The sequence below is a fragment of the Ctenocephalides felis genome, unplaced genomic scaffold, assembly GCF_003426905.1.
Source record: "Ctenocephalides felis isolate EL2017-DRISC unplaced genomic scaffold, ASM342690v1 CF-g0.4_SCAFFOLD_00845, whole genome shotgun sequence".
Lineage (NCBI taxonomy): Eukaryota > Metazoa > Arthropoda > Insecta > Siphonaptera > Pulicidae > Ctenocephalides > Ctenocephalides felis.
The window spans coordinates 30231748-30303450 of record NW_020536999.1 but is presented as its reverse complement, the minus strand read 5'-3'; the positions used below and the strand labels follow the sequence as shown (position 1 = coordinate 30303450).

General features: G+C 27.7%; 10 protein-coding genes across 11 annotated transcripts in view; 3 read left to right on the top strand and 7 right to left on the bottom strand.

Annotated features, from left to right (window-relative positions):
• LOC113381949 (protein abrupt-like) overlaps positions 1-505 on the top strand; it is a 2754-nt gene extending 2249 nt beyond the window's left edge. Inside the window, exon 6 of the mRNA XM_026620579.1 lies at positions 340-505. Coding sequence (XP_026476364.1) covers positions 340-505 — 166 coding nt within the window. The remainder of the gene's footprint in view (positions 1-339) is intronic.
• Positions 506-2051: 1546 nt separating this feature from the next.
• On the bottom strand, positions 2052-9634 carry LOC113381937 (uridine phosphorylase 2-like). Its single transcript, XM_026620578.1, has 7 exons — positions 9513-9634; positions 9307-9436; positions 8158-8319; positions 7111-7296; positions 6885-7023; positions 3497-3690; positions 2052-2144 (listed from the first exon to the last, which is right to left on the bottom strand). The coding sequence occupies exons 1-7, from the start codon at positions 9542-9544 to the stop codon at positions 2052-2054; spliced, it is 936 nt and encodes a 311-aa protein (XP_026476363.1). The 5' UTR covers positions 9545-9634.
• Positions 9635-11358: 1724 nt separating this feature from the next.
• Positions 11359-12520, bottom strand: LOC113363581 (SUZ domain-containing protein 1-like). Its single transcript, XM_026606074.1, has 3 exons — positions 12328-12520; positions 11879-12171; positions 11359-11717 (listed from the first exon to the last, which is right to left on the bottom strand). The coding sequence occupies exons 1-3, from the start codon at positions 12385-12387 to the stop codon at positions 11543-11545; spliced, it is 528 nt and encodes a 175-aa protein (XP_026461859.1). The 5' UTR covers positions 12388-12520; the 3' UTR covers positions 11359-11542.
• A 476-nt stretch (positions 12521-12996) lies between these two features.
• Positions 12997-13685, top strand: LOC113381926. The gene is made up of 2 exons (XM_026620575.1): positions 12997-13422; positions 13592-13685. The coding sequence occupies exons 1-2, from the start codon at positions 13208-13210 to the stop codon at positions 13683-13685; spliced, it is 309 nt and encodes a 102-aa protein (XP_026476360.1). The 5' UTR covers positions 12997-13207.
• Positions 13686-14024: 339 nt separating this feature from the next.
• Positions 14025-20055, bottom strand: LOC113377438 (structural maintenance of chromosomes protein 1A-like). Its single transcript, XM_026617760.1, is given in 24 exon segments — positions 14025-14237; positions 14302-14479; positions 14560-14738; positions 14885-15064; positions 15141-15285; positions 15350-15477; positions 15539-15661; positions 15727-15908; positions 16035-16290; positions 16359-16424; positions 16489-16620; positions 16855-16977; positions 17045-17213; positions 17336-17547; positions 17610-17823; positions 17943-18157; positions 18234-18424; positions 18427-18484; positions 18555-18767; positions 18856-19024; positions 19111-19259; positions 19455-19554; positions 19635-19755; positions 19824-20055. Coding segments are annotated over 24 exon segments (3708 nt in total). The 5' UTR covers positions 19969-20055; the 3' UTR covers positions 14025-14177.
• Positions 20056-29088: 9033 nt separating this feature from the next.
• LOC113363496 (zinc finger protein 93-like) lies at positions 29089-32046 on the bottom strand. The gene is made up of 8 exons (XM_026605991.1): positions 30845-32046; positions 30563-30781; positions 30222-30394; positions 29918-30071; positions 29550-29743; positions 29376-29476; positions 29245-29300; positions 29089-29174 (listed from the first exon to the last, which is right to left on the bottom strand). Exons 1-8 carry the CDS (start codon positions 32030-32032, stop codon positions 29091-29093), a joined length of 2169 nt encoding a protein of 722 aa, XP_026461776.1. The 5' UTR covers positions 32033-32046; the 3' UTR covers positions 29089-29090.
• Positions 32047-36361: 4315 nt separating this feature from the next.
• LOC113377367 (CCR4-NOT transcription complex subunit 9) lies at positions 36362-38158 on the top strand. Its single transcript, XM_026617666.1, has 7 exons — positions 36362-36692; positions 36774-36886; positions 37009-37098; positions 37173-37350; positions 37414-37608; positions 37678-37769; positions 37839-38158. Exons 1-7 carry the CDS (start codon positions 36639-36641, stop codon positions 38014-38016), a joined length of 900 nt encoding a protein of 299 aa, XP_026473451.1. The 5' UTR covers positions 36362-36638; the 3' UTR covers positions 38017-38158.
• A 976-nt stretch (positions 38159-39134) lies between these two features.
• Positions 39135-51247, bottom strand: LOC113364020 (dopamine D2-like receptor). Its single transcript, XM_026606479.1, has 9 exons — positions 50337-51247; positions 41098-41285; positions 40918-41027; positions 40542-40794; positions 40265-40464; positions 40112-40204; positions 39888-40047; positions 39463-39688; positions 39135-39349 (listed from the first exon to the last, which is right to left on the bottom strand). The coding sequence occupies exons 1-9, from the start codon at positions 51130-51132 to the stop codon at positions 39135-39137; spliced, it is 2241 nt and encodes a 746-aa protein (XP_026462264.1). The 5' UTR covers positions 51133-51247.
• LOC113364021 lies at positions 43823-47434 on the bottom strand. 2 transcript variants are annotated; one of them, XM_026606481.1, is made up of 7 exons: positions 47413-47434; positions 46947-47054; positions 46677-46862; positions 46294-46510; positions 46059-46202; positions 45685-45968; positions 43823-43846 (listed from the first exon to the last, which is right to left on the bottom strand). In XM_026606481.1, the coding sequence occupies exons 2-7, from the start codon at positions 47014-47016 to the stop codon at positions 43839-43841; spliced, it is 909 nt and encodes a 302-aa protein (XP_026462266.1). In that variant the 5' UTR covers positions 47017-47054; positions 47413-47434; the 3' UTR covers positions 43823-43838. The 2 variants fall into 2 exon arrangements, with proteins under 2 accessions (XP_026462266.1, XP_026462265.1); XM_026606480.1 differs by lacking the exon at positions 43823-43846 and adding an exon at positions 45247-45526.
• LOC113364022 (putative OPA3-like protein CG13603) lies at positions 48198-49620 on the bottom strand. The gene is made up of 4 exons (XM_026606482.1): positions 49424-49620; positions 48792-48960; positions 48578-48720; positions 48198-48490 (listed from the first exon to the last, which is right to left on the bottom strand). Exons 1-4 carry the CDS (start codon positions 49563-49565, stop codon positions 48213-48215), a joined length of 732 nt encoding a protein of 243 aa, XP_026462267.1. The 5' UTR covers positions 49566-49620; the 3' UTR covers positions 48198-48212.
• Positions 51248-71703: the final 20456 nt, after the last annotated feature.

Below are 71703 nucleotides of genomic sequence, written 5' to 3'. Positions count from 1 at the left end.
GAACAAACATTCCCCTTTCTTTAATTTTTTTCATATAAATTTTTGTTTATAATTATTTCGAACTTTCAGTTGAATGGGATAAGCATTCTCCAAGAACTGTTAAAACAAACATCTTTCTACATTTCTATACTTCTAATTAATTAAAAATTAAAAGAATTCAGTTTTTCCTTTAAATAATAAAATCAATAAAGTTCAGAAAATTAAAATCATAAAATTCATTCATCCATCATTCATTCATCATTTAAAAAAATGAATTAATAATTAATTTTTACCATTAAATTCTATATAAATTTATTTACTTATTCATTTATTTGTTTGTTTGCTTTTTTATTATTCAAGACATCCGGGAGGTGGAACAAGAAATCCAGAATCGAATCAGAGCAGAAAGAGAAATATTATCAAAGGATCTTCAGGAATTTTGCAACAACAACCGTCCATTACCGAAAATTCAGGAGGTGTTTTTCATCCTAGTGGAGTGTTGGTTTTAATTAAAGATAGTTTATAGAGCAAATTAACTGAAAGATTTTGAAGTGAAAAAAGTTTGGAATAGTGAGATAATTTCATTAAATTTTTAAATAGTTCTTCTTATTTATTCAAATTTTATAGTTTATAAATTATTTATAAACTAGGCAATAGCCCAGTTTTATCAAGATAAATTTTAAACAAATTGGTCAAGTGGAAAACATTATTCTCAAAATTCAATTTGATCAGATATATCATGAAAATATAGCGCAAATCTTAGAGAAATTTAATGAAATATGATAATATTCATATTATATACACATTGAAGACATATTCTTAAATAATTTTAAGCACTCTTGTAAAAAATATTTTTACATGAGCAGATACGCTTTAATACAATTCTAGTCGTCATAATAATAATGTAGAAATAATATTTGTTTGAACACAAAAGACTAATAAGTGTTATAGAAAATGTTCTTAGTACAATATATTTGTTGATTAGTGTAAACAGATAAACCAGAATTAGTAACAGTAATAACCTTTGCGATTTTCAGAAATTGACGGAAATGGTTATTGTTAAAGATTAAATATAAATCAGTTAGTGTTCTTCCAATCAATGAATAGAGTCTGATCAACAATTTTCAGAGTAATAATCCATTTACAAACTTTACATTTAATTATCAAAAAGTGAAATAAGACAAAATTAGAAAAAATCCGTTGTACCTTATTACGCTAATTATTTGATGTAAATTTAAGTTAAAATTGTTAGTAATGTTAGAAATTAATAAATTATCAATAAAATTCAGAATTTATTATATATATATATATATATATATATATACCCTGACATAAAGGTAACATAATACGTCGTTGTGAGAGAACTTAGAAAAGCAATACTCAATTAGTACTATGTACAAAAATTGTGTTGAAATACCTGACACTCTGTGATATTGTTATTCATTAGTTATTGTTAAATAAAATTGTTATCAGCTATACTATTGTTTATCATTTAAGCAAAGATATTCGGTTCAGGAATTTTATTACTCAAATTACATTCGCTTTTGATATGCAGACATATTGTATAAATTATAAACAATATCATTATTCTAAATATAAAATATCATATAAAATTTCAAACTTTCTTATCTATGTTTCTTATAAATTATGCTTTATAGTCATAATAATTTTCCTTGGGGTAAAAATAATATTATCATATAACAGTAAACATATAATTTAAATGCACTTTTAATAAGCTTTAAGTATACATTACGATGAAATGTTATCAAACATTTTAAAAACCTAAAAATGCGTAATATTTCTTTCACAAATGTATTTAATTTTTAGATTTAATCAAATAAATATTTTTATCTGTATATCAGGAACTAAAATGTAGATATGACGAATTACTTCATTAATCACTTAAATAAATAATAAAATTACACAAGCTTTGATAAAAAGTACTATAGATAAATTGGAATATGGTCATAATATAGGATATGTAATATAGTAATATAATAAACTTATAATAATTAAGTAGGAATGATAAACAATTAAGCTATTTCATCTGCAGCCTTATTACAATATGAAACTTATTGCGACTGCAAGCACTTTTTTATGTATCTTCCGACTATAATCTGTGGGCGGTCTTGATATTCCAATAATTGTTGCTTTGAATTTCTTATCTGAAATTAATTACCACAGAAAATATTAAAATAATGTTGTTTTGATGCGAATTAAATTATATTACTGGTAATGAATGGACCTAATTAGGAATTTGATCACAATTAAAAATCAATGCGCAAAATAGATACATATCAATAAGTAAACATATAAATGTATATGGGTGGTCCTTAGTATGAATGTTTTCGAATTTTCTTGCTCCCAGGGGCTCAAATGCTTCAGAATTGATAAAAAAAATTCTCTGAAAGGTTTAGCTCTTAATATTAACTTTAGGATAGTCCGCATTTTAACCAAAGTTTCTTAGTTCTTTTTCCTAATTAAATACTTATTTTTAAAAATTTTATTGTAATTTTTTAAACTTATGATATAATAAGCAAATACAATGTTATTCTCTCGAATTTTGATTCACTGTTGGTAAGTTATAATAAAAATTGAATTTTACCCATTTTGTAGAAACTTTGGGTGAGTGCGGACTGTCTTAAGTTAATATTAAGATGTAAAACATTCAGAGAATTTTTTTTATCAATTTGGAAGCATTTGAGCCCCTGAGAACAAGAAAATTCGAAAACTCCATATTAAGGGCCATCCTATATAGATATATATATATATATATATATATATATATATATAATATATTAAATATCAATATATATATATATATATAAAAATAATATATATATATATTATGAACAAAAAAATTAAATGATCCACTCATTCATAAACCAAAATATACTTTAAAAAAATAATGTTTCTCCCAACTCAACTCATTTTAGTGAAATAGTATGAAAATATTATAAAATTTAATTCTAGATAAATAAATTAGGATAATTATATCAATTAAACACATAGATTTAAAATTCATCACAGCAAATTAAACATTTGTCCAGACATTAATGTGTTTGTTCTAAACATAAATAGACATCAGTATTTGTAGAGTGCAGTAAATATTTAAAATTGAAATATTCAATATTCAAATATCATTTGTAATATGCAATATTATATTATTGCATCTTCTAATAAATAAGTTATTTTGCATTGTTTCTGAATACAAAAATCAAAAAATGAACAAATCTTCAAAACCAAATTTGAAAAATCCATTTATTTTCAACTGGCTTGTTCGACACTCCACCCACTGGTGGGTAACCACAACCAATCGTTTCAGTAGTGAAAATTTAAATCTTTGATATAATTTTAAGTGAAAATAGCCCAAAGAATGTCTCATAATAATCATATTACAAAAGAAATGGACAACCAATGGATTGTCTTCTAATAATTTAAGATTAGGTAAATCATAAAAGAAGGATTCTGCTTGTTACACAGGCACAAAATGAGAAAAGAAATGTTTCCAACTAACCTGATCTCCTTCCAATCTATTGACTATTGTTACATTAACAATAGCGGCTCTGATGTTAGCATGATGAGTAAATGCCGAAAATACAGTGCTTTCCATTTCGATGTTCCGTACGCCTTTGGCGAATAACTGCTCCAAAAAATTCGTCTTCTCCGACTCTGTATAACTGCAGAAGGCACCATCCAAGCGGCCTTGACCTTTTCGTGGACAGATGAGATATTTTATTGATACATCAAGATTCGATAACGTAAATCAGTTATTAACCTATTGAAAGTATAAAATTTATATTTATTTACAGATCAGAAATCCAGTACAAGAAGATAACAAATCCAGTACAAATTATAATCGAATTGCTGAATGAATTAATTAATTTCAATGTTCAACTTACTGTTAGAGAATTCCTTTATTTATGCATTTTAAATGTAAAGATAAAATAAGTAATTATTATGAAAAAATCTTCATTAATTTTATCATATGTAAATATATACTAGATTCAAATATAATTTTCGATAATTTCAAAGAATAATATATATATATATATATATATATATATATATCATGTGTGTGTGTTATATTTTTGATAATGCAATTGATCAGTTGTGCAAATAATAGAGTCAGGTCGTACTCTCTATATTAATTCGGAAAAATTATATTTTAAATAATATTTGTTTCATATAATAAATTAAATTAATAAATCAGTAAAAAAATATAATTATAATGAATTAATTATCGAACTAATAATATTTTTAGCTCTATACATTCATAATACAATGTAAAATAAGAGTTGTAAAAATAACAGGCTGACCGCAGATAAAATTTTAATTCAAAATAATTATTAAATTATATATTGCCAAAACCACTACAGTTTGGTACTAGTTACATACAAATGTAACTAAAATATCAAAAAGCATATTTGAATACGCATTATAATATTGCTTAAAAGGTACGATATTATTAGATATATTAGAAATTTCTTAAGTAACATTTTTTATTACTAAAACGAACAAAATATTATATTGTTTCTGCAGGATGAATTGTTTTAATTTATAAATTTTAAAAGGTGCAATTGCAATTCGATTGATCATATATTATATTATATAATTTATAACTACTTTTGTAAGATAATACTGGTGAAATGGCAAGAGAGTAAATACTGATATCACATGTAGCTATAAATTTAATGTCAGGGTTTGTAATTTCTGTAAAACAAATATTAGATCGTCCAAACACACAGAAATTCTCTATATTTTGATATATATATATATATATATATATATATATATAAAATATAAGACACAAGATACTTATGTGCGAAAAATATGTGACTATAATTAGAAAAGAAAAACTCAAGAAGTTTGGTATATGCAGAAAGAACTGTTTGCATAATGTTGCACAATGCTTTTATCCAAACAAATGTCGTAAGTAAAATTATATTTTGATAAGATATTGTGTCAGGAATTCTGAAAAATATAGCATTTACAAAGCATTATTATTTAATATACATTATTTCGTTCATCTACGATTTAATAAACTCTCATTATACTATATTTCATTTAATATTTATTTTTGTGTCATTTGCTGAATAACATATAAAGGGCATACGCAAGTGCAATGACGTATTCACTTTTTATCGGAAAATTGCATAAAAATTATTGATATCAATATTATACTTGTTTCACAACTTCAGGAAATACTTATAAGGTCGATATTGTTGTTGTTTCATGAATAAAATTTCAATTAAATTGACCAATGTCACCAATTTTATATCAGTAATAAAATCATCATTTTGCAGACGATGATGTTATGGCGCAATGACATATCTGATTTACCAATTAAAATTGGTCTATCATTATATTAAAACATTTAGTAATTATTTAGGTAGTTATTATTTAACAGATAGCTATTAGAAAGCCACTCAATTTAGTTAGCCTATTTAAATTTGATGTTTATTAGGATTTATCTATTACCGATGATTTTTTATCTTTTTAATAGTGCAGTAATTACGGTAGAGCTTTTTTCTCTTGGAAACATATTTTTATCTATATTTACAAGTAGAAATGGTAATCACTATGTGCTAATAATTTCTTAACAAAACACTGAAATTAAAAAATCGGTTCAAAAACCGGTTTTCGTAATTGTTTCGGTTTGGTTTGAGCCCAGTTTCGCTGAAAAAAACATACCCGATTCCGGTTTACGGTTCGGAAAAACGAGCCGGTTCGTTCCGGTTTGCGTTCGGTTCAAACACTTGTTTATAATTATAAATATAAAAATTTCACAAAAATTAGAAAAATCTCGGCATTTGTTTTTCTTTTCAATTCTTCAGAAATCGCAGTTAGTTTCGGAACGCGTGCCGGAATGAAATTTTCGTTCGACACCACTATTGCTCGATATCAGGTAGTACATAACGCGGGATTAGAATCTAAGGCCAAGACCTCTTATCTTATCTCTTGCGCCACGTACTACCCGAAATTTAAAATTCATTTAGTTAATAATATCAATTCAAATATGAGCAGATGATTGTTAAGTAAAAATATGCTTCCTTAAAATAATATGGATGAAAGTATTAAGAAAAAAGATCATAAGATGTGAGGGTAGGTTAAAAAAGAGATAATATTGTTTACATCGATTGATTTAAAATACATATACTTTATTGTAATCGATTATTTTTATGATATGTTTGTCAATATGAGCGTATCAAGGTTTTTCCTAAATTATTTCAAATACGCATTTAAACTTAACAATTGCCAGAACTTAATCTCTATACGTTTACTAACACTCTGGGTAATTTGATATATACATATATATATATATATATATATATATATATATATATATATATATACTATATTGCTGTTATGAAACGCGATAAGTTTTATTGTTACGATATGTTTGCACAACTATAACGTTATATTAATGAAGCAGCATAATCGTTAATTAAACAATCGTTAATGACCTTTAGCGGAATTCATCTGAAATTTTATTATTCTGCATCTATTTCATTGATATCAATTAATGGAAATTTAATTCAGACATTTAGCCAATGCCATAAAGATGCAGCAAAGCTCACAAAATTCTTTAATATATAAACAGAATTAAAATACGTAATAACTAACTGAACCTTGATAATTTGATCATCATAATTATCAAGGCTTAAAAATAATTGATAATTAATAATATTATTTACAAATTTGTGTTAGGCTATAAAGTTGATCTAAAATATTTTGTATATATATTAGGTTGTCAAATATCTCCCTTCCGCTTTTTTGCTCTTGGTTTATAATACAAAAAGGCGGAAGGGAGATATTTGACAAACTAATATATGTATATATATACATTTTAAAATACATAAAAATATTTTATTTATATCAAATTATTATTAATAAAATCTTACCTTCGTAGAAGTCATGTGCACACATTGTCGTCCCTAAAACCGTCTGGAATGGATCATCATCTTGCGCCATTTTCTGAATATCTTTTGCCAAATTTTCATCTAATATTGCTGGACGATGTTCCACTTTGCCAAGATTATACTGAAAAAATTAATAAGCATATTTCACAATGATAAAATAATATTGCAATGCCCATTCATAAAAAAGTTTTAAATAAATTAAACTAACCATTTCGTGAACTTGTCTGCACAAGCCATCAACAGCTTTATTAGAAATAACCACAGTACCAGGGTCAACGCCAATTCCTCCGCTGGTGCCTATACGAAACATTATGGGGTTTTTTGCCCCTGCATAGTGCAACAATTTCATTACTTCGTTCAATAAAATACTTAGAGATGGAACACCCATTCCATGCTGGAAAAAGAAAATGTTGTTGAAAAATATATAGTTTAACAGGTGAGGTTTTAAGAATATTTCAAAAAGTACTAATTGAAGTTTTATATAATGTTTTTTAAATATATCTTTCAGAAACAAATACAAAACTTCTAAAGGCTTAATTAAGGTGTCATGTAATATTTTCATAAACACGATATTTTGATTATTTTTCCTTAACTAGGCGTTCTAAAGAAATAATATTGTATTGTAACTAAGTATACTAATCATCTGCATTCACATCACATGACAAATAATTATAAATATGAAATTTCATAAACGATTTTCAATAAATTACTCTCTCTTAGCAATGTTGTTATGAATTAATTAATTTGTTTTCTCGATTGAATTAATTACCATTAAAAATTCATTCCACCTTTATTTTCTACTATTTATATAAATTTATATCTAAAATTGTATCAAACCATTAAAATTACCATTGTAAAATAAAATAAAATTTGCAACTAAGTATGACCATTATAGAATATAGTAACAATTGATTTTTATAAAAAGAGAGTGGCTTTGTAAGGTAAGAAATATCTTGTTTATATAACAAGATAGGTGATAAAAGATGTTATTACAACAGTTATTAAAAATGCTGTCTTAAAAGTATATATGCTTTCAGAAGCATATAGGAAACTTAAGGAACAACATTCCTTCGTGTGAGGCAACAAATGTAAATATGAAACCAAGTCAAACAAGTTCATTAAGTTTCCAATAAGAAACGAGCGAGTTTAGAAAAATGATCGGAGCTCGTTATTCATAAAAATAAATCATCTCAATAATATTCATGCTTCATTCATTTTTAAATAATAATCATTGCATTATATATTATATACTTACATTAACACAAAGTACAGGCCCAACTTTATACATAGAATATCTATGAGAAGATTGAATCATATCATACAAAGCTGATCCTGTAGGCAATTGAATATCCAAAACTGAAAGCATATATTTAGCGAAAGTTTCCATGCGATTTGCAGTTCCTCCCATACACACAAACTGAAAAATTAGAAAATAAAAAAATAATAGATTTCATAGTATATAAATATGAAAATAACATGCGGTTTTTTAAGTTCAATTTTGCAAAATTTCAACTCTTATGCTCATATTTTATTTTCTTAGAAAATTTCTCAGAGTAAATTGAAACAATTTATCAACTATTATTTACGTTCATCATAATGCAAATTATAATTAAAATATTAAAATGAACATAGTTAAAAGATCTACTTCCTAAACTGTAAAACTACAAATTACAAAAAAACACAGATTTTATATAAAAACACATGAACATGGTATGTGACGCCAAAATATATGTTATTTAATTAACTATTCAAAAAATTTGACTAAACAAACTGTAACAAATTGTTTAAATAACATCTAGTATTTCGTTTATCATTTAGTATTTACGATTAACATCATTGCTAGTTAGTTGACTAGTTATGGACTAGTTATTCAATATTCAATTTATTTTTTTAACATTTGTATTATGAAATAACACTTAAATGTTTAAACAATTGAAAAATAGTTATACTCAAACTTTTTAATATGCAAATATAAAATTAGAATAATCATTTATTTTTTTGCACATTTAAACCACTGTATTTCTGTATATTAATACTGTTTATGAATAAATTTTATACTGTATTTTAATATTTAGTAAACCATTTTTTTTACTTTATTCATATTTAATTTAAATTATTTTACCTATGTCATATTATAAAAATTTATAACATAAAACTAACAGAGAAATATTTAGACTTATATAAAATTTAACGCATAAATTTAAAATTTAAAATTAGAATAAAAGAATTAGGAGTTGTTATAATAAAATATTTTTTTCCAAAAAAGTCAGTTTTTTTTTTTCAATTTAAAATATCTCAAAAATCAAATTTTTTCAAAGATTTCAAAAAATCTTTTGGTACCGGAAGTTCCAGCAATTTGCCTAAAGGCACGATGCCATACACCATTAGTTTATTTTATTATTACCTTAATATCGCCAAACATTTTCTCAAAGTCATGACTTCCTGTACCTAAAGCCAAGTGATACAATACATCCTGGTCAAGATGGTGCAAATGCGGATTTTTTAGAATTACGGAAGATTTTCCTTTGCGATTGCTTACACAAAATAAAATATAATCAATAAAAACACCAATAAATTATTAATGATAACGTAATTGTATTAATTACATACCCGTTACTGTATTTACCGTTCTGCAAACTCATATTTAAAAAAAAAAACTATTATTATTTAACTGATCAAATGGTAAACAAGGTTTCGTTCACTTATAAAATATACGCCGATCTTCACTCCACACGTGTACTTGTCACACTGCAGTTTGAAATCTTCAGAAGCTCTCTATAAACGCCATCAATCTGCTAATAGAGCATAGTGGGTGAAAATGAACTAAAATTAGATTCAAGGTTTATGTATATATATATATATATATATATATATATATATATGTTTTCTGGTAAATATGAAAACATAGGTTCATAATTAAAATATTAAACACGATTTTTAAAATAAGTGAATAATTTATTCCTTTCTCCGTTCCCCAAATAAAAAGCAGTAATAATTTTTATTTTCAGTTTTCATATCGATCTTACGCATTAAAAAATTTTATACAGTCTATAAAAATTCTTTTTTTAATTTTTTGCGCAAAAAATATATGGACAGCTCGGGTACACCTTTCATGAATCGAACTGGAAGAGTCTCCACGACCTATAGCACTGCGATGTGAAAACAACGTAAAATCTCTCACACTTAATTTGCTTACAATTAAGTTAAACATTAAAAAAGATTATAAACTGAAAAGCTTCAGAAAAATTAAAAGTTGTTTTAACCAAAAGTAAACTACATTTGTTAATACATAGAATCGTACCGAGCCTTAGCGGAGCTCGTAAAAAATTTTTTTGGGGTTTCTTAGAAAAAGATTTCTCATAAAATAAAAAAAATGCAAAAAATTCTACGTCGAGAACATTAGTGGCCTGGGCGATCAGTAAAACTTATGCGGCAGATACGGCGGTAGTAACTCCTCTGAACATATGTTAAACATAAAAACTTAAACTTAAACTTGTTAAACATTATTGAACCAATGCAAAATATTAATTCTGTGGGTACATTTGTTACAAAGATATCACAGTATATTACATTGATCTGCTATTGGTCAGAAATATTCATCAGACGAGCCGGAATAACAATTTATTTAATTAATCTCTTGTAAAATTGCTTTTTTTTAAACTTTACTATTTTAAGGTTCTGCTGGTCCTTTTTATCCCACTCATGTGCTGCTTATCTTCTGATAGCAAAGTCATAAGAATAAAGGTTTTGGCTGGTTATGAATTTATACATATTTTTCCCTCTACTATCAAATATTTTTGTTAAAAAAAATCTAATTTTATTTGTTTACGAGATATCCGTGGTGGACCATTAATTGGTTTACCCTACCCATAAACATACAAATGTGATTTTTTAACGTAAGTAATCAGTAATTTTTGATTGATTTCTTTACATAATTTTATTGTAAAAACAGTGCCTAGTGTTATTGTGCACAAAAGACATAGCAATTGCTTTCGTAGATTTGGCCTCATTATGTAAAATCATGTCCGTCATTATAATTGGACATAATTTTTTGCAAAAATGGGTCATTATAAGCAACATGTCAATATAAGCAATGTCAATATATCCAACTAGACAGCTGTTTTTTAAGGTATTTTATATGGAAAACAAACTTCCTAGTGCGATTACGTCATAATAAGCAGTTGTCAATGTATCCGGCGTCATACTAATCGGATTCTACTGTATATATAAATATATGTACGCACGCATGGGTATATAAATCAGCATATTTGTTTATTTAATACATAATTTATTTGCAAAATAGATATTTATATACATTATAAATAACCTAACCCTATTATAGCTAAAATACATTTAAATGTTAAACTAATTTAAAAACTTGTTAAACAAAATGCATCATCTAAACTTAAATTATAGTGGTAAGATTTCACATAGAATTTGAAACTGCTCATAATTTCTTTCACATAATGAATTAAAAATAATAAAAAAAGATAATTTCTAATTACAATCTTGAATGTTAGAATATATATTTATATCAAGGAAATAATGGTGCATGCACAAATATATTCAAACAAACCATGATATTCTTAATACGAAACATAAATAAAATTTTGATTTATGTGTAAAATAAATAATAACCACTACCGCCGCATGTTAAAACCATTTGTACCATCTGGTCCTGTCGGTTGTCTCACAATACACTCTTGTGATTTTGTGGCTGAAAATTGTATGTGATTATGATTATTCCATTGTGAATTTCTAGTGCTATTATCATTGGACATTGTGATTTCAGACTTGCTTTGACTACCATTTACACTGTAATAAAAGTAATTAATACATTAACAAATATACGCATCATGAAAATGAATAGTTTGAAATACAATTAAGTAAGTCATATTCTCTGATAAAGTATTATACATTAGAATTTATCATATTTATACAGTATAGACCAAAATCTTAATTCGATATTATTTTACCTGGGTTCATTTATTTCTTCCGGACTTTTAGCAGAACCTAAAATTCGTAATCTCGCCTCTGCATATTCTTGTTCCCTTTGTTGTAGTGTTTTAATTGGAGCTCTGGGTTTACTTTCTTGGATTATAGCACTGTGTGGACTTTTACTAGGTCGTTTGAGAATTTTGACAGTAGGTTCTGGTGGGTGCGTTCTATAGGCATCATCTCCCATTAAAATCATTTTCAATGGCCCCACATTCGTCATTTCTGTTATTTTTGAATCACCATTTATAATGCTATTTAATTTATTTTCTAGCTAAAAATGAATATACAGATCAATAGCGTGACAGCAAGATATAGGTTATGTTAGAACAAAAGTTGTAAAAACCGGATTTTGGATTAAGATACTATTTTAAAAGACTAAATATATATAAAAGTAAACCACATTTAGTTAATTTTACTTAAAACTTACACAAGATTCGTCGATTTCTTCCCAATTTTCATATACGTCTTTCTCTTGTCTGGCTGACATTTTGAAAAGAATGTTAGATTGTATTTCGTTTCGGTTTTATATAATTCCAGATTTTTAAATAAATCTATTCAATATTTAAGCAAACACATGCTACTACCACTTTGATACATCGTTCTAGTTAATATCTTAACAAAAATAATAAAATCGAATAACCTAATTAATTTAGATCTTAACATTATCCATTGTCGGATTCACCATGGTGCACTGCATGTATGCATTCTTCAGCCCAGTTTTTGTTTTTCTCTTAACACTTTGCAATGGTTTAAAATTCTAAATAAAATGGATGATGTTTTAAATTATTTCAAGATCCTTCGAGATAATATGAATGAACCCTATGTTTAATCTGATTTAGCTAACGGAATGCCAAGCTAAGGATAACAACGAAAACTTAACTGCGAATGTGATAATCAAAGATAAAATACACCTAACCGTAATAATTACTATGAAAAGTTGTATTTTAAAAGAATATATTACGTTTATTTACATTTTTCTTAATTTTTATTATTTATATTACTAAGTAAAAAATTAAAATATATCTTATTTGACAGTTTGTCAGGTTGTGTATACGTTGTGTATTTTACTCAATTCTACTCATAGATAAAAGAAGAGTCTGATTCTACTGTTCTAACATATTAGAAAAAGCTCATAAAAATATATAAAAAAAATTGATTGATAAACTGTTAAAAATCTAACCAAATACGAAAAATCTAATGAAAGTCTTCACTTAATTTAAAGTTAATTCAATCTTAACCTGTCTCACTCATATGCAATTTAAATCTGTAATATGATAAAAAATAAACTGATTGTTAAAAGCTGAAAGATGGAAAAAAAGCTACTTAATGGAACAGCTGACACTGGAAAGGCAGCAGGAATTGAAAACTACACGCATGAAAGCGTTAAAAATGAATCTACTTCAATAAATTTTATTAACTTGAAACATTATACTTTAAATTCTGGGGCTGTGTTACGAGGATTTTACCTTCTCATAGGCTTAAGTATCTTAGTTGTGTTGTACTTAGCTTATAGAGGACTGAGGTAATTAATAAGATGTTCTCACAACTATGTAATTAATTATAGTTTTGAATGCACACTAAAGTTTACTTTTTTGTGTAGTGTCTCAACACAAAAGAAAATACTTAATGTTAAACACTGAAATATAGAGAATTGTCAACTTTATAAAGAAGATTCTTGTAATAATTTTTAGATTAAGAAGATCTCGTATAGAACGCAGATATGGTACAAATAAAACAAATGATACTCAGGAATTAACACCACTTACCAGTGGGGATCATTGCTGATGATGAAGATAGCGATGGCGAAGACCAAACTATATTTGAATTACAACATATCTCAAACAGAAATTAAATATGAAATTTAGAATATAAAGCTTTAAATTGTTTATTATAAAATTTTCCAAAATAGTTTTGGTATGCAAGTGGAATTGGTTAAGCTGATGGTAATAGATAAATGCATAAAAAAGCATAAACAAAATATTTGCTAAACCTTTAGTATAATAAAATGATGCTTGAAATTTGTTGCTTCAATACTATTTTGGATTTTATTCCAGTTATTGTCACTAATCCAGTGAGTTTTTATTAGTTGTTTTATCTAATGTAAATAATGAATTATATTTAATAGAATGGACCATTTATTTCTTAATCTAATATAAGATTCTCAAAATACCAATATTTTTGTAAAAATTAATTAATAAAATGATTTAAAATCATATTCCATCATTATTGTTAAATCTATAATAAATCAAGTCACTTAAGTATTCTAATATATTCTCCTTAAGGGGGATAAGCTGCTAAATCAAATGTTAGCACATTACTAACAAGACAATCAGCAGGCTGGAAAGAAAAAAAATGCATATAATTCTAAACATAAAAATCGATATTCTTTTTTTTTTATTACCTCTGGTACAATGCCAACTAATCGATCAGCATGACAATAAAATTCTTCTTTTAAAGATATTACTAGAGTTTGCAAATCCGTTTTTGATTTTCTTATATAGTGAGCAACTTTTCCAATGTTTGTATTATCCAAAGCTGCATCTATTTCATCTAATACAAAGAATGGCGCTGGCTGGTAACTAAAATAATAAGCAAATTGAAAAATTATACTTCTATACAATTATTAGATTAAATAATTACGATAAATTTTTCTGCCTACCTGTGTATAGCAAATAACAGTGCTAAAGCAGCTATAGTCTTTTCTCCTCCTGATAAGTTGGACATAGGCTGAAAACGTTTTCCTGGAGCAACACAATTATAATTGACACCATCCAAATAAGGTTCTTCTGGATTTTCCAAACCTAGAAAAGCCTGGGCACCTGGGTTCTTGGCTAATTTCTGTATATATAATTTTGCACTATTAGTTAATTTATTATTTGCGATGCAATAAAATTTAATCATTTTGTAGTATAAAGAAATACAGAGTAAACTTATATATTTCAAAAAAAATGTCATGATATAATATATTTGATATAATTACTTACTTTATAAATTTCATCTATTTCATTGCTGACGTGCACAAAACACTTCATGAATTTATCGTGACGTTCTTGCTTGACTCTGTCAAAATCTAGTTTAGCTTTCTTAGTTCTTTTGCGAGCTGCTTCAAATTCTTCATTTGTCATCTGTATCTTCACTCTAACTTCCTCTAATTTTTGAGAAGCCTTAAAAAATGTTAATAAGATTATACATAAATTTATTAAAAATTTTAACTTTTTTAAGAATAAAATAATCTAATACTTTCAAGTTAGGTGCTTGGATTCTATGAATAGTATCTTCTAAAGAATTTACAGATTTTGTCATTTTATCAGTTGTTTTTTTAATATCATCTGGATCATTTTTTTTCCTTAAATCTCTTGCCAGTTCTGAATAATCAATTTGTATTCTGTAAAGTTGAATTATATTTAATGAGCTCACTTTCGACAATTCAAAAATGTAGTTGGAAATACCTAGATTCCTTTTCCCCGAAATTTGATGCTGTAGCACGACTGGTACCTTCACCATTTTGCAAAGTAGTATCTTGAGTAGCTACATCTTCTAAGGATCCACTCAAAAATGGGATTGCTATAGAATCCATCTAAAATAAAGTGATTTTCATTAATATACATGAATAAAATTATTATATAATCAACTATTACTTTGCACTGCATCAGTATATTATGACGTTCATTCCTTTTGCTATCAAGTTTTGATTCGATGGAAGACACATTTTTCTGTGCTGTAACGACATCTTTACTCAATGAACCAACTTCTCTGCGAGCCTTTAAAATATCAATATTTAATGAAGAAAATGTGCATAATGTAAAATTAGATTTGTAAACAATACCTTTCCAATTTCCTCTTCCATTGCATCATGAATTGCTTTTTTTGCCTGTTTCTCCCCTTTTAATGTATCTACTTTCTCTTTTAAAGCGTCAATATCTTGCCTTTGTTTTAATTCAGCCTGCTTACTAGTTTCTAGCTCATCTTCATCATCTTGTACAGTACGTTCCCATCTTTGCACATTTTCTAATAGAATGAAAAATTTTATTTAATATAAAAATAAAATAAATCATATACATATTATATATGAAATAAAATGGTCTTTTGCCAAACCGAAGGAGTTATTTAAAATTAATAATTTAAACTTCTTACTTTGAGTATCTCTAGATTTCTCAAACTCTAAATTACTCGTTATACGATCAATATGTCCTTCAAATTCCATTTTCTTCTTAGCCCGTTCTTGTTGAGTACGTAATTCTCTTTCCTCATATTGTCTTATATTATCCACTCCAATTTGTTCACAAAATTTAGCAAATACAACATCCTCAACATTGTTCATACTTTCTTTGATTTCTTGAATTTTCTGATCTCGCTCTAACATTGTGCGCTCAATATCAGCAATATTTGGCTATCAAAGCAAATAATGTAAAAAAATCCTAATTCATCAATAAAAGTATTGAGCCTTATAATACTTACTCCAAACTGATCCATTTGCTTTGCAAGCTGTTTGATTTCACGCTCTAAAGATTGAATTTGTTTTGACTGAAACAAAAATTAAGTATATAAAAAAATATTTATTCAAACAAAAATTGTATAGAATACATACTGTAGTCTCCTTATCATTTTTAGAATAACGCAATCTTGTTTCAAGTCCTCTAATTTGTGATTCAACTGTTGTGAGTTCACTTTCTTTTCGAGACTTTTTCATAGCTTCACGGAGTTCATCTGTTATTTTTTCCTTTGATATAAAAGATTTAAAATTAATATTTATATTATTATTAATCATTATGTGTTTTCATTGTATTCTAAAAATTTTAAGAATAAACTTTTTCATAGCTTCACGGAGTTCATCTGTTATTTTTTTCTTTGATATAAAAGATTTAAAATTAATATTTATTTTATTATTAATCATTATGTGTTTTCATTGTATTCTAAAAATTTCAAGAATAAAATGCAAAATATATTTTAATACTTTTTTGGCTTTTAGCTGTGCCATATGTTTTTCGTCCCATCTTTTAGCTTTTCGAGCAAGATCCAAACTGCCACCAGATATTATACCAGATTTTTGATAGAATGTACCATCTAATGCTAATGCCTAAAATCAAATTGCTCTATGTAATAATAGTTTAGGGAAGAAATATTGTCACTGCTATTAAATTTACATCATATCTGTTTTTGCCATCCAAATCATAAGCTACTTTCATAGCATCCTCTGGAGTCTCACATACTAAAGCATTATTTGTTGCAAAAAGTACAGCTCGTTCAATGGCAGGAGGCTCAAAACAAAGAACATCAAAGAGAAGACAAACATTTTTGGGTTCACGAATATTTCTGAGTAAAAATTAAAAGCTTAATGATTTTTATTAACTTTAAGTTAAAGAAATCATGTGTATAAAAACATAATATTTTCCTTAAATATATTATAAATTATTATATTTAAGTAAGAAAATTACCTTAATCGTTCTTTAAGAGGCTTTGCTTGAATATAATCTAAAGGCAAAAATGTCTCAGGTTCCAGACGTTGTTCTTTCAAAATTTGAATGCATTTTCTTGCTGTCTTTTCAGTATCAACAACTATAGCTTCCATATATTTACCAAGTACTTTAGTTACAGCAACATTGTATCGCTTATGCTGTGGTTGACACATATTTATCATACGATCATACTTAAAAAAAAAAAAACAAAGTTATATAAAAACAATTTTATATAGACTTATTTCATACTTACAACACCAGGAACTTCTTTCTTAAAGCTGTCAACTATTTCTTTCTTTTTCTTTCGTCTTGAATCTTCATGTTTATCTGTTTTGGCATCACCCAATTGTTCTACTATATTATCAAGTTCAGATTGCAACTCTTGCACTCGACCTTTTGAACTGCCTACATCACTTTCCAGTTCTTCTCTAATTCGTTTTTGTTCTTCCAATGCTTGCTCAGTAGTTCTAGAAAAATATGATAAAGTATCTAAAATATTATTATTTTCATAAAAATTATCAAACATAATCTTATAGTGAATTTGTATTAAAAATCTTAAGCAATATATTAATAATGGTGAACAAACTTGATATGCTCAGCTAGCTTCTCAATTCTTTTTTGTGCTTCTGCTTTTTCTTGTCCTTTTTGTCTATGCTGATTTTCTATTTGACTTTTTTTACGTATCTCATTGTCTAGTCTATCCTGGTCAGATTTTTGTACTCTATTCACAGAATCCAATTGTTGTAAGTATCTTGCAGAGCGCATGCTGCCCTCTTCTTTCAGTCTTTCATATTCACGAACCTTAATAAATATCGATATATTATAAATAAAATAAACCTATAAAAAATTTTCTCAGTATTTGCCAATAAAAAATTACCTGTTCTTCTTCTAATTTAACATCTTTTCCACGACTTTGTAATTCTCCAGCAATGTTGTTCTCATATTCTGCATAAGCGGCTTCAACACTGGCACGTTCATCTTCAAGCCCTTTGATGTCATTCTGATGAGCTTCATTTGCTTTTCGAGCTTGATCCAAAGTTTTCAAAGCGCTTTCCAATTTTTTTGAGTATGAGTCACTCTCTCCTTGGCTTTGATGAAATGTGGTCGCTTCTTTGAAATCTCTACTTCCTATGAATGTAGAAAGATTAAATTAAAACCGGTTTTGCTACATATATTTATGTGTGTCTATACACATTACCACTTCTCTCATCTCCTGCTCAATTTTTTGTAATTGTCTATTTACAGTCCCTTGCTCTTTTCGTTTTTCTTTTAAAATTTCTTCAGCTTTTTCCTTACTAGCTTCAGCTTTTTGTACATCAGCTTGCCGCGTTACCAAATCTTTTTCCAGAAGCTGAATATCTTGTTCATTATGATAAAGTTTGAATACTTGTAATTCGATTTGTTTATTAACCTATAATTCAAAAGCAAAAATGTTTATCTTTATAAAGTACTTTACAAAGAATTATAATTGTTAATTTATTACAAAGTCAAATGCTTACAAGATCTTCCTGCAGTTTTTTATATTTTTCTGCTTCCTCTTTCTCTAGTTTTGCCTCTTTTCTCTCAGCAGCAATTCCTCTTTTTTTCTGATAGGAACATTGTGTTTCCTCTTCAGCTTTAACCTTTTCAGCTCTGAATTTATCATATTCTTCTTTCAATGCACCAGAACTAAGATTTTGAATAATATTTTATTTAAAACCATCTGTAAATGATAATAATCTCATCGAACAGGATTAATGAAATAAATAACATACCCACTAATTTCTTCAAACAATGCTGTTCGTTCTTTAGGATTTTTCATTGCAATACTTTCAACAGCTCCTTGAAATACTAAGAAATTTTTGGCCTTTGCATTAATTCCCAAAAGTTCCAATTCAGCCAAATATTGAGTGTTTGTAACAGACTGCAAAGTATTATAAAATAAATAAACTAAATAAAATATAATTTTACTTATTAAAATTGTATGAATGTAAAATGTATATTTCACTAATTTTTTCTGCGTGCCTGCTTAATCTGATACTAAATTCTTAAATAGACCAGTTCTGAAGACACGGTTCAAATGTACACATGCATAACAAAAATTATGTATTTGAATTACCTGTCCATTGATTTTATACTCTGAAGAATTTCCATTAATAATTCTTTGAAACTTCTTCTCGCCCCCTTCAAGAAATTGAAAAGTAGCAGTAACAGAGGCACTAAATATAAATATTAATTTAGTACGTTTTGAAACATTTATCTACTGAAGTAACTGTCATTAGAGAGTTTAAGAACTTACATTCTTGAAATAGGTCTATTTATATTTGCACCATGTATTAATTCATTCAAGCGTTTTACTCGAAGACTTTGTGTTTTCTCACCCATAACAAAAGACACAGCGTCCATAAAATTTGATTTACCTACAAAACATATTTGTGAAATAAAAATTATCCACGATTACTTTATACTGTATTAGGTTCATTTATACCGGAGCCATTAGGTCCAATAATTGCTGTGAATTGCTTTAAAGGCCCAATTAGTAACTTTCCTCGATAAGATTTAAAATTTTCTACTTCTATACTAGATAAGAGAACTTTCAAATCACTTGGATGTTCATCTATTGCCTCCATCATTATTAAAAAATGTTTCTTAAAATCATGAATTAACTCAAATTAAGGCATTCAAAGGCAATTTTAATATTTGTCAACAAATGACGCCAGTGTCACTTTTCGCTCCGTTTCGGTTTCGACCATAATATGAATCCACAGAGATAAAGTGAGGAAAGAACTAAGAAGTTAGTTTGCTGCGACAGCAGCGCTCGTTTCAAAAGTATCATCCATAGATAAATAAAGAGTCAAATAGATAGATTCTATTTGAATTTCGCGCTTTAAATTGTACAAGTGGCCACAGACACATGTTGCTAACTTTAATTGCAAAGAAACTTTCGTGAATTAATATGTTCTCGCGTTAATTAAGACTTTTTAATTAAATCTTTGATTAGTTTTAATTAATTTATGCATCAAAACATGTAATTAATTTAGTAGATCAATTTGATATAATAAATTTATCGTGAAACGTTAATTAAAAGCCGAAAAAATGGATATGTGTGGAAGTGCCTTGTATAATTTGATAAGTATCTCTTTCAGGGTCTCCATTTTGAATCAATTTTATTATTAAACAATTCATTCACAGCGCCAATGTATCCTTTAATTATATACATGCAATTATCAATAGTATAATTTATATATGTGCTTTTGTAGGGTATTAATTCATTTACAGCGTCAATGTATCCTTTATTTATGAATATGCAATTATCAATAGTATAATTTATATATGTGCTTTTGTAGCTTATATTTGAGTACTTCCAACACATATCTCTTTGTATCGAATTCTAAATTCACGAAAGTCTCTAATATAAGTCGTGTGTCGTGTATTGTGTAAAGACGTTACTCGGACAATTGCAACAGGTCAAATATACTTGTAAAAGACTAAAGTTATGTAGTGGTTCTAAAGTAGTGATTTTGTGTCGAGTACTTGAGATTTCTGGCAGATGCTCTAGAGGTGGTTCCAGTAATGACCCAATATTTTGGGAGCTGCTGCAGAGGATATCTAACAATGTAAGTGCAAAGCATGTTTTATACATAACGAGTCAAAGAATATTTTTCTGGAATTATATACAGGTATTTATTGTACTATATCTGTTGCATCTATAGTATTTTAAATATTTAATATTTAACTTATATATGATATATATATATATATATATATATATATATATATATATATATATAAATATATACAGTAGAACCTTGATTAACCGGACTAATTGTTGTCGATAGGCATTCGGATAATCCAATGTAGGAAGAATAATGATGTGAATTTATCAAAAATAACAAATACATACATAGAAATTAACAAAAATCAATGTTTAATAAAAAATTAACATTTCCTTATGTATGTACTAGAGATGGGCTTATCATATCCGAAGCCGGATCGGTTAGGATTTGACTCCGCTTCAGAGAGGAGTTATATCCACTTAATAACTCCACAACTCCGACAACTTTGAAACATAATACTTGACACAAATGTGTTCTCTAGTGTGTTGTTAACATATCTAAGGATTTATTAAGACTTTGGAAATAGTTTACACATAGTTCAAACATTTTTGTTTATTTTATTAAAATAATTACTATCATATGCATTTCAATATGCATACAAATCTTAAATTGACAAAAATCAATTTTATACTTAGTTTTGAAGAGAAAATATAGAATTCTTTGAATATTTTTATTTTTATATGAAAATAATGCAGTGAACCTTATATATGAAATAAGAACAAATCTTTGTGTATAATATTTTTTGCAAAATAATAATACATCAGGTAGTTTGATTAGCATACTATTACTTTTACACAATTATAAAATCATAATTATGTAAAATTTTTAATACTAAATATTTTTTAGCTGATTGTATACCATTGAGAGAGCTCATTTACGGATAAACATTATTGTATACAGAATACAAAATAGCATTATTTTGAGACATTCTATACCTGGAAAGTCCTAAAACTGGCTGTTAGACCAGAAAAGGACCACTTCTTTCGACCCAAATCTTTGTATTAGTAAACAATCTCAAGCAAATATCTGCACATGTTAACAGATTTAGTATCAGTTTAGGGAAGTCGGATATGGCAAATCCGGTGAGACAACTCCACTCGGATAACTGCGGAGTGAGTTACCCATCTGTAGTATGTACATATATATTTTTTTAAATTATATTACATACATATACTAAACTGCAGCATAAATCGTGCAAAAATTCGGATTGTAGGTATGTACATACATATAACTCTGTCGCAGTTGGTGGTCCGGATAATCGTGAATCCGTATAACTGAGGTCCGGATAATCGAGGTTCTACCGTAGATATAAATTATATATTATATATATATATAGTTTTTCTTAATTTTGAATTTAAAGCAGTCAAATGATTTTGAAAATCTTTACTTCAACACAATATTGTTTGTCATCTTTAGTGAAACTATAATTTCAATAGAAATTCATAAAAAGATATTACTTATAATTTATGTTCTGAAAGGAGTTTCACAATTATTGACCGAGTTTGTGTTACATGCTACTTTTTATGTTTGTAACAATAATATTTCTTATTAATTATGTATTTAATGATTGTTTTTCATATTAAATGAAATTAATAAATGAAAATTAGTTTGGAAGGTGCCTTGAGAACTTGTCACTTTGTTATTCAATATCATTTATAAAGCAGTCTGTATATATTTTAGTGGAATATTTTCTGGCTCGTGCATTATTAATATAATTATATACATATATCTGCTGAAAATATTGTTTATATCATAATATTTGAGTCAATGTCATTTTTTACATAGTATACCTTATATAATCTATTTTTTGTTTATTCAACAACAACTATTATGCAAATAAAAGATTTTAAATTAATTTGGCAGACATATGTGTAAAAGACTTAAGTTCTTATTTAATTTGTTATGGGGAAAACATGTTGATTCAGTCTTTTTTTATTTATTCATACAAGTGCTTTTTATACATGTTCTAAATCAATAATAAACAATAAAGTTTGTACTTCTCGTATGTATCAAAGATATTGAAAGTTACATTATTATTATTCCATAAATAGTCAATCTGAAATTTTTTTGTTCTATAATAACACTATGAGCTTATTTTGTGTTGAATTCAGAATTCTTATATAGTAAATTTTTGTTACTAAATTATTAGTTAACCAATACAGCTTTTTGTATGCATCGAATACTTATTTGTTGAAGGGGTCCTAGCACCCCACCTTAGGTAACTCCTAAATTGATGGTATTTTGTTAAAAATTACAAATTACAAATTTACTTTGTTACAAAATCTCTTTTCATAACATCTCTTGTTCATTATTCTACAGAAACAACTTTTAGAATTACATTTCCAGTATCAAGAATCATGTGTTTTCCCTGTAAGGATATTGACTGCATGAACATTCTTATTTATGGATAACACGATTGTTGGTTTTGATCAAATTATTTCAAATACTCAAATACGACTTACTAAATTGTTAATTAAATGCAGCTTTTTAAAGTCTTTTATTTTATTTTATTAATTTTAAATTTATTTAATTATATTGCTGCATAGCTAAAAGATAGATTTTTATTCTTTTATTGCTAAAAACAATTTTGATCAGGACATGCAATCAAAGTTTCGAAGAGTTGACTTGAATGATTAGACAAATCATAATTTTATTTACAAGTTTATTATTCGATTCAAGTTGTAAAAATTATTTAACTCAATTTCTAAACGATAACAATCAGCTTAAAACAGTTTTGAAGTTTTCAATGTTCAAGTTTTTGAACATTTTTTATTATTTCATTTTACAGGTTTTATTGAATTTCTTTTATGGCTTTTTCTAATAATTTGTATATTATTCAAGTCAACTAAATTTGTTTTTGTCTCGATTAATTGTAAAGGTTTCACATGTTTTATCAAGTCGTATAAACAATTTTGATTCAATTAATATCATTTCATTTTATCGATTAATTAAATAATTCTCTCGAATAATTTTTTTTTCTAAGTCCAAATTCTCTGATTATAATTCTTTCGAATAATTTTTTTTTTCTAAGTCCAAATTTTCTGAAACCTTTTCAATTAAGACAGACGTGTTATTTATGCATGCTGTATTATCCCAAAGCCAACATTCGAATGAATGAGGCTCACATTGAATATTTCACAACGAGAAAATTTTATTGGGGCAAAGTTAAATATTTTAACTAAGTCCCAGTAATTTTTTCTCGTTGTGAAAATTTCAACGTGGACTTGATTTCATTCGAGTGTTGACTTTGGGAATTGGTGTGAGGGAACACTAAAAAACATAAAAAAGTTTCAACGCTGAACAGAAAAGAGAAAATTTGATCTGGGACTTAAGGGGTTTTTTTTAGGCTCTCCACCCCCTCCTTCCTCCTCCTCCTCTCTTCCCCCTTTTTTCTCTTTTTTTTCGCTTTTTTTCACATTTTTTTTCCTTTTTTGGTGTTGTTTTTTTCGCATGTTGTGGTTTTTGGGTAGATTTTTGGGTTCGGCATGCATCTTCCGCAATGTGTGTCTCTCTGCGTGTAACCTCTCGCATCATGAACCTCTGGTTGACCATCACTTGGTGTGTTCGTTTCAGGACCCTTTGCGCTCGCCAACAGCCATTCACCAGCACTGCTCCATTTTTTCTGCTTCAGAGTTGCTCGTCGTTGCCTTCAGCTGGACTCGATCCGTCTTACCTTGTGCCTGCCTCCAGAGTGATTTCACCGAGTATGCGGTCACTTAAACCGCTCGGCTATTTAAGTTATTGATGATAAAAGTTATTTTTATTCCTATATTGTATTAATATTGAATTTTAATAAAGAATATGTATCATACACATCTCTCTTATTCATCATCTGCCTCTACCCCTCTCTTTCCCCAGTTCTTCCTCTACTTTTTTTTTTTTTCTTTGTGTATCTCTCTTACAGTCAAGTGCAAACCTTGAGTTTTTCAGAAATATTCTAAGTGTCAAGGTCGAAATGCGACACCTGAATTTAATATTTTGAACTAATATTTGATAATTACGAAAAACTAGACATTCGATTTTTCAAGCCTATTTGAGGATTTGAACCATCAAACATTGAGTAACCGTAGTGGTAACTTAACGATCTCGGCCAATTCGTTACACAGAACATCTCCCATACTGTATTAATATTGGATTAATATTGCATTTGAATAAAGCATATGTCTCATACACATCTCTCTTATTCATCATCTGCCTCTACCCTTCTCTTTCCCCCGTTCATCATCAACCTTTGTCATCTCTCTTTTTGTATCTCTCTTTTACAGTCAAGTGCGAACCTTGAGTTTTTCAGAAATATACTAAGTGTCAAGGTCGAAATGCGCCACCTGAATTTAATATTTTGAACTAATATTTGATAATTATGAAAAACTATACATTTGATTTTTCAAGCCTCTTCGGGATTTGAACCGAGAAACAAATGACTACCGCAGTGGTCACTTAACGATCTCGGCCAATTGGTTACACAAAACCGTAGTCTTTTGTAAAAATATAAAGTGTTATTTTCAAACTGAAAGAGATAAGTTTCCTAAAAATGTAGTATGCCGAATGTGCGAATGGCCGAGGTCGTAAAGATACGGTTTAGGCCAGAATATCAATTCCAAGTTCGCCAGTTCGAACCCCATTTGACTGAAAAAAATATTTGGAGCCAATAATTTTTCAAACTGTGTAAATAAATAAGACATATAGATAGAATTAAATTTATTGAGTATCAGTATTACAAAAATCGACATAATATATATATATATATATATATATATATATAATAAATATATTTATAGTTAATTTATTAAATATATGATAATCGTATACAAAGTACCAGAATCTCAGAAATTAATACTTCTACTTACATTTTGTTAAATAAAATATCATTTTATGTTTATTTCATATTATATAAAAAAATAGTCTACAATATGTATAAATTAGTCCAAAATATGCTGTGTACAATTTTATAATAAAAGTAATATAGATATGAATTAATTATGAATCAAATATATATTTTATAAGCCTATGTAGCTAAGAAATCATTATAATAATATATATATATATATATATATATAATACGCATATATATACGTATATAGATATAATATATATATATATAATAGATGATAGAAAAAGTAGGAGGATAATTTTTAATAAATTCATATTTACGCCTGGTTAGCAGTAAACCAAACCTACTTTGGTGTAATTTAAAAATCTTATTATTTTCCGATAAAAGACAGTCTATCAGGAGCAGCCAAAATTGGCCAAAATCGTGACTTTCAAATGCAATTTTAAGGCACTTAATGAATGAAATTAATAATTTAATTAATGCTTTGTATAGACTAAAGCACAATCTTTATACCAAAACAAAAAAAATACTAATTTATCATCGTCTTCATAGTTAAATCAGCTTCAAAGTTGGCAATTTTTCAAACTTCAATTTGGTACCAAGGGCAGAAGAATTTTTTTTCCAAAAACTGATTTCATATTCGGAATCAGCGCCTCTAAAACTATCAGAATCGGTCAAAACATTTTGAAAATCGCGAAAAAAAATTTAATTTCATTAGTAAAATTTTGGTTTTGCTACCAACGATTTCGATTTTTCGCAGCGGTATGTGGATTTATCCAAAAACGGATAATATTTCGAAATCAGCGTCCCAAAATCAATCAAAACCAATCAAAACATTTTGAAAATCGCGAAGAAAAGCCGATTTTTTAAAAAAAGAAATCGATTTTGCAACCAAAGATTTCGATTTTTGCGGGGTGTGGTGGGTTATCCAAAATAGATAGCATTTCTGAAATCAGCGTCCGAAAATCTTTTGGAATCAGTCAAAATATTTCCAAAATAGCGAAAACAAATCTATTTTTTGCTAAAATGCTCATCAAAAGCATGATAATTTGGTCCTTTTCATCAAAAACACTTTGTCCAACTAGTTGTTGATTTATTTTTCCACTACTATAGGGAAGACCCAGGATTTATGGTTCCTTTTAAGGCAATCTTATAAGTCTTAAGCACCTGTAATAAAAATTAAAAATTATTCTAAGGATAGGTTTTTAACTTGATATTATTCAAATAAGTAAAAATGGCTATTGACTATTATGAAAGTTTTTGCCGTTTTATTTTATAAAATATTCAAAGATATCTATCCACAGATTTTTGAATAAAGTTTTTGCCGTTTCACTTTTATGAAATATGCAAAGATATCACGGTTTTTTAATACTCTTTTTAAACACATTTCACTCAATTTGAATATAATAAATATCAAAAACCTTATTCGTGCTATTCACGCTTATTATTATACGGATAATTATTATTACAATTACACAAGGAACTTGTTCAACCATGTCTCAGACAACACAGACTGTTGGTTTATTAACTTCCCGAAGGAGAAGTTTATGTTTTCATCAAAAAATCTGATTCTTTTCTCGACGTTTCAAGCCATTCTGAATCGAATGAGACCAAATTTGGAAAAAGTATGTGTGTGTCTGTGTAAACAGATTTTTTGGCGTAAATCGACGTTTTCTCAAAAATGGCTGGACCGATTTCAAAAATTTAAAAGCCATTCGATGTATCTCGATGAGGACTAGCGTTTATCAATTTTGCGCGACGATCAGCCAAGCCGTTTCTTTGTAAATAGCCGGAAATGTAAAAAATTTTCGTCCACGTTTTAGCCCGCAGTTCTGAATCGATCTTGAAAATTCAAAAACCGTTCGAAAGATATTGATTGGGAATCGTGCTGATTAGTTGTTGGTAGTGATCGGCCGGGCCGTTTTCTTGTAATGAAGTGTTAAAATTTGTGTTCACCATGAGAATTCACGGCGTATTCACTGACGTTTTTATAGACTTGCCCGTTCCCTATTGGTATATTGGTATGATTGGTATGCATAGATAAAAGAAGAGTATGTTGATATGATTGGGCATTTGGATGATCAGTTTGTAATTGAAAGTTGCAAATTAAATTTTATTGTGGCAGTTATCATTTTATTAGTTCATGAGATAATTTCTTTCCAATAATTCAATTCATTGTACTGTGGCAACCATGTCACTACATTTTAGGTGAGTATTCAAATATAGTAGTTTTAATAATATATATAGTAAATAAATGTGACCCAGATTATGTACAGAATGGCAATTCATATAGGGTAATTATTGTGTACTATTTTAGATAAAATAATAATTATGTACTTGTATACTCTCTTATCTAACCATATAAACTATCTTATACCGATCTATAATTTTTCACTCACCCGCGAGCACATATTAAGCATATGGATTTGGGACATCCACAGAAATGTATAAACATTTATAAATATACCTATAGATATCTATAAAAGTTCATATAAATTTATGAATATATAAACATATACAGAAATCTATAAACATAATCAGAAAATTTTAATTGTTCAAAAAGATTCAAGTCAAATGCTTTATTCAGCTAAATGAGAAGTTACTGAATAATATTAATTGATTCAAACTTTATTCTCAGTCATTGACGATAACATATAACAACATTCTTTAGTGTGAGTTATAATAAGATATTAATCTATTCGACAATATTTACAAAGGATATTGAACTTATGCCCATTTCAATCTATTATTGTGCTTACTTATTAAATCCGTGAATAAGAATTTTTAGCAGCAAATTTAGGAATTAGGTCCGCGAACAAAAAGCTTTTACTGTAAATGATTGCAGTTTAATAAAACATAATTTATTTTAGATACTATATTTCTATAAATTTATTTATAGTTTGTCATTTTTCATTATTCTATGGCAAAATTTCATACGTTCTTAGATGTTGACAAAATAATTTAAAATAACAATAAATAAATTATCTTAACGCTAATGATCAGTCTGATCTTAAAAGTCAGGTAATTATAAATATAATATATATATATATATTGTTTTTTTATAATAATTATAAATAATTAATACTATTTTGTTTTTGAATCACAATCAAAATATTTCAATTTAAGATTGATGTAACTTGATTTTAATACTTAAATACAAATCTTATGCTTTACAAAGATTCTTTGGCAATGTGCTATGTAAGAAAAAAAAAACTTTAACCACACAGTGTTGATATTTAAAGAAATTAACCCCATATTGCTTTCTGTAAGAAAAAATAAGTATATATTTGAAATAAAAAATCTTCTTTTATGAATCAGAATGCCTTTCAAGCTCTTTTTTATTATATTTGCCATTGGAAATGGCTCGACGACTATGGGTTTCCATATGTTTCTAAAAAAAAAATCATTCTAATTATTTATCATTTAGTTATTGAATGTAGTATCATATAAAGTCAAAGTACCTTCATTGAATAAGAGCTTGTGAAAGTTTTTTGACATACAGTACATGTTAATAAACCTGAAATTTATTGTAATTAAACTAGTGGTTTCTGCAATTATTATATATACCAGACATAATTATAACAAATTTTACCTTCCCCCGTGTGAATTCTTATGTGGTATTTTAACTTTTGCTTTTTCGAAAACGTTCGATTACAATAAGGGCAAGCACAAACTTCCTCTCGCGTATGAACTCTTAAATTTAACAGTAATAACATAATATATTTTCTTATTAGTATGATATAATAAAAATTATTTATTTTATTACCTTTCATGAGAGCTACAAGCACTTTTGTCTGCAAAACCTCTATAACAATATTGACAAAAATATGGCTTGATGCCAGAATGAATACGTTTATGACGAACTAGATTCGATCTCTGTACAAACTCCCTTCCACATTGATCACATCTATGACGTGGTCCATTATGTATCAGCATATGTTCTATGTATGAATCCCTTCGCTGCATTTTAATAATGATTAATAATTTGTTCATACACATCTATTATATAAATATCATAAAATTTCTAGTTAGTTATTATTTAAACAGAAGATGTTTAAAATACCATTAATTATTTTCTAACTTTAAACGTAAATTTAAAATAGAGAAGACATGCATATAAAATAATATACATACTGAAAATGATTTTTGACAATGCGGGCAAATCAGATTTAAATCACTATGTGTTTGCCTGTGGCTACTTAATCCAGATTTGCTTCGGAAACCTTTGTTACAATATTGGCAAAAGAATGTTGCTACACCTGGATGAAATGCTTCCATATGCTCTTTTCTGAAACATTAGTATCTATATGTATTTTCTATAAAAAAAATCAGTATATATTTATATATTCATATAACTTATAGAATAATAAATATTAATTTTATACACAAGTTCTAGAAATCCTTGAATAATAATTGACTTCAATAATCAAATCCAAACCTTTTCTCATCGGTTTCGAACCGTTCATCACAAACTCGACATTTAAATCCTGTTTTTATACTATTCAAATGCTTCATTTTTACATGCAACTGTTTACAGCGAAGGTTTTTAAAGAATTTCCCACATATTTCACAATTCTGAGGTTGAGAAGATTTCTGAGTGAGATGTAAATTCTGTGGAGAAAAAAGCAAATATAATTCTCATGCACAGAAATCATTAAATTATTGTATTAAAATATATTGAATTAATAATATTAACTGAGTTCAACTTAAAATTTACTTTCTAGCATATAAGCTATTTATGATAAAATTATAAAAAAATTCAACAATATTAATGCTTACTTTAAAATGATTTTTGAGAACTTTTTTACTACTACATTTGGTGCGGCATGTAGAAAAACTGCAATACAGTGATTTGGAACCTGGGTGGTCATCCTTGAAATGTTTTCGAATCTGATTCAAATTGGGATAAAGCATATGACAATGCATACATTTGTAAGAAGTACTTGTAAATTCCTCCTTAGATTCGTGTTCAACTTGCACATGTCTTTTCAAACAAGTCTAAAATGTGATTGAGATGTTTAATATCAATTAAATTATTCAATTATCAACATTACATATTACCTTACTGCTAAATATAGTTGTACATAAATAACACTTCATAAATTTTATAGATTCATCCAAGGATAAATGCTTTTCAATTTGATGCACATTTCGATTTTCTATTGTCCAAAACAAATCATTACAAAAATAGCATTTATAACCAATATCTGAACTATCACAGATTTCTGAGATCCAAAAATCATGGGAGCGTATATGTTTTCGAGCTAACATTTTAGAACGAGTCTCTGTCTTACATATCAAACATAAATATAATGGATTTTTATATTTTTTCACTACTGTTACATATTTTGAATTTAGTCTTACTGCTTTATCGGAAACAGATTCATTATTATTGCTGCATTTAAAACCATGCAATCTCTCTAAATGTTTTATATATTTATGTTTTTTATCAAAATTACTAAGGCATACTTCACATTTTATGCAGAGAGATTTCAGCACAATTGAACTATTGCTTTCTGACAAAGTATTTGTTTTATTTCTACAATCATGCTTGTCTATATTTTGGCTTTCTTTGTTATTTAAAGTTTCATTATCAGACATAGCATCATCACTAGTATCAGAAAATATACATTGGACCTCAGAAAAATTTATGTCATTATAACCATCTATTTTATAATCAACAACATCGCTAATCATATCAAAATTAGATTGAAATGATTTTTCAGATATGTTTTCATTTATTTCATTTTCATCTGTCTGGTCTTCTTTCATCGGACTATCAGAAACTTTCTCTTCGCATAAGCAATTTTTTTCTTTTTGTTCTAGACTTTTGAGACAGCCTTCATTATTTGCTGTTTCAATCTCTACATCATTTGCTTCTAACTTTATATTTTCAATTTGACAAACAGTCTGATTGAATTCCATTGAAGGATTTTGTATTAATAAATTGCCAATACTATTCAAACTTAATTTATGATAAGATAAATAATGATAAATTACTTTTTCCAAGTTGTCCATTAAACTAGTTAATATATCACCACATAAACTACAAGTAACTTCTTCATTAATAATTGTAAATAAAGTATTTTCAAAATAGTCAGATATTATAGTTTTAAAATTATGATTAAGTTTCAAATGTTCATATAACCATTTCTCAACACTAGATATATGTATTCCACAATATTTACAAACAACAAGACCATGAATATCCATACAGTGGTTGTTCAGGTTGTTTTTAGTTAAATTCATATTAGTGCATCCAAATGGACAATAAATAAAATGTTCAGTTCCTAAATGATTTTCTCTTTCGTGAATGCTATCAAATGAAGAATTACATTTACTGCAATGAAAATTTCCTGAACAATAAATGTCATGAAATTCTCTTGGGGCTTTGAAACTGTACAGATGTCCACAAAATTTACATGTATTATCAGTAGAAACTTTACAACTATCAACAACAGCATCACAATTTGGAATTATCTTTGAAATTTGGGTTCCATGGTAATCTAATTTATTCTTTATGTATTCCTTTATACCCATTTTATTAATGATATTTAATAAAATATAATTTTTTATGTTATGTTCATCTTTGTAATGCATATAAAAAAATATTACTGGCAAATGTTTATCGCACAACTTGCATAAGAACTGATTTTCGTTTTTTGGGTCCAATATTAAATGTGGAGTTTTCTCATTATCCTTACAAATGGCTGTTATTTTATGTTTTTGAGATAAATGCTCCAAATATATTTCTTTCGGGTATATTTTTTCTGTACAAAAATCACAAATCTTACAACCATGTACTTTTAAAATATGGTGATTTAGTACTTTGTAGCTTAAGAAGCATTCGTTACACCAAATACATATCAAGGGATAGTGTTCAAGGATTTCATGATTCTTTCTTTCATTTATATTTTCGTACGAATTATGGCAAAATTTGCAACTAGAAAAATTATGATAAACGATTTTGTGATAACTTATTTCCTCATCACTGCTAAAGTCTTCCTGGCATAAGTCACATAATATTTCTAAATCCTTTAACGAATTAGTACTGGACATTCTATAATAGAATGAAATATGATTTTTAATAAACTAATATATTTGATAATTTATTTATATGAATAACTCATACATTAATTTAAGCGATATTTTTTAAATATAAAATATTGTAAAACCGATATTTATATACAGAATATATTATTTACATGGTACTACAAGTCAAATAATACACAGACATCAATTTTCTGCGTTCACTTAATATTTCACACAAGCATTTTTTAATCAGTTTTTATTAATGGTATGAGGGCATATTAAAAAATTCAACGCAACTATGTCAAATGTCTGAAGGTGCGTCCACACCTAACGAACGAACACGAACGAACATAAAAAAACGTACCAGAACGAACGGCAACAGCATAGTGTGGACGCCACGACGATCACGAACGAACATAAACAAACATGGCGAACAATGTTCCGCAACTTGTCGGTACATCAAAGGGAATTGTTCGTTCATGTTTGAACTCGTATGTGCAGTGTGGACGTCTCAACGAACGCAAACGAACATTTATGTTTTAATAATTTTAATAATTTAATAATAATTTTTTTAAATTTAATAATAATGTTATTAATTTAATGTTGAAAATTTTAATAATATTTACTTTTAATTATTGTGTACAGTTTGAAAATTTGAATAAATTATGGAATGGTCAAATGACGTAATTTCATCATTCATAAATGAAATAGAAAAGTTTCCTATAATATGGGAGACTAAAGACCCTTTTATAAATATTAGAAAAAAAAACGATGCTTGGGAAAGTGTAGGCAAAACGTTTGGGATGTCAGAAGCTGCAGTAAAGAAGAAATTGCAGTCATAGATAAAAGAAGAGTATGATTGCAGTCTTTACAAGTAAATATCAAACTTGTTATCATACATAGACATTCAACATATATGTTGAGGATGAGAGTATGAAAATTGAGTATAGTTAGCTCAAGCCTGGAATGTTCAGCTTGCTCCAAATATGAATGCTGAGAAAAGAAAACGACTCAAATATAAATATTAAATACAAAAACTGAGTGAAATTAATTGAATAATTTATTTACAGTATATTTACAAAATATACACGAACAAAAATCACACAAAAACCAGTGAAAATGCCGTATGATTAAGCTTACATCCATATCAATAATAAAAACTGACGTTTCACGGAACATCTGCGAACAACGAAAATTCAAGCGCTCACTGCTTTTAAGCGCTTGTTCAAGTTCGTTTGGAATTTTTTGCGTTCGTTTGTGTTCCTGTTCGTTCTTCTTTGTATTTTCTTGTTCGACATGTTCGTTCGTGTTCGTTCGTTAGGTGTGGACGCACCTTGAAATGTCAAATGTCGTCCATTGAACACTTTGACAAACTTGGCAACAACATCTGTTTCTAATTTTCGAATAGTAAGGGCGCGTCGGCACCATTTATTTATTTTACTATATAAACGAACTTGGATATAAAGATTTTAATATTATGTTTTCGATTTTGAATGAAATATGAATATCATTTACGCTTTAACTACTAAATATACTACTAAATGTGTGTGTATGTATGTATGGATACAAATTTCCAGTCACGTTTTCGGGCGCACGGATCAACCGATTTGAATATTTCAAAAAACATTTGATTCCTATCGATAGGGAAAAGAGCTGATTAGTTTTTGGCAAAAGCAGGTCCAGCCGTTTCGGGGATACGGAGCAAAGAGTGCAGAAAATAGAAATTGAATTTTGAGAGAACGGAGTATCCGAATTGAATGATCTAAAAAACATTCAATTAGTAATGATTGGAAGAAGTGTCTATTAGTTTTTGGCAAAGGCAAGCCCAGCCATTTCGAAGATACGGAGCTAAATATGTAAAAAAATGGCAGTTTTTGAGAGAATTAAGCGTCTGATTTGAATGATTCAAAAAACTTTCTGCTTGTCTTAATAAAATAATTGATTTTGGAAAAAAAAAATTTTGTTTCAATTTTTTTTTTTTAATTTTTTGTATATCGAAAATAATTTAGATTTTATTTTTAATTCTGACTATAGTTCTAATATACTTTAAACAAATAATTTCAACTTTGCAATTCAGTTTATATAATTCTTATAAATATTAGACAATGTTACAATATTTATAATAATCTATTTGAAAACATTCAGTATTCCTCGAACATTTCGTTACGGTACGGAAAGTTCCAGCAATTTGCCTTAAGGCACGATGCCACCCACCCCACTAGTTTATTATTTTATTCGTTTATGAGAAAGTATCCTGTTTCGATAATTATATGTTTTTGACAACAAATATTTTATGAACATAATTTAATTATTATAATAATACTATTCATTATATTCTTATTATAATAATCAGAAAACATATTATTAAATATGAAGAAACATTGGAAAAATATCATTTTACAGCTATTTACGTTCACATTGATAATAATTTTTAAATCTGTTTACTTTGCAAGTTAATTCTTAACTTCCCGTGGAGTAAGTTATAGTAATCGCAAAAAATTGCAAATGAAAATTTTTATATATCTTAAGGTAAATTTACGTTTCAGAGGTTTCTGAATATTTTGGCATACCTTAGAAAAAATGAAAGTATGTGTGTGCGTGTGTATGTGTGTTCGGATACAAATTTTTGTCGACGATTTCGGGAACACCGATGAAGCGATTTGAATAATTAAAAAAACATTCGATTCGTATTGATGAGGAGATGTGCTGATTAGTTTTTGGCGAAGGCAGGTATAGCCGTTCCGCAGATATGAGGCAAAAAGTGCCAAAAACGGTAACTCAGTTTTTAAGAGAACGGAGTGTCCGGTTTAAATTATTCAAAAAACATTTTACTTGTATTAATAAGATGAAGAACTGATTAAATTTTCCTGAAAGCAGGTTTAGCGGTTTCGGAGATCTAGTAAAAAAAGTAAAAAAAGCCATCTGGCGGTCAAAAATGATCATTAGACATATGCACATCAAATTATCAGATATTTTTTATAGAGATTTTAACAATAAGTATGAATTTTGTTTACATTCCTTTGGGTTCCGTACCAATGCTTATCCGTTAGACGGCGGCGCGGCGCTTACGCGCTTCGATATTTTGTCTCTATGCAGTTAAAGCAGTACGATTGCTTTGAAAAAAAGTTCAGAATTTCCAAAATATTTCAAGTTTTCTTCAGAAAGACTTTTTTTGAAAGAAAAGAAAGAATTTTTGTCAAAAATTTATAGTTTCTCAAAAATCTAATTTTTTCAAAGTAAATTGTTTTCAAAAATGTTAATCTTTTAAAAAAAAATAATTTTTGGTACGGGAAGTTTCAGCAATTTGCCTTAAGGCACGATGCCATGCGCCCCACTATTTTATCATTATGATTTCATAAATTATTTACTAATATGGATATTTAAAGTAATTCATAAATATAGTGTAAATGATATTGAGCCGATTGAGTCATCGGCTCCCCCACCATCATTTTCTAGTCAATCTAGCAACTACTTCACTGTGTGCATATGCTGTTTCTGTTTTCCAAAATACGTAGTAAATTAGTAATTTTATAATATTTCAGCAGTTTTTCAAAATTTGTGTATCTTTATGTTAATTTCTAATCTAATTCCGGTAATTTGTGCTCTATATAAATAAATTTCATAAAGTTTACATGTGAGTGCAGAAATTATGAAGTGATACGAAGCTTCTGCCCGACGAATGTGACATTTGAAAACTATTCGATTAATAAAAATATATTTGTTGTGGAAAGAAATGAGAAAACCATAAGGGTTTAATACACATATATGTGAATATTTCAATTACATGTGATAATTTATATTTACGAATATAATTTTTAATAAAATGAGTGCGCAGCAAAGCCCCACTAATTTGCAGACGTCCATTGATCGCGACAAGGTAATGAGCATTTGTACCATATTTTATTAAAAATTTAAAATCTAAATCAGTATATATTTTATTATATACATATATTTTAAGGTATATCAATGGATAATGGAATTATCAAATCCTGAAAGCAGAGAAGTTGCACTTCTGGAATTAAGTAGAAAAAGAGAAGTTGTACCTGATTTGGCTCCAATGTTGTGGCATAGGTATAATTCTAATCAAAATATAAATACAATAATTTTTAGATGAGAATTATGTAATTTCATGGAATATGAACTTGAAATTATTATACATTATTTATGAAAATTAACTCTGAAAATATTTTTAGTTTTGGTACAACAGCAGCATTATTACAAGAAATTGTTAATATATATTCATCTATAAATCCACCCACATTAACCGCTCATCAATCAAATAGGTTTGTATGAAATGCTTTAATTTTAAAATTTTCATTAATTTTTTTAAATAATCAACTTCAAATTGTTTATGCAGGGTATGTAATGCACTGGCATTACTACAATGTGTTGCATCACATCCAGAAACCCGATCTGCATTTTTGCAAGCGCATGTACCTTTATTTTTATACCCATTTTTACATACTGTATCTAAAACACGGCCATTTGAATATTTAAGACTTACAAGTTTAGGTGTTATAGGAGCTCTTGTAAAGGTAATTTTATTAAATAGTAACCTATTATATTATATGTTTGCTATATTGAATGAATTATTTTAGACTGATGAACAAGAAGTTATTACGTTTCTACTAACTACAGAAATCATACCTTTATGCTTACGAATCATGGAATCAGGTTCAGAATTGAGCAAAACTGTCGCCACATTCATTTTGCAAAAGATTCTGCTGGATGAAAGCGGTTTGTCCTATATTTGCCAAACATATGATAGGTTTTCGCATGTTGCAATGATTCTTGTAAGTATAAACATAGATCATCTTCCGATTTGAAATTGATAATGCTATAAAATAATTATTATAATTTAGGGTAAAATGGTCTTATCTTTGGCGAAAGATCCATCAGCAAGGCTTTTGAAACATGTAGTCAGATGTTACCTGAGGCTTTCTGATAACCCACGGTATGTCATTTTAATGTGTATGATTTATGATGTCCACATTGCACATGCGTAATTTATTCAAATTTTTAGTGCTCGTGAAGCCTTAAGACAATGTTTACCAGATCAGTTACGGGATGCCACCTTTGTTGCATGTCTACAAGAGGATAAGTCTACAAAGCATTGGTTAACGCAATTGATAAAAAATTTGGAAGCCGGTCCTTTAAATGCAGATCCAAGACAAATTGGTATATCACCTCTAACGGCCTAAACTGACTGTCTCTTATATGTACAAAACCTATATGTGGAATAGTATTGACCTATTAATAACTTTAATGATAACTGAATAATCAATAATTATGTTTCTTTAACTAGCACGTAAAACAAATTATAAAAATTAAGCTGTAATAAAAAGGCCATACATAAATTACATAAGCTTTTTTGAAGCATAAAATGTATTGTGATTTTATGTGATGTTATGGTAATTTAATTAAATTTCTCTTAACTAAAATGTTTATAATAAAAAAAGAGAAAGTGCTCATTTATGTAGTTTATGGCTAGCCTGACAAATGTTCAGAAATTAGTATTATTTGATAACATTATTCTCGAATTTCATATATAATTACCAAAAGAAAAAGATTGATATAGATTTTTTTTAGCAAATATTTTATAGTTATTTTAGATAGTGTATACCTTTCATATATGAACTTAGTGAGGCTTTAATAGATATTTCGAGCTGTGGTTTATAACAACTAGATTTTTTAAAATAACTATTCCATATTGGATCAGAAATTGTATAAAAATGTATGTTTTTAAATTTATTTTAAGGGTTTTAACGAGAATCAATTGTATATATATTTTATTTTAATCACTGTTAATAAGTGAATGTTTTAACAAATAAATTGTATTTAATATTTTTTAATGTATTGATAAAAAAGGTCAAAATTATTTATTTTATCCAAGAAAAATAATATATTCTGTACTTGATGTTACTAATATTTTTTCATTGCAAATATTTTGATACTTTGATTCCTGGAAATGATATTGTGCATATATTTTTGTATAAAAAAATGAACATTCAAATTTACAGATATAGTTGGCTAAGTATAGAAATGTATAAACTGATTATATATAATATAAATATGGATAATAGATTATAAAACAATAAAGGAAATCTGTGGTTAAAAATATAAAATGATTTTTATTTTAAATGTTTAGGCAACAGAAACTAACTTCTACAATGAATACAGAATGTTCTATAACAATTTTATTTACTTTGTCTAACATTGTTACTTTTATAAATAATTTGATAAACGATATACATATTTTTAACAAATAATAAGATCTGAATATATATCTATGTACTAATAATTATTTAGTTAAACAGATTTACGTACCGATATTCATTAGCTTCTTAAAAGCTTTACGGAACTCAGGATTAAATATTGTGTATATCACAGGATTTACGAAACTGTTCATATAACCAAGCCAAGTTGTTAGAATGAAAGCAGTCACTCCTGGTTGACAATCTAGATTTAATTTGGTGCATGTAGCATCCATTATATTGCATGTGAAAAATGGTACCCAACAGACAAGAAACACGCCTGAAATTAAAGGAAAACGTCCATTTAAAAAAGAGATATGAATTAAAAAAAACGAAAAAAGTATGAAGCATTAGTGTTTGAAGTTAGTATAAGTAAAGCAAAAATATACTAACCCAACACAATTGCCAGAGTTTTAGTAGCTTTTCGTTCTTTTTTAGCTGAATTTTTTTCTCTCTTTTTTCGGGACGCTTTGTTCACTTTATATATCGTAAATTTTGATGCAGTGGAACTTTTTCGTTCCTTTTTGCTGCCAGTACTAGATTTAGCGGATAACTTCCTCTCTAAACCGGCACTGCCTTCTCCGCTAGTATGGCCACGTGTTGAGTGCTTTAGATCTTGCTTTAGCCCATTCTTTTTAATTGACGGTCTAAAGAAAAAGATAAGGAATTGTTAAGTAAAACTGTAAAGAAATATTTTGCTGTTGTGCTCTATTTTCTCAATTACGAAAAGAATGGAAATAGTGAAAGGTATTACTTAGAAAATTTAACGAACGATAGGCGTATTATGTAATAACAATCAAATACCTAAGGTGAGGTACATTTTCGGTAGTGCTTGGCAATTGAACTTTGCGTGCTGGGCTTCCAGGAAGGGAGACAGGGGCTTTATGTAATACATACTCTACACCACTCGGGGCATAACCGGAATCATTGTTTCCATTAGCGTCAGCTACTGACGGAGTGGCCAATTTAGTCACAACTCTGCAAGAATAAAGTAATAAACATTATATGAAAGTATTAAATTTAGTTATAATAATATACATACGATCCGGCTTCTTCTACAACTGTTGCAAGAATAAATTCCGCATTCTTTTCGTTAACTATAATATGACAATCGTCCACGTCTGATGACCTGAAACTCATATAGTTATAAATAAATAAAAAATAAATCTTTCAAGATAACTTTTTTAATTCGCACCTCTCAAGTTGATCGTCATCTTCTTCATTAGATCCCGAGGCAGTATTTGTTGGACGTTCATCTGCAGTAGTCAATGGACCTAGAACAGTCTCTGCTAACTTTCTAGTTTGGGAAACATTTTCTATTACAGTTGCAGTCGTCAAATCGCTATAATGTGGTCTTTTTGTTGCCCTATGCTTCAATGCTCTTAGACGCAAAGCCTATTAATCAAATTAATTCTATAAGGCCAATCACTAATCCATTAATCGTTATCTAGGCATTATTTTTGATTTTATACCTTAAATATATTGTAATACAAGAACACCATTATAATGCATGGTATATAGAAGGAAGATAACGATGAATAAATGATAAAATCGCTGTTGTAGAATAAGCACAGATCTGGTAGTCTGTCCGGTGTATTATTTAGCCCAAGAACAATTGGAGATCCTATAGCTGAGCTGATGGCCCATACTAAAAGTATAGTCAACCAAACACGTCTATTATTCTTGTGCTTCGCATATTTTATTGGTTGGGTCACCGCGATATATCTAAAAAAAGTTTTGTATTATATTTTTATTTTCGATAAATTAAGTAATAACTCATCATCTAGGTTTAATACACTGCAAACAGGTGGTATTAAAATGTATTTGACAAATTGATATTCTGATCACCTGTCGATAGAAATGGCGACCAAATTGAAAATAGAAGAAGTAGAACATATAACGTCCATCGCTATGTAAAAGTCGCATACGAATGGTGGTAAGCCCCACGTGCCATTAAACTAAAAGGAGATATAAAAAATAACACAGAAAATTTGAAAATATGTAAATATATATGAAACAAATATTTACCAAAACATAAACCGCAAATGGCATAACGACAACAGCCACGAGAAGATCGGCGAGGGCCAGACTAACTATAAAATAATTTGTGACCGTTTGAAGAGTTCTTTCGCGGGCTACAGCCATTATCACCAGCACATTACCGAAGAGAGTCAAGAATGGAAATACCATCAATATGAGAGCCCAATAATTGTATTCTATACCTGCTCCTATATCATAAAAACAAATACATTTAATAAATTATTATTTTAACACATTTCATATTTGAAAACTCACCTTCAAAATAAGTAGTATTTCTAGCGCATTCGTTCAGCGCCTGATCCGGATACAAAGCAAATGCATCTCCAGTGCAATTCAAGAAGTGATATTCATAAAAATCACCATTGGCCTCTAATGGTGCTTCAGCCGTTATTTGGCTATCATTATAATTATAAAAATAATCATTAAAATCTTCTAAAAATATAATAAAGCTTTCCTGGCTAGAATTGCTCGTTTCATTATAAATTGATCCAATGTTGCTTTTAATCGCATTTTCTAAGAGATTTGTGCTCAAATTTGAAAATGCAAATGCATCGTGGGATGATAAGCTGATATGTCGCTCCATTTTTGGCAATGATTTTACGTTTTTATTAAATATATTATGCGATTTCTGGACTCAATTCTATATTTACATGATGACTGCTGAAAGTAAAAATTAACAATTATTTTAGAATTATAAACATGAGGTACAATATAAGTAAAGTAATATATATGTAATATAATAAAAACATTATTATGAAGAACTTAATATAGATAAAGTTTATATCATATAATCGAAATAAACAAAACAGAAATTGTACTAGACAAATATTTTATTGCATTTTAATATAAAATATGATACCTGATTGTATATATTTATCAGCGTAAGCGCGATGCAAAATAGCACGAATAACTGTACGCACTTCTTCACTTCACAACTTAGTTACATAATATAATTATTTCGAGATTAATTATAATATTTGTCACATATTTTCAATGTTTTTTGCAGAACAATAGGTTTCAGAAATGAGCAACAACGTATCTTTTGAGCGGTACTCCCGCGCATGTCTTTAAGAGTCTACACACACTTGTATTAAAAAATCAATAGAGCTTAGAATATTACTGATTTTAGTAATACAAGTACAATGCAATTATTAAATTTTTATTTTATAATTAATATAATACTACAATTAAATTATATATACACACACGCATTTTATATACATGTACACGCACGCATACACACTAATATATATATATATATATATATATATATATATATATATATATATATATATGCACCAATCACCAATAGATTAATTATAATTATGGCATTTTTTTCTGTAAGCTCTAACTGCATAAGGTGGGGCAAAAAGTTAAACAACAAACAAGTATAGATAGAAATTATTTATTTTATAGTTGAATAATTTATAAATACAAAGGAAACTTTAATTTGCCTTCATTTATTAAATTAATGGGTTTATAAATAGTTATTACAAAAGATATAAATATTAAAAAATCTGTAAATTTAAATACATACATGAAAATGAACTCTGGTACAAAATTGCTTATTGCCTTAAAATATAGCACAAGTCCTTTATCTATGAATATATAATTCAGACAAAACTAACACCACCTACCATTTAATAGTATATACATCTTCGGCAACTCTTTGTGATAATTATTTCATATAAATGCATTATGTGCTACATAAGCCAACTTATATTAAGTTTCAATATAGATAGAAGAATATACATAATCTCAAAAGTCTTGAATTATATATTAAAAATACATTGTTTACATAAAAAATTCTTCTGTTGAATGTGAGATTGTCAGTCACGTAGGACCCTGTCTATCAAGAAATGAAATTTCAATTACACGCAAGCCTCTTTGTGTCGGATCTGTAAGTAGTAAACCTCTTGGAATATAAACTCTTTCATTTTGTGATGCTATAAACTTAGATATTTTCCGAAGACACTATAAAAGATAAGTAGAATGTCATTTATTTGCTTCATGATCTGACATATCTAGTTAGTAAGACACTATGTTATTTATATACATACTTTTTCATAATGCGTCTCAGTGCAAATATATATTAGATAGGCAGTTAAACAAGCAAGACATCCTTCGCAATATGTACTACAAGCTGCTTTTTCAGCTTCAGCAAAATACAAATTTAATTGATTAATCGTATGTTCAAAAGCTTGCCTATCAATCTAAAAATGAAATAGATTTCATGGATTACTAAGTGATTAAAAATACAGCTTTAATATCAAAATTATTTACTTTTTGTAATAATTTTTTGTGCTTATAAATAACTACAACTGTTTTTTAATTTATATATTTATTCAAAGCCGCCTATTTAAACACAAAACAGAGAAGTGTATAGAAATAGAAATAAAAGAATTATCAAATTGTGAATCTCCTTTTAAAAGTATTACCTATTGCCATTATTATCATAATTAAATTACAGTTCTTATCATAATAACATCGTAATTATACACCCTTTAAAACCAACAAGATTCGCAAATAACAAACGGATATGAGAAAACAATAAAACTCATACGAAATGAAAGCCTTTGGTTAGGATAATTACCCTATTTTCCAGTTCTGGAGGAAACCTAGTTTGAAATTTTACAGAGGTTCCATCACTATAATCTCTTTGCACAAATATCTTTGTAGGAAGAGTTTGTTGCAAACCTCCATGATCTAATGGGCCAGTTGCTCTATTATCAGTCATCTTTAACCAACAACAATCATTTTAAATATAATATCAATATATGTATATTGATGTATGTTCAAGATAGTTAACAAATTAGAGTAGATAACAGTTTATATATGTTTTACACGACTTATATTTAAATAATTAATTAACCATGTTTACCATTATTTAATTTTGCACAAATGTTCTATTAAATATCAAATCTGTAATTATTCTATTTATGTCAAGTAATATCACAAAAATACTAAATTATTTGAGATATAGAAATATTTCGAAATATTAAAATAAACTACTCCAAATTAAATAAGTTTAAGCTGTCAAATATTCGCTCATGTGTGTGGCAGTGGCCATTGACTAGGTAAACCGAAAGGATAAGTAACTTTTATATCTTTCTTCACTTTTTATTACAAATAAGAATTGAACTACTCTAAATATAAAAAATATACAGAACAAACTAATAACTAATGATGGATGGCATCGTGCCTTAAGGCAAATTACTGGAACTTTCCGTACCGTAATGAAATATTCGAGGATTATTAAATGGTTTCAAATAGATTATTTTTTCAAATACTGTAACTTATATATGTTTACAGAAAACTAAATAAACAAAACTCAATCAACCGAATTAGAATGAAGAATGTCTAATATTTATAAGAATTATATAAACAGAAGTGCAAAGTTAAATTTAATTATTTGAAGTATGTAAAGTTAGCTTTAGATTAGAACTTTCTAGAAAAAGAATTAAAATTCGATTTATTTTCGATATTCAAAAAGAAGAAAGTTTTCGATATCAAGCAAAAAGTTTTTTGAATCCTTCAAATCGGATGCTCATTTCTCTAAAAAAACTGCAATTTTTTGCACATTTAGCTCGGTATTTCCGAAACAGCTGAACCTACCATTGCGAAAAACTAATCACCACTTTTCCCCATCATTACGAATTGAATGTTTTTTGAATCATGCAAATCGGTTGATCCGTGCGCTCGAAAACGTGGACGAAAAATTGTATCCATACATACACACACACACAAATTCATTTTTTCTGAGGTATGCCAAAATGTTCAGAAATCTTCAAAACGTTAAGAAATGTAAAAATTGTTTAATAAAATACAAAAAGAAAAAAACTACTAATGACTATATATAGTACTTCTTTTATCTATGTATAATAGTATAAAAGTATAAAATCGTTCATTCAATAAATATTATAATATATTTATTGAATGAACGATTTTATACTGTATAGATTTACACAGTCTTCAACTGATGATTAGTATTAAATTTACTGTGTCTCATGCTAGATATAATTGTAAAATAAATAAACTATATTACAGAAATTAATTATAATTAATAATAAGTCTTACTGTTTCTATTATATATAATTGGTATTACATACATTTCACAAAAACAAGCACTTTTGGAATGAGTCATGTTGTATAAAATATAAAAATAAATACATATATTAAAATGCATTGCTATTAGGAATTAAAAGTACAAGTTTAGTATAGTTCTGACAAAGCAGAATTCTGGAGCATAATGAACAATTATGAGCTTATTCCTTATAGTTTTGAGCATATATTATGTTATTGACTACTTTTCGCCAAGTTTGAGCTTTAAAGCTATCAAATTGAAATTATTTAAGAAAATTGGCATTATTTGAAATATGGCTCTTAATGATTGTTCAAACTGATGTAATCATATCACCTAAAAAAAAATTCCTTTTTAGAAATATGTATATACAGTATGAAGTAATTATGACAAAGAGTTATAGAAATAAACTATATAGTTTTTGCCAAATGTAATAAAAATTCAATTGAATTTCTTCATTAATAATTTAAAAATAACACTTTCTAACAATTTACCTTCTTGATTATTTTTATTTAATAATGATTTTCTGATTGATTTTTCTTCTTGTAAATTCTCATTGACTGCTGATGTATTAGGTCGATTATTAGTAATAGTTGTGATGGAAATCTGAAAATCTACTAGACAACAGAATCTTAGTAACATCAAAATTGCTGCTGTTATCCAGCATCCAGTCGATAACCATAAACACACAATTGATGTATCAATCCATTTGAAAACTGGCCAATGAATCTTGTCATCATGAAAATGAATTGTAAAAGAGTCAATCACACCTGTGCAACTATGAAATAAAATTTACATCAAAAAGTATTCAATTGATTAGGATATACATATAGCATATATTATTGTGAAGAAAGTCCTGTATATTTACCTAGAGGTGTTTGTAATAGCAGAAAATTCAGTGCAAAATGCTAATAAATATTTTTCCAGTCTATTAGAAGCTAAGGCACTAAAAGAAGCAATTGTCAAGAAAAATACAAATGCTGCTGGTACAATACGCCAAGACTGACGTAATCTGTAGAATAAAGAATGTAAAGCTTATAATGCTCATAATGAAAAATGTTAAATGCTAAAAGTTGTAAAGTACATTGACAAAACTATATTACCCTCGTCTGTTGATTCCACCTCGAGGGCAAGCTGAAAACATAGTTGCCCAAAAAGTGCCAACAACTACAGATATAGCAGGAACATATTGACAAAATTGGCATAGATCATCAGGACCCCATTGAGATTTAGCAATATCGATTTGAAAATGCTTACTAGTTCTATTGGCAGTACTTATGGAAATTGATTCATTCTTTTCTTCTGCACCATATGAAGAACCTAAAAACAATATTAATTTTTGCAACAAATATAACTTAACAAGTTTTAATTTTAAATTATAAAAATAATTCATAAATCAATTTACACTTTGAATTTGAAACTGACACAGGTTGTATGACGAGTATTACTTTACTTCACACACAATATATATTAATGTAATTTTTACCTTGTTCGAAAAATGAATCATATTCATTATACAACTTTGTAGGTCTTATAACATCAGGAACTTCTTTAAATTTTATATGACTTTCAAGAATGCAAACTCCACCAAATCCTTCATATATTCTACCTTGAGCAATGTATGAGATCATAGCTGTTACAGCCGTTGTTGAGCATAAAATTATAGCAAAAACTAAAAGAATATTTAGGAAACACAATATGTGTAAAAATCACATATAACAGTCATTTATTTAAATTAATATTTTTGTATAACTACCTTTCCATAAACTACTAATTTCTTTAGAATCCCTTTCCACAAGTTTTTGAATTCTATATAAAACTGCCATAGCGGAAAATTTTAATTTGTGTGAAATTTAAATATATTCTGTAAACATATTTTGAATTTAATACAAATATATTAATATATATTAAATTTATATTGTAGTTAAAATAGTATCATTATAATATAATTTTATCTGTTAATAGAGATGCATCTACAACAAATTTATTTTTATGTTTTCAATTATTTTTTAACACAAATTTGGTTAATTTTAGATTTTAAGTAAATCACCTGATGAATACTCAAAAAAATTTCAAATTCAAATAATATGTTTCAATACTATACAAAAGAATTTTTGCAAAATAAAAGGAAGGAAAAATTAATAAAACTTTATCATTGTACAAAAATTTAAGGTAGTATATATAATTAAAACTATTATTATATATTTATATTTTATACATACCTATCAAAATAACTGTAAAATGAGATTAATCAATCATATATCACATACTTAAAAATTAAATATTATTATTAGTAAATAAAAACGTAAAATATATTGTGATGTTCTTATCGATACGGAAATGAGTAAACATTACGTTTAATTTAAATTTCGCGGATTAAAACTATATCTTAAGATATAATAAAAAAAAACTAAATATCTTAAGATAAACTAAAAAAATATATAAATGATTTGTAATCTAACATAAACATATTTCAAATAAATTTAGGAGTGATACAACTCGCTTGACATTTAAAGAATGCGTGCGCTTCTATCTAATGTTGTTTTTATATTGCATTGATGCTCAATTTTAGGGTTTCTTTTACTAAAAAATATTAAAAGATTTTATATTCATTTTAAAAAATTATCATTTCTATTCTAAATTGGTTAAAAAATTTTTACATAAAATAATTCTTAAAAAAATAATAACTAAAAGCTATTTTGAATAATGAAGAAAACGGAAGGCAGTTGGAAAACGACCGCACTTTTGTTAAATCTGCGAACGGATGTTTATTATAATTGTTTGCGTTTGTTACAAATGGGATCTGGACTTTAGATTAAGTTTATATTTATTGGCCATGCAATTCGAAATGTAGCTTTTTCTCATTTTTTCAATTTTTATTAATATTTACAGTGTTAATCTGTAATCAATTCAAATATTGCAACAAATAGGATAATCACAAGTCAAACAAAATATATATACATAAAACAACTTAACTTAAATATTTTGAAATATATTAATATTAAATAGGCTATAATTTATTTTAAAATAAATCTTTTTCTATGTACTGTAGTGCTCTTATTATAATTCCTGGATTTTGTTCTTTATTGTCTTTACACCAAACATCCTTTTCCAAATAATTTAGAGGTTTGTCTACTATATTATGTGACTTATTATTTTGCATATTGTTTCTGTTAACCATTGAGTTATTTGTTACTGTACTGTTTGATAATTCTTCAATAATGTCTTTACTTAAACTATTACTAATATTTTCTTGAGCTGGCTTCAGAGGCCAACTTGGTTTCTTTACTACTCTTGAATCTGTAAAATTTTCATGTATGTAAATTAAATAGCCTCTAATTAAACAATAAATTTCTATATAAAATAAAATACAAAGAGATTTCTGACCTAGATCAGCAACAAGTCTTACAACTTCTCGCAATTGAGTATCTTGTTTCTCTACAAGAAAAGCCAATTCCCGAATTTGCCTATTCATTGAATCTACTTGCTCTACGCGAGCTTCTTCTTTTGCAGTTTCTTTCAATGATTGTCTATAAAATTTATTAATAAAATATGTATTATTAAACATAGTAATTAAGTAAATTAATATCACTAATCCAACCTCTGATATTCGAGAATCAACAATGCAGATGCAATAAAGAATATAATTCCTTCTCCCAGAAGATTTGCGCCTAATTCAATGGCCATGGCTTCATTTAAAGTAGGTATGTGTACAGGTTTACCCAAATTCATAATCCACATTTTCGTTTTCACTTCACACCAATTGTAAACTACAAACAAAAGATTGCTATAATCGCTATAATGATACAGGCATTACATAAGAACTCAACGAGATTGCATATTGGATAAGATATTTTAAATGTAAAATATGATTTGAACAAAACCTTATTTACATATGCTGTCCACGTGTATTTTCATTTATTCATATTTCCAAGAAGTAGATTTATAAGAAATGTTCAAAGAACATTAACCAAATTGTGATATTTTTTGACTAACTAGATTTGAAAGTATTTAGAGTATGAAAAGTCGGCATTGAGCAAATTGTAATTGATGTTTAGTAATCTGAATAAATAAAGTAATTTTATTTTGTCTACTAACTTTACTTTACCAGGAATGACTTCATGATCTTAGAACAGTAAGTTAATCAAAATGTTTAAGTTGATTTGGAACAATTAATAATAAAGATGTTCATTGAACAAATATAATATTGTGGAAAGAATAAATACCACTTACATTGTGCAGGTGGCATACAAATGTATGTTCTAAAAAATGGACTGTTTTTAGCTCGTTCTTTGGCAAAATTTGCTATAGGTTTGCTGATTTGTTTCATCAGCAAAACACCTAATTTTACAACTGGGAAAGCACCCACAACCATTTTGATTGTTGATTTTGTATATGTGTATCAATTTGTTACATCTTTCATAGAAGAAAGTCAAGGAATATATGACAGTAACTTTAACCTAAAAATGTGCTTCATTGTGACGACCTTGACAGTTGTAATAAAAGTCAATAAACATCCAATGTAATTACCCGAGATGGCGCCGTTGTGAAGTCTTAATTAACTCAAACTTTAAATAAACTCAAGTTTAATCAATTATATTTTATTCACATTTTTACATAAAATATATTATTTCTTTTTATAAGTATCCATTCATAAATTATACCTATAAACATATAGTAAAATATCTGTCAATCTAAAATACTTCATTAATCATTTCAAAGATAAATAAATAACAATTTTTTTTAAACATTTTTTTTTTTACAAATGAATACTTATATACATAATCATCCAAGCATGGATTAATTAAAACCTAAAAATATTTTAAAATTAATAATGATTACTAATTTATGACTTTTCTTAACTATATACAATTAAGTTTATACAAATTTCAAATTTAACATTTCATGTCAAAAAGTTAAGAAAAATCACATTATTCTTAGCAACAATTTAAATAGACTTAGAGTATCACATATACAAAATAACAAATGCATAATTATACAACATTTTCAAGTGACGACGATCGTCTTCGTGTTTGGGAATCAGGAGAGCTCTGCACAAGACCATTCCTTATAACTGGTGATGCTTCAGTAGTTGATTCTTCTAAGGAGCTACTTGGGGAACTCATGGAAGAACTGTGCATTGAACTGTCACTTTCAGAGTCTGTACTAGTGCTAGATATAGTTCTTTGAACAGATGCAAAATAGTCTCGTTCACGTCTCAGTTCTAAATTCTCAGCGAGCAATTCTTGAATGCGAGCGGCCTGCTCTTGTAGCTTCTCACTTGTTGCAGCATCACACTCATTACCAGATTGTTTGTGCATTCTTTCAGATTTTGCATTTCTAATAGTTTTAGTGAGATGATCTAGACGAGATTCCATGAGAATACATTCTTGAATTAGTTCATTTTTAGTCATAGCATTAAGTCTCTCACATTGAGCATCTTCATAGACACTAGAAAATTCTTTTATTAGGAAATCTTCCTCATCTTCAGGTAAAGACATGAAGTAGTTGTCTTCAGAATCGACACTAAAGCTAGAGTCTCGAGTTCTGGCAGATGGAATCCTTGGTTGAGGTACATCATGATCTTCCATGAGAAATTGGTTTGTGTTACAAGGAACTAATGTGTGCCCCATGGCTAATATTTTAGCACGGGCACTACGAACTCTCATCATTTCTTTTTGGACATTCTTACGTTGGGTCCAGGCTGTTTTATTATACGGTTTATTAGGTTTTCTCTTACATTTACCTCGTCTATGTTTTTTCTTCTTCCCATTTGTTGCACCCACTTGGTTTGCTTCTTTTCTATCACTATCATTTCCTTTTTCTCCTGATAGAGGCGCTTCAGTAGCGCTTGTTTGAAGCGGGCAGACATTTTGGACGCTGTACTGCGGTTGTATTATTTTTGGATTTTCCGATTCAATATTTTCAATTTTTACACTCATTTTGATGTTCAACAGTATTAATAAAAAACACTTTGATTGATATTTACTCACTATTTCTTCACCTGCTGGCTAATTACCTTGGAGCACTTGAGCACTACAACGATGCGTTTTAGCGTTTTCGCCATTTTTGATTTGATCGTGCTTCATGTAACTACCACTATGTTTACAGCGCTCCAGTGTGGCCCGTGCACAATTTTAAATCACATATTTCATAAAATGAAAATGACTAATTTTTATTTAAAATTCTAAATATTTAAAGTTGAATAATACAATAATGTTTAAATTTTTTTAAAAATAATTATTAGTTGGTGTAAATTATATATACGATTTTTCAGGAGTTGAACAAAAATTAAAATCTGTAATTAATTAATAATATGTATAGATATTATATGTAACCTTAACCTTCATAGAAATATTAAATTTATGTAGTCTATTGTTTTTTATATATGACATTAATAGTTAAAGAAAAAATACGTTTTGTTTTAATATTTTTGGTTTTATCATTAACCGCATCATCCGCCGTTAACAAATTTTTGCAAAAATCTGATTAAAATCAATCGACAATAGAATTAAATTACTACTACTTAAAGAACTGTATAATAAATTTCTGTTAAAATCATTATTATTGAGCTGATCATGTATAAGTCATATCTCATTGGGATTCTTCAAATAAGCGTATTCAATATAAATTTATAATTTAATATTTGTAAGTTTGATAAAAATTTAATTCCATACAACAATTGCAATTTAAATATTATGAAAAAATCACAAATATTAAAATTTCATGTAAATAACAAATTACTATTTTGTACACTTTAGTTCTTATTAAGTGACAATAATTTATAAATTGTTTACATTAATAGCTAATAATATTGGTAAATTCTTGCTTATTATTGTTTTGAAATTTTGATTCAAATGAGTTACATTTTTTCTAGCATAAATACGTACGTTCGATCTACGGGCAAATAGGAAGTATTTTTGAAAAATGTTAGTAATAAATTAAATATTTGTAATTTTTATTATCATACGTAAATATTTAAACTATAGACATTATAATACATCTGTATTCTCTTCTTTTATCTATTTATTTTAAACTATAGACCTTATAGACATTTTAATCTATTGATTTTATTTTATTTATTTTAAACTATAGACCTTATAATACATGTGTATACTCTTCTTTTATGTGTATACTCTTCGAAAATGTGCTAAGTAAAGTACAATTGTGAACCGGCCGTCCTAATATAGTACGGATAATATTATCAGGAACTGTTCATCAGCTGCTTGTTTTCATGTTGCTAGAGAGACACTTTTACAGCAGAGTGTATCTATCCAACATTTTAATAAAAAATATATGTCATGAGGAAATAGTACCCGCAAACCTCATCAGCGGGCTGTACTTTTCTATTTCTAGAACGCAAAATAAAAATACTTGAGTCAGTGAGAAATTTCAATTATTTTGCACGATGGAGAAGGTTTTCTAAATAGATCCTCAAACGAATGGCTTTGAAAAATTAGATGCCCTACTTTATTAGTGCTTCATCTTTTATCGTATTACCATAAAGAACTAGAAATAAGTCCTGAACTCCTGATGTACATCTAGGTCCTGTGAAATGCCACTTACCATCATTTTGTTTTAAGGTATGTTGGAAAAACCTACCAATATTAGTAAATAATGGACTTAATAAAAAAAATTCAACCACTAGTTACGAAGAAACGGTTCGGCCGATCTTTATCACAAATTAATCTGCACGATTTCCAACAAATGCCTTTCAACAAACGGTATTTATATCCAAAATCATTCAGAATTTCTTGCGAAATCCAAGACAATTTTTTTTGCAGTTTTCTGCAAATTCTTAAAAAAACGATGGTCTCGCCAAACTAATCAATGCGAGTCTTTATCGAGATTCATCGAATGCCTTTTATAGTTTTTAAATGTGTTCAGCACTTTTCGAGAAAATGTAGAGTAACGGTCAAACTTTGGCTCACATACACACACATACTCTAATTTTGATATCATAAGATTTAGAATGACTTAAATGTCGAGAAAACATAAGTTCAGCAAATCGGATTTTCTGGCGAAAATTTCTTCAGGGAGTTATTGAATTACCATATTCAACACGAAATACGAGAGGATTGTTAATAATATATCAATAGTTTATACAAATGAATACATTAGCATATAGTATAGTAGTATTGCAGTATTGTGTGCAATATTATATTCTTTCGCAGTTTATGAAAAGCTCAAATTTCAAAAATTCTAAACTTTCATAATAGGTAATATTACATGCATTGTTTATTATTATTTTGTTACGATATAAAATTAACTATATGTAGCCGCATTAAATAAAGTGGCTTAAGGCAAATTGCTAGTACTTCCCGTACCGTAAGAAAATTTTCGAGGAATATTAAATGTTTTCAGTCAGATTATTATAAATACTGTAACATTGTATAATATTTATAAGAATTATATAAACTGAATTACAAAGTTAAAATTATTAATTTAAAGTATATAAGTGAGCTTTAGAACTTTAGCCGGAATTAAAACTAAAACCTGAATTATTTTCGATATGCAAAAAAAAAAATTGAGATTTTTTTTCCAAAAGCAATTACTTTGTCAAAACAAGCAGAAAGTTTTCTGAATCATTCAAATCGGATGCTTATTTCTCTCAAAAACTGCCATTTTTTTCACATTTAGCTCGGTATCTCCGAAACGGCTTAACCCCGCCTTTGCCAAACACTAATCACCACTTCTTCCCTTAATTAAAAATTAAATATTTTTTGGACGATTCAAATCGGTTGAAGCATGCGCCCGAAAACGTGCTCGAAAAATGGTATCCATACATACATATACACACACATATACGCACACATCGATTTTTTCTGATTGAGGTATGTTAAAATGTTCAAAACGTGAAGAAATGTAAAAATTTTCAATTTCGATTTTTGGACGATTACAATGACTTACCCTAGGGAAGTTAATAAATAAATAGTTTGGATTCATACGAAGGAATAAATTGAATAATTAATAACTTTATTTCAATAGCATAAAAAAAACTTGTTTTTAGTTAAGCCACTGTTATAATGTAACTTTTTATACAATTTATATGCATGGGCATTAGGTGGATTGAATAATTGTTTACTACATAAAGTTCTCACTAAACTATTTATTTTTTGCTACATACAAATATTAAAGCAAAAATATTGTTTTTAGTAAGAGTACATTCGTAAGAAAATCTTTGGATGACACCGGAAAACCTCTTATGTGAAGGCTTACTTTTTATCTTTTTCATAGTTTACATATTGTGTGTTCAGCTCTTGTTTGTACAAGCTTGTTCTATTTATTAAACAGAGGGGTATTAATTTGAACCCGAGTCATATGGTCGCAGGTTTTGCTGTCTAAATAAACAATTGAGCAAAGAGACGGCGCTTGCCAACAGCAATTTGAGGTCCTAAATAATATAATAAGATATAAAATTTATTTCTCTTTAAATTACATTGTTGTTATTATCCCTGTGCTTTTATTTAACACATTCAAGAATATTTTATTTGGCATAATAGAACTTGCGTATTCGACTTTTTTACATCAACGTATGTAATACGTTTTTATCAATAATAGCTTATTATTGATTATTGAATAAGTCACAAAAAATATTTTTGTTTAAAATACATTGTTGTTATTCTGATACTTAACTTAATATGTTCGAAAATATTTTATATATTATAAAAGAACTTACGTAATCGATTTTATACATCATCAACGTAAATATCTAATACTTTTTATCACAATGAAGTGTTTGATTGTTAAATAGCTGGTTAATGATTGGTGAATTTATTCATTTTGTAGAAGTTATTTTGCATTATTAATAATGAGTGAAAAGCCAAGCAAAATGTCATTACTTAATTGTGGATGTAATTCAAGGTTGTTCTCTTCAATTGATAGATTTACAAAATATATTTACAAAAGTCAAAGTTCAAATTATTGAAATATATTCTAATTTTCTTATGCCTTTTTTAATATAAATTTGAACTTTTATCGTTATAACATTATATGATTCTTTCAAATACTGACAATTTTTCAGATTTCTGGTTCAGGCACGCTTCAAATTAAATTTGATGTGTTCCACCTCGATACAAGTAAACTTTTCACATAATAAGATATAAATTTACCAAGAGCAGATTAATTTATTAGAAATAAATGCCTCAAAACAAATTTAACTTTTCAAGTTAGTAATTGAATTGCCAAATTTATAAACATTCAATTATGCTGCAAAACAATAATTCGTAATTTTTGTAGAATCAGGTGATTATGTTTATAAAATCAAAGATTATTCCATACAACAGCCCTTTCTGATTAAAATATTTATCCCATATATTATTATCAGATCCTGCATATTTAATTTTTAGATCAAACACAATAGACTAAATCACCAGTCAAATTAATCATTGAGAATTTTAAGATGTTATATACTCATATAAATTATTTAATTATTCAGTGAGAATTACATATAAATATAGGTAAAATATTAAAATATAATATTTAAGTTGTAATATAAATACTGTAAAATAGGTTTATATAGTTAGTCTTGAATTCAATTATTCTGAACGATATTCAGTTAGCTCATATTAACATTATGCATATGTGACATATAGATAATTGAAGTAAACAATTTGAATTTGTAATGTATGTACATTATCAAAAGTTCCAAGCAAGCGAAAATTAATTCATGACTTCGAGGTGTATCTACTTGTTCCAGTAGATTCTACTTTAAATATATATATGTATATGGAAATCTTTCCTTCCGAGTATATAAATTTGGTAAATATCATAAATTTATAAAATTCTCCAGATTTTCAAGAATATTGATCTGAGCTCCAGTTCTTCGGTTGATTGTACGTCGTGTTATTAGAATTCCAACCTTTACGGAATGGCAACATCTATAAGTCATTGAAAATTTATCGAATAGAAATCATTAAATGCAAAACAACTTTATCCGAATATGCGATATTTGAATGAGGCGTGCCTAGTAGTAATTATACACGTTCTGCATCAAAATATAGGTCAATCATAGTGATGATTAAAACGAAAACAGTTTAAGGTAAGCATGGAGTAGTGATTAAGTCGAATTTTGATGGTAACCTGTATAAATTTGTACGCTTATAATCGTAAAAGACGTTTTTTCTAAAATAATATTATTACAAGTCTCATGCTTTTTTCATATAGGGTAAGAGGGGCTTAAAGGTAAGAAGGTCCTCGTATCACCAGTATCTCAAAAACATGTAAAGTTAAGAATTTTTAACAATTTTGCCAGAAGATAAACGGCAATGTTCGGAAATCCATAATAAAAGTATTTTCTTTCATTGTTATTTGTTTAAATAGTGAGCACTGTTGTTTAGATAATGAGACCTTAATATAATTTTTAAGTGTAAGTTTACGTTTTATAAGATGTATTGTTAATTTTAAGTTTCAACAGATGTTTTTATATAACCTTTATAATAATAGCTTACATGTGAGTAGGGTAAAAAGGACCAACTGAACCATTACGCTGGTTAAAATGTAAATTAACTTAATAAAAATAATGTTATGAGAGATAAATTAAATAAATAATTTATTATGAGAGATAATTTAAATAATCGAACTATGCAGATGATTATTTATAACGAAATACCAGATCAAGGTTATTTAATGTTAACTCTGTAAAAAGTATGCCTATGAAATTTATGTTTTGCATTGGTCGAATAATGTGATTATTATTTTGTATTGGCTGTCCCAACATCGAAAAAAACACATTTCTGCAACTATGGATTAACTGGGAGTTTTGTTGAATATAGTCCGATAGTTCTTTGTTATTTGTTGTGATATAATTGGTTAGGTTTTCACAAAACTCAAACTGGACCTTCGTGCCCCGCCCTAACCTACTGCATCTATTACTTTACAAGAGACAAAAGAATATATGTAGTTAATTTGACTAAAATAGATAAAGTATGTTAGAGAAATTATATTTCTTAAAGTCGCTTAGTAATTTAGCATTACGTTTACAATCTACAAGTATAAATGTAGGTGACTAAGTTTTTAAAAGTAATAAAGAAAAATTAAAACGAGTATCCTATTTCACCTATTTTGGCAATGACCTAAGATATTACATATTTAATTATAGTAAGATAACAATCTTATCTTTGCCAGAGCACACGTTCGTGTTTATTCAGCAAACGAAACAGCTTGTGTACGTTTTGCGAGGTAAATGTACACAGCTGATATATGTTTGTGACCGTAGCCTGTATTCGATAATACTCGTACACATGTATCAGCCAAACATAGTTGACCTGATGCCTGCGACACATCAATGCATTTTCCCAAAGGCTTCTATAGTGGATGAGTTAACATATTTGGAATCGGATATTGCGATTCAGAAATCAGAATTTCTCAAAAGCATAAACATTATCAACTTTCTTTTAATATTATTATATCTCTAACTAGCTTTATCATCAAGATCTGAACAATAGATTTTTTGAAAAAGTGGTACACAGGCAAAAGTACAAGAACATGGTGACCATATTGCCTTGGCTAGGAAGTTGCTAGAACAAATACTTAAAAGCATTTAATTTTTTTTTCAAAGACATAGTTTAATTACAGTAATAACTTAAAATTCATTTAATATTTTTTATTTGTTGCAGATTTATTCTGTTGTATTCTCTAAGGTATTGGTTATATAAGGTTGTAAAATATCTCCCTTCCGCCTTTTTGTATTATAAACCAAGAGCAAAAAAGTGGAAGGGAGATATTTGACAACCTAATACATTGTATGTAGATAGATAATCAACAAATAAATAACAAATATTCGTCATGCTTTTCATTTATTAATTCATTTATTAAAGATGTTCATTTCTCATGTTCTAGAATATGCCAATAACATAGAGATTGTCTCTATGCTATAATATTATACCGAAGTGAAATTCTATATATTACTAATATATTATCACGTATATTAAGATCCACTTATAATACCCTTTAATGCGGATTAGTCTATTTATAGTAACTCGAACTCGATGTTTATTAAGGGGTATTTGAATGATATTTGATGAGTGCTGTTAATATCAGCCTGCGGCAATTTTATCCAAAGGAACAATATTTAAATAAATGAGTCATAATATAATATTAAATTATGACTTATATACAAACACACCCATTTGGCTCCTTGTAAACTTGTATATATCTACACATCAAATATATTTATATATAGTCTCTATATAGGTATATATTTTATCAAAATATGACGCAATGAATAAATATGCTAAATATAAATGCACACAATCATTTTATCTTCAATTGAAAAACTCAATGAGACATATTCGACATTCATACTTCGACGTGTTTACAATATTTATATGCGATAAAGAAAGTGCGTTTGTTATTCATAAAACAATAAACAATGCTAATTATGTTATTAGAAAATGTTTAAATAATTATTCAGAACTAGTAAGATTAACTAAATTTCAAACGAGAGATTCAATGCTAATGAAAGACTCTCATTAATTAACTTTTGATTAAAGATATTTGTCGCCTGAAAACTAAAATTGATATTTAGCAGCAAAAACTCTACAGAATTAATATAAATTAAATTTTATTATGGTACAAGCACATTTAGAATTATATGTAATATGTTCTACTTCGGAACAAGTGTAGATTCAAGTTTTTACTTAATATAATATGATTATACCAACAGGGTACATTAAACACGTGATCGATTTCTAATACGTGGTGAAATTTAAAATTATCCCTCATTATCCCAACATTAAACTTTAGTTTATTATTACCCCATTTATTTTTAATTGAGTTAATAGATAATTACACCTGATATCTTACTACACCCTCCCCTCTCCCCACATAATATTTTGTAATTTTTTGTCACCCCCCTTTGGGCCACCAGGATTACGGATTGATATTCTGATACAAATGATCTTTATACAACAACTTTTTAACTTTGCAGACTCAGGTGAATATGTTTGCATTGTTTTTGACTATGAATGTTACAAAATCAAAGATTTTATATATGTGCCCCTTTATTAAAATATTTATTTACCAATCATCTCCTGTATATTTAATTTTTTGATCTAATATAAGAGAGTGAATCAATCAAACTTATTCCCCGAGAACTGCATAAACTATACATATCCATATAGTCTTATAATAAAACTTATAATATTTAAATAATATATTTGAAGCATAATAAGTATAAGTTATACTTATAACGTATATGAAGTTATACTGTATAACAGTAATCTATCTATTGCTCATAGATATTTTTATTTATGAATGCATTTTCAAAAGTTATGTGGAATGCAAATTTTAACTAAAAAGAAATCAAAAGGCTCAACACCTGATAGGTGTAAAAAGTGTAGGCCTTCGCCCTCGATCGAGCGAAAAGATACCGCGGTGTTGTTCTACATAATATGGTAATAATTAAAATGTAGGTAATGGCCATTGGCAAGTTTATCGACCCCGCCGACGGTAAGATTTTTCGCCGACCGAGGCATTTCATTATTCACTAATTCTCCACTCTTCTTATTCGTGTTGTTCTGTATATATACTTTCACTTTCAGGTGAAATTTTTGTGTGTCTGGTACGACTTTTAATTACATCATTGGTTTCAAGCCAACGAGCTTTGATAACGGGAGAGCTGCCCGAATAAATAAAAAGTGTGTAAAATGAAAAATAAATACATTTTTTTGCGTATATTAACTATATGAAAAAATATTATTACCGCTGTAAAACTAAAATGACAATTATCAATGAATCGTTTTGTAAAATATTAGATTTTCTTATTATTAGTCTTGGTTTAATATGCATATAAGTGTTATCGGTTCCATACTCATGCCTAATTATTATTTAAAGTAACGAGCCAAACTAGAATTAGTTTTTATATTAAATTGTTTTTGACCTTTTATAGAAATATCTTTAACTTGTGATACTCTATATCTGTGTTTGCAGAAATATCTTTAATTTGTGATACTCTAGAAAAATTAGACTTCTACTACTTAAGAAATTAAAGAAGTTAGAAAAAATGTGAAAGAAGATAGAAAGACCTAAACAAAATATCGCATAATAAATACTACAAATAATAATGACAATAAAATCATGACAATAAAATAAAGTAATGAAATATTATGTTATTTGAATCGAAGATATGTAACTGGAGAATATAATACCATTAGAACATATTATCCTGATATGTAAAATATGCAGAAATATAATCAAATTTTCATTAAAAATTGATAATATGATTTTTTTACATTAAATTATTAACTAATTAATTATTAATTACATGGTGTTAATTTAATAACATTATTGAAAAATATTAAGGGGCACGCCTAAAAAAAAGGTAATTTTTGGGAATTTATATTTTAAAAACTACTTTATCAATCATTTTAAAATTTTGGGAATATATTCATACATGTTTTGAGAATACATAGTAAAATTGTTGAAGAAAAAAATTAAATATTTTTTAAGTTATCGTTGATCTCCAACGGCGCGCCAAAAAAAAGGCCCTTCACTGCTGCAGTGATTCCGGCCTTCTACGTGGATGAAATTTAAAAAAGAAAAATTCTTGTTAAACTAGATAATATTGTCTGTAAAATGAACTACGATGAAGAAAAAAAATCAGAAATTGACAAAATGACGGCGTTTTTTACAAAAAGGTCGAATTTTACCCAAAATTTTGGTCGTTTTTGGACTGCCTTTGATCCGATCAAAAAATCGATAGTTTATTTTACGGAGAACTATATATAAAACATGTAAAAAAATTGAAAGTGATCGGATCATTTGTTTTTGAGTAATCGCTGCAGCAAATTCGGAAAATGCTGTTTCGAGAAAAACGCGTTTAAAGATTAAATGATCGCTATACTATATATGCTATATATATATACTCTTTAAATGGCTGTAACTTAAAAACTATTTAAGATATCGATTTAAAATTTTGGTATGTTATTTTTAAAGGTATAAGCTATCGAAATATGAAAAAATTGAAAATTCAATTTTTTGAAAATTTCATACTAGTTGTGCCCCTTAAGTGTTACGATTTAATTTATCATTTCATTAGCAGTCATGAATTAATATATACAATTGTAATTTTTGTAATTTATATATGTAAATAATGTAAGTAAAATACGAATAAATACAAACAATATTACTGAATAAATTTTTTACAAGGTTTGTTGAACACTATTCTCAAAAACCCTCTATGTCAACCCACTAAAATGATTAGCAAATTTTCTTTGCATTTTTTGAACATCGATTTGAAACAAGAGCCCTCTTATTGATACATTAACTAGTTTGGCCCGATGGTAGATGCATAATGATTCAAATATTACTCATTTTGACGGTGACTCTCGGCTAAATCCCATATGCCACATGCCACAGGTTTAACAACACATATGTAAAGTATTAAATGATTATTTATTAAAAGTAACTAGTAACTGAAAATATCATCAATTGTTTATTGATATAAACCTTCCAGGTAAGTTGAAATTGTATGTGGCTTCCAAGATATTTAATGTACCATCTAAACCCAAAGCTGGGACACAATTTCTTCATTACCGGGTTAGATATTTTATCTATATTTCTAAGACTAGTTTCATTATCTTCTTACAAGTAGAGTCAGCAGTTTATTCGTTGAAAGTTCTCAATTATCATCAACGCTCATACTATGATGATAATACACAAAGCGCTATATGGAACTCTGACCGCGTGTAACCTATATCAACTTTTTTACCTTCATCTCCGTTGCCGATGTGATGATAGTCGTACGGCGCGTAATATAGACATAGTAAACACAACGTAGTTCTAAATATGCGTGAGACTCCGTAGGAACGAATTGGCTCTAGAATAATAAAATATTCAGTGAAGAGAATCACACACCAAGGATTTTGCACATGTGTATCATGAGCAGAAATTTAATAACGGCGGTATTTATTGTCATAGAAACGCATTTTTTGTGAACAGCACTCTGAACTATTCTCAGAGTTCTATAAGATGCCGTGATTTGATACCTTATAACTTTATTTCATATATTATTAACAGCAATAAGAACTAAATTGTCTTTTTAATATCGTGGCTTTAGAAGGCGACCCAACAACTGGTCTATCTCTTTTAGATAAATTTCTCATTAGAGTAACTCTAAAATAGATAACTTTTGCAGAACAAGTGCTATTTTCATTTGGAATCATGTTGCCATCTATATTTCCATTGCTATTGCCATTGTCTATTTCCAACGTATTATTATTATTAGTACATAGCCCAGTTGTTGTCCATTCTCTACGTGATGATAGTATTATTAGAGATTTCTGCTGGGGATGAGAAAATCTATTTTCTGAGACCTAAAGTCTGAAATCTGAAACATATGATGGCAAGACATAAGCTCTTACAGCGAATTCACGGGCAAGCTCACAGTACAAATAAAAAAGAAATAAAACATTCAAGATATACCCTTAATGCAAGTTGTGTAGTCTTGATTGTAGGATCAGGTTAAACTAGATAATTTTCATAATAGACAAAAGTTTCTTATTGCATATAATTTTTGGTGGCTTCTAAGCACACGTTATCTCTGGCTTCACCCAAAAATACAAAAATCGTGCAAAACGGTAAATATAACTCTGTTGAAAGTCTTTTCGTTCCGAAGCCCCTAAAAACCAAAAGCTCTAAGGGGGTGTCCATTAATCACGTGAGCGAGTTTTTAAGGATTTTTGGCCCCTTCCTCCCCATTGGTGATACATGGTGATATTCAAAATTACCCCCCTCCCCCACCAAACATCACGTGTATTTTTAGTTACGTGAAAGAACTGTAAATATTTTGATTTTTTTTTGAAAATGTTTGAACTTTTTTAAAAAAATAGTTATGAAATAAATACACATGATATCTTACTATACCCTTCCCTCCCCCACGTGATATTTCGTGATTTTTTGTCTAACCCCGCCTCCCCCTAAAAACCTCACGTGATTAATGGACGCCCCCTAATCATGTTTAGTTTTAAACGTGTTTTATATTTAGCTAAGTTAATAGATTTAATACTATATTTGGAGGTTAAAAACATGTACATTAAACATTAAATATTAATCTTTTTCCAAAATAATACAAATGGAAGAATATTTTGTGAATTGCCTTTATATTTTATTTATAATTTTTGATTTTAAATATGCATCATTTAAAAAGAGTTGCTGCAATAAAGTTTAATGTATTTATGTTTTTTATATTGACAATGCTTGAACAAAAAAAATTAAGGCGTAACTGAGGTTCGATTAATGAAATCTAAATTATTGCGTAGTGATCAAATACGAACACATACACATTATAGAATGTTGCGACCTTGTACAGCCAATTTATATGGTACTTTGTGTTTCATATTTTAACCAAATAAATTGAAATGTCAAAAGCAAAATTTGATAGTAATTGGAAAAGAATATTTTTATGACAAGAAATAAATCAATCACTTGATCCACTTGATAAACATTACAAATATTACAGTTATGATCGAATGAACAAATACTTCTTGGGGTTAAATTTATACAAAAATAATTAAACTAAACTATTACAAAAATTATATTAAAGAATGCAAAAGTAATTTTAACTTAATAACCTTAAACACAATTTTCAGTACACTCCCGCACATTTAAATTCAGTTTTATGCGCAATAAACTGCTCAGGTAGGTATTATTCAACTCTATATGTCTGGCCTTGTAAAACCAATTTGAATATATTTTCACAATTTTTATTAAATGTCATTGTTCTAAAACGTAAATATTAAGATTTGAACAGTAGTTGATTCAATGACAACAATACCCAATAATGACAATATAAAACAAAAAATACTCAAATTCAACCATAAGAAGCCAACCAGTACATAATCACCGATCAGTAATTTGGAATTGGTTTTTAATATTATTCTTTAGTACTACCTCAATAGATTTTTCTCATAACAAGTATTCTTGTTATTGCGCACAAAGAATGACCTAAATTAATGTATTGTTAACATTTTGTAATTAAATTCAAATGAAATCGGAAATTGAAAATTATATTGTTATTCTTTAGTTAGTAGTCTTGATTGTTTATATATATTATATATTTCAGCGTGAACGATAAAATCCCTTATCAATTTCTACAAATTTGTTTATGAACAATTATTGTTCTAGTCTAATAGTACTCGTATACCCCAGTACCATACAATTAATTAATTTTGAACATAAATTGGAGGATATTATAAATTTAGCATAAACATGATCACGATCATGTTCATAACATAATCACCAAGCATTATTAATTCAACGCATTACAATTTAATGATCGCAGTTAGGTACATAATCATTTTAATCCCACATGATCGATGTAGGGCATATATTCTATATGTTTCGCTACTATTTACACCGATAAGATTCTATTTATACAATTCTATAATGTAAATACACTATTTATATATAATTAAGTCTCCATTCATCCTTTATTTGTTAAAAATACCTGTATTTTTTTAGAAAGAAGCAATGGTATAAAGGGTGATTTTAAATTTAGGAATGTAATTTGATTGGTAATACAATAATGTAACTTGTATATTAAATAGCGTAAGAAAAATACACACTCATATATTTTTGTAAAATATGGTCGCACTGTATATTCCCTTGTGGGAAGATACTAGGCAGCACTTAGTGATTTGTAGAAAAACTCGCAAAATCACTTTTCGAATATTTTTCATGTATAAGAAATTCATTCTACTGAATTCATAAACTACTACATGCATACCATGGCCAATACATATTTAAAAACTTCAACACGTTTATATATTCATGAGCGTACTCCACAGATAAAAAAGCTTTTTTATTTGTCTAAAATAATCTTGAACAGTTAAATTTATACAAAATTCAAAAAAACATTAACTATAACGCAATTAACACCTTTGTACAAAAATTATTGCTTCAAAGTTTTTAGTGGAATTTTTATACAATTCAAAATATTTAGTTATCGGTATTTAAGGTATGTAGAATGATATTGCGGTGCAATAATTAATTGGTTTGTACACTTTTGACAAATATCGCAGCTCAATTTAATTAAGTTTTAACTTAAATGTATAATTTTTTTAGCCCTTAGAAACAATTACAAAATCGTACATAGTATAATCAAGTTTACTTCATGAAATCCTACTTTGAAAAAAAAAAAAATGCAAGGCAACCTGAGATTATTGCACTTGATGTTTGTGATGCTTCTTTAAAGCAAGCATATTAGCTATTTTTTGTGCTAGTATACTCATGAACATTAATAGTGTATTAAAATATATTGAAATATGATAGAAAATAAAAATTAAACTCTCACTTTTACTCGGATGCATACAGTGTTCATGTATGTTGAAATAGGCGAACCAATTTCATTCAAAGAACATAATCTCATCTTCGCATCACTCACACATCAAAATCCTCTTTAAATCGTTTTTATAGATATATTTCAAAATCCAACAGCTTTTCTCTATTGTACGCCAATGCTGGTTGGTACCTATATATAACCTTGCATTTGATTCTACGTCACATATCACGCCTACATATCAGAAAAACGTAGAGCGCGGACCCAAGTGTTGGTCATTACGAAAAGTGTGCGTGGCAGAGCTTCCCAACGGGTCAGCGAGGACTGAATTTAGAGAAGCTTCTTCAGCCCGTGAAATGAGGGGCAATGACATACGTCAGAATTGGCATAACATGCGCCGCGAATGCGAAGTTACCCTCTTCATATTCGTTCGTGAAAGTCGGCCAAAAATTGTGAAAGAAGTAGGGCAATGTTAAAAGATCAAGGTTATTCGGAATTATCAACTGAATATATAGATTAATTATTAATACGTACCAAACAATGAAACCGATGCACATTGCGAATGCAATTGTAGAGATATCGAAACTATGTAACTTTAAAAGTAAATAATGATATACTGAACTGTAATAACAATTCGAATCATTATTTTGTTTAATAATTACAAAACGCGTTGCTAGTTATATGTAGGTTACGCGGACATCGGAAGTGCTTACTGTTGGATTTTGTAATTAGGTTGTAAACAATAAATTAGTATATAAGAGTTAGACAAAAGTTAGACAGTCAGTCAAACCTGGAGTCAAGCTCAGAGTCAAACCTGGAGAGAAGCTTGGAGTCAAGCTTGGAGCCAGACATAGTATTCAGTAAAATGTAGTCTTTGCTGATATGATAACCAAAAGGTTATCAACAAATATTAATTGTAAAAATAGTGAATAATAAAGTATCATTCAAAGAAAGAAGTGTGTTTACAAATTACTATCAAATCGCTGTTCGTCCTAAAGGCCTTTCACACTACCAGTGGACTCTGGAGAGTCCACATCACAAACATAATATTTCAACAACTATTCAACTGTTCACCGCTCGGGTCCAGCCTACCATTTCCATTCCTGGTTGTACTGGTGATCCAGAACCTACCTCCCAATATATCAACCACCAGCTAGGACAATTCAATACATAATGATGGGTGGTACTGCCCTAGGGTAGGTCCGTGAGCTGAGTTAAACTCCAACTCGATTCAGGGAACAATAGTGATAGAGATTTACTGTTGCTGTTTCACACCGCAGTGGCCTATTCAAAATTGGAAACATATTTTTCATCTATACTTTCAAGTGAAAATAGAAATCGCTGACGCCCGATGTAAGGTTGCTATAGCGGTGGCTTCAACTCGTGACTCTGTTCACACTAGGCCGCACATTATCCCGCTACGCCATGAAGCACCCTAAGGTGCTATTGTAAATAATATACTAATAAATAACAAATTGTTTATCTGCAATATTTCAAAGTTATTTTTGCATTTGATTTTATATACTAACCAATTTCTTTTGAAAACTGTACTATTATTTTGCAAATATCAATGCACAAAATTTTGAAAACATTCTGTTGTGTTTCACATATATTTTTAAGATTTGGCTTATTTATATAAAATATAATTTAATTATTTTTAGTGGATCTAAAATATATATATATATATATATATATATACTAACATAAGTTTGCTAAAGTAATTTAAATTAAGAATGCTGAAGAATAATCACAAAAATCTCGATGGAGTTTCATGAATATAGATGAGTAGTAATTTCGAGGTTCAAAATCCCTGAAGAACATGCTTAATACAAATACTATGATTGCCATTTTATATACTGACGCATTTCGTATATTTATATTCAAACAAATATGCATACAATCATACATACATATACACATACACACACACATATATATATATATATATATATATATACATTATATAAGTAGTAGCACTCATATAGTTTTCATAATCTTCATTATGCAATGCCTTTAAGCGATGAAGAAAAACAGCTTTTCATAATATTAATTATGCAAAATAATTACAAATAATTTTCAATTATGTTATAATTACCTTAACAACTGTATTCTAGAAGAAATCAATAAATTCAATATAGTGTTTTCAAAAACCGAAATACTCAAAATGAAAAATTATTTTTTTATGAACAAAAGCAATTAATTCCAAGTTGTATATAGTGCAGAATTTCAATTCTAAATCTCGCTAGTATGAGCTCATTATCACATTTATTTCGAATGTGCGAAAATTAACAACATAGTTTCAAACAAAAGATGGAGAGAATAGTAGCCAGTAGTAGCCAGTGTTAATTAACTTTGATTAGAAGAGTACTCATAAAAATAAATATTGAACATATATTATTAATCACAACCGTGTTTAATCATTTATTAATTTATTTATACAAAATCTCACCACAAAAATAGATAAAATAACTTTAACGAGAAAAGAGTTGAAATAGGTCAGGAAACTTAACCACTAATATGCTCACAAACCTTCTATGTAAGTAATGAGATTTTAATGCAAAATGCTTCATATTTCACAAAGAACTAAGCAGATCGTAAATAATAAATGACGGAATATTACAATATTAACGATTTAAGTAAAAATCACTTATGCACTTACACATTTAATAGCGAGATTTGTATTATATAGATAAACATTTTTAATATGTGCATATTTTAGTTTTGTTTCAAAGTATAAAATACTCCTAACTCCTTTCCTGATTTACGTAGTCATTCCTCAGAATGCACATGCATGTGACTATGTATAAAGTTTCTTGGATGTTTTCCAATGTTTGTGTCTAAAGAGGCTTTATTGTGTTGTTAAACGGACCGTGAGGTCACTTTATACACCGATTGTTGTGAAGATTTGTTGATTTATCAACAGTATCAGATTGATAAAGTTTAAGCGAATTGCTTATGAACATTATATAACATTAATAAACACTGTAGAAACAATCTGAAACGACAATTACATTATACCATGACATATGTAAACTCTGTACAAAATTCTGTAGTTTTTGGATCCGATACATTACACACTTAAGTTAAAAGACTTAAGATAAATTGCCTTTCATAATTTTTTTTAACAAATGCCTATCATAGCATTTATTATTAATGCTCATGCATAAATAAATAAATAGCACAGACACTGAAATTTCAACTGCTTCTAAATTTTTTACATGCAACATGTAGCAGATTCAATATGTAAGTAAAAGCTTCACATTTAAAGTTCTGAACTCCTATATGAATAAATTCTAGTTTGCAGTTTTTATATCACACGTTAACAAAATTTAGTAATATAGTATCAAAATGTAGAAATCTTTGAATAGAATCTTTTCAAAAAATAATCGTATAATGTGAAAACGGTCATTGGCACCGATTATGATATATATGTAATGCGGTTAAGTACGGATCAAAGCGTTTGTGGTTACTATCTATAATATATGATATAAATCACACGAGACGCATAAATTATGATAAATGCAATAGTTCAACGTTTATATTGATCTTACCATATTATTATGCCTGTTAATATATAACAATAATACACTTGAACAGAAAATGCATAACATTTTAAAATTGCACAGCAGTCCAAAACAAATTATTGCACAAATTCTTAGTATGTATAAAATATTGAAATATTTTACATAATATACGGAATAAGCATGCAATTATAAAATGCCATAAGTTAGACTAAAGTCTCAAAAAATGTAAATTATTCATAAATCATATTAATCTAATTTATATAATTTTTTATACATAGTTTATCAAACCGTTACGAGTGGCAGACAACAAATTTGAATTAAAAGTTATTAAAAAGTTGCAAACTTTATTTGTAGTTATAATTAAATTAATTAAATAATATTAATGATAAATTTGTATTATATTAGAACAAAATAGATTTTTTTTACCTCAAATGGTTTGTTTATCAATCGATTAACTGTGTTGCAACGCGTGGGAGTTTTGACGCAAAGTTAAATTTAGAAAACTTCCAAGCAAAGTGGAAATATAATGCAATCGGAACATCGCACCTTTACTATAAAAGTCATATTTAATTGAAATAATAATTACATCTTGAATTTAATTCTCGAAGAAATGTAATTTAATTACACAGTTGGTACAGAATTAGCTAATTGACTTTTCTACTTTTTTCGGAGAAGTAAAAATGAACTTAACAGGTTAATTATCAAAATACTGAGAATTAAGTTTTATATAAAAGAAAAATCTATTAAAAAATAAAAAACCTTAAGTTTATAAGAATTATTTAGATAATGATATAATTTGCAATACAACAACTAAACTGAATTATACGTGAATTAAGTTATGAATCTTAAAGCTCGTAATAAATGTTTTTCTTTTACCATTCAATCAATTAGATCCCCACAAACCAAATTAAATTACTATTTATTAAATATGCATTCAATATATAATTTGTAAATTGCAATAAATTCAAAATTTCATTAAAAATTTCATAAATTATATTAATTTACGTCAATGATGACAAAAATATCACGAACTGCACAATGCAAGCATATCACATATCTGAGTCGACAAAAAACTTTACGTACATGCATAATTATATCTTTAATAAAATTTTAATTTATAAGCAAAATTTTCTTAAACTAGATTCTATATTTGATACGATTTGTGAGAAAACTAACTCTATTTCTGATTAAATGAAACAAATTATCTGACTTGCGATGAGTAGATTCATATCAATCAATAGTAGTCTATCGATAAAAAAAGTTGAAGAGTTTTGCATTAGTTATAAAGTTCATTAACTTTTTCATTCACAAATGTGATTGAAAACTAATTAAGAAAAGGTGCAAAACATTTTGAATACTTTGTGAGTTAACGATAAAGAAAGTAAATGTCAAGGATTCTTTACAAGTAAGCAAATTATTTTATCCCTGTCGGAGCAACAAATTACTTTTGGATTATATAAATTTACTGAAATCGAATTGAATATACCCTTCTTATAGAATTATTATTCTTCTTATAGGTAATAAAATATTATTCAACAATATTATACAGATAATATGAAATTATATTATTTGATCTTAGAAAAGATGGAAAGATTCTTAAATATGAGAAGACAATATCAGTATTATTAGTGCTAAATAATTAAATATCATAAACCATACGGAATTTCTTTTTAGTATTAAATCACTGACATGAGCTTAATAAATTTGTTACCATATATATACATATATACATATATATATATATATATATATATATATTTATACATACAGATGTATTTAAATATGTATCACTGAGGGAGGTAAATGGAGTAAGCACTAAGCACCATCATAGTATATAATTTGGCTGCAATCACGCCAGAACATTTTCAAACTTCCTGCACAGAAACCATGTAATGCAGAGAACGCTGTATTGTATAATAAATTTATGTTTAATTTATGTAATTATGTAAAATACTTTATATAGTGAAATACTGTGCTTAGGAATCTACGACTTTGCATCACACAGTGCTTTCAAGCGATGCATTTGATGCAAAATCGGGCGACTGTCACTATTGTGCATAATCTTACTCTGAATTAAGGAAGAAACTTGCATATGTTATATCCTTCTATTTGAAACACATTAGATATAAGCTGTAAAATTTGAAAATAAAATTGCTGGTTGAGAGTAAAATCTGTAGACAGAATTATAAGACAGTCCTAACAAGTTCAAATATAAATAGCACCTTTAATACAAAATTAATTATCATTCTTTATAATGAAATATTTTGTAATGATTATTAAATTTAAATTTTAGATGCAGTTCTTTTTATTTTAGATGCGCTCGTTGCCCATCTGTTAAATAGAATAAGTAATAAAGTAAAATTATTTTATATTTTACTTTAGTTACTTATTATGCATAAACTTATTTATTATTATTGATCATGGCTTACTTATGAAAATATAATAAATAGACATATGTGCGCTTTATGATGCTCAGCAGATAATATAAGTATATTAAACTTTAATAAAATTTTTCTTATTATGTGCCATGCAATTATAACAGATTGTTAATCTCCGAACCATAGTATATAATGTGTTTTAAACGGCAAATGCAAAATTTGTTTACCAATGATTATAATAAGTATAGGTATTACAACATATATTTGGACAGTAGCCAAATTTCTAATTAGTAAATGAGTAAATACATTAAGAACTAGCGTAAATTGAAGATT

What these genes read in the sequence shown, in the direction of transcription:
- LOC113363581 (XM_026606074.1), bottom strand. Translation starts at nt 12,387, where the DNA reads ATGTCAGCCAGACAAGAGAAAGACGTATATGAAAATTGGGAAGAAATC. An exon ending in AAGAAATCGACGAATCTTGT is followed by an intron (nt 12,172 to 12,327) that starts GTAAGTTTTAAG and finishes ATTCATTTTTAG; the next exon opens with CTAGAAAATAAATTAAATAG. An exon ending in GAAGAAATAAATGAACCCAG is followed by an intron (nt 11,718 to 11,878) that starts GTAAAATAATAT and finishes CTTTTATTACAG; the next exon opens with TGTAAATGGTAGTCAAAGCA.
- LOC113364022 (XM_026606482.1), bottom strand. Translation starts at nt 49,565, where the DNA reads ATGGTTGTGGGTGCTTTCCCAGTTGTAAAATTAGGTGTTTTGCTGATG. An exon ending in TTGATTCTCGAATATCAGAG is followed by an intron (nt 48,721 to 48,791) that starts GTTGGATTAGTG and finishes TAAATTTTATAG; the next exon opens with ACAATCATTGAAAGAAACTG. An exon ending in AAGACTTGTTGCTGATCTAG is followed by an intron (nt 48,491 to 48,577) that starts GTCAGAAATCTC and finishes AAAATTTTACAG; the next exon opens with ATTCAAGAGTAGTAAAGAAA.
- LOC113364021 (XM_026606480.1), bottom strand. Translation starts at nt 47,016, where the DNA reads ATGGCAGTTTTATATAGAATTCAAAAACTTGTGGAAAGGGATTCTAAA. An exon ending in TGATTCATTTTTCGAACAAG is followed by an intron (nt 46,511 to 46,676) that starts GTAAAAATTACA and finishes TATTGTTTTTAG; the next exon opens with GTTCTTCATATGGTGCAGAA. An exon ending in GGTGGAATCAACAGACGAGG is followed by an intron (nt 46,203 to 46,293) that starts GTAATATAGTTT and finishes TTTATTCTACAG; the next exon opens with ATTACGTCAGTCTTGGCGTA.
- LOC113377367 (XM_026617666.1), top strand. Translation starts at nt 36,639, where the DNA reads ATGAGTGCGCAGCAAAGCCCCACTAATTTGCAGACGTCCATTGATCGC. An exon ending in CGTCCATTGATCGCGACAAG is followed by an intron (nt 36,693 to 36,773) that starts GTAATGAGCATT and finishes ATATATTTTAAG; the next exon opens with GTATATCAATGGATAATGGA. An exon ending in TTATAGGAGCTCTTGTAAAG is followed by an intron (nt 37,351 to 37,413) that starts GTAATTTTATTA and finishes GAATTATTTTAG; the next exon opens with ACTGATGAACAAGAAGTTAT.
- LOC113364020 (XM_026606479.1), bottom strand. Translation starts at nt 51,132, where the DNA reads ATGAGTGTAAAAATTGAAAATATTGAATCGGAAAATCCAAAAATAATA. An exon ending in TACAGACTCTGAAAGTGACA is followed by an intron (nt 41,286 to 50,336) that starts GTTCAATGCACA and finishes GAGCAGGTATAG; the next exon opens with AATACAATTATTGGGCTCTC. An exon ending in GTTGTAGAAGAAGCCGGATC is followed by an intron (nt 40,048 to 40,111) that starts GTATGTATATTA and finishes TTATTCTTGCAG; the next exon opens with AGTTGTGACTAAATTGGCCA.
- LOC113381937 (XM_026620578.1), bottom strand. Translation starts at nt 9,544, where the DNA reads ATGAGTTTGCAGAACGGTAAATACAGTAACGG. An exon ending in AAATGTTTGGCGATATTAAG is followed by an intron (nt 8,320 to 9,306) that starts GTAATAATAAAA and finishes CTAATTTTTCAG; the next exon opens with TTTGTGTGTATGGGAGGAAC. An exon ending in GCAGACAAGTTCACGAAATG is followed by an intron (nt 7,024 to 7,110) that starts GTTAGTTTAATT and finishes TAATTTTTTCAG; the next exon opens with TATAATCTTGGCAAAGTGGA.
- LOC113363496 (XM_026605991.1), bottom strand. Translation starts at nt 32,032, where the DNA reads ATGAATTTAACTAAAAACAACCTGAACAACCACTGTATGGATATTCAT. An exon ending in CAACTATATTTAGCAGTAAG is followed by an intron (nt 30,782 to 30,844) that starts GTAATATGTAAT and finishes ATCACATTTTAG; the next exon opens with ACTTGTTTGAAAAGACATGT. An exon ending in TTCGAAACCGATGAGAAAAG is followed by an intron (nt 30,072 to 30,221) that starts GTTTGGATTTGA and finishes CTAATGTTTCAG; the next exon opens with AAAAGAGCATATGGAAGCAT.
- LOC113381926 (XM_026620575.1), top strand. Translation starts at nt 13,208, where the DNA reads ATGGAAAAAAAGCTACTTAATGGAACAGCTGACACTGGAAAGGCAGCA. An exon ending in TTAGCTTATAGAGGACTGAG is followed by an intron (nt 13,423 to 13,591) that starts GTAATTAATAAG and finishes AATAATTTTTAG; the next exon opens with ATTAAGAAGATCTCGTATAG.